A 72,089-nucleotide genomic window follows, 5' to 3' on the forward strand; every position below is an offset into this window, starting at 1 on the left:
CACATTGAATCTGTAGTTTGCTCTTGATAGGATGGCCATTTTCACAATATTAACTTCACTATTTTAACAATAGTTTTGGGAGAAAAAACCCTTCCCATGGCTAGGGAAGTTATAGGCCCCAGTGAAGACCCTATTGATGTTGTTTTCCTAAGTAGGTTTGTTTTAAGATGTTTTGTAAATATTTATGAGTATCTGTGATGCTCCCAGTCTTGAGTAGAGAAGCTTCTCATTGCAGTGAGCACTAGTTCATGAAGAGACAAATCACTATGCAAAGTACTAAAAGCAAATGACCAAGTATTCAGCTGTAGAGGGATATCTATATCAACTTCCCACCCGAGACTCAAGGAGCACTTCAGAAGAGATGGTGAAAAAATGTAAAATTCAAATGATGGGGAAGGGTGTTGCTTTCCTCTGGATATGGCATAACATTACTCACATGAGCTCCCAGAAGCTATAACTGTCTACATAAGACCTACATGGTAGTAATCCAGTTAATAATTACAGCATTCCCAAACACATCTGGAGTCACACCTGCAAATATGTTGGCCCAGATGTCCATACCATCTAGGCTCATTCAAGGGTCATGCCACTACTGGAGTCATGCCAGTCTGGGTGATCTACAATGCCAACTAGGGCCACAATGACATCTGGGTCTAGGATGCTACCAAGGAACATGTCTGGGTCTGTGGACCTACCACAGCCTGAGTCTGTGTTGACCCATGTCACCACCAAAGACTGCACAGATGCCCAGGAACTGGGACTCCACCTGTAGCCACATTGGTGTCTGAGGGATGTACCTCTACCAGGTCCATATAGATGTGAGTGACATGTGCTGCCACCTGGGGTCATGGTGTCATAAGGATCCAAGCTGTGTTTGGGGCCATGTCTGAGTTTGTGGCCCTGCTGCAGCAAGGGTCTTTGTTGATGTTAGAGGCTCCTGTTGTCATTAAAGGCTGTATGGATGCCTAGAATCTGGGCCACCACCTGAGGCCATGTGGAGGTTCAAAGGCCACACTGCCACTGTTTCCATGCCTATCTAAGTGACCTGTATTGTCAACTGGGGTCATAGTGATATGTGGGCCCAGACTGCTGTCAAGGATCATCTCTGGGTCCATGACCCAACTGCAGTTGTGGTCTGGATTGTTAGCCACTGCCCATATTCCCACCAAGGGCCACATGGGCATCAGGGGTCTGACCAGCCACCTAGGGCCATGTGAGTGTCTATAGCCGAGTCCCTGAAGTAGCCATACAGATCTGAGTGGCCTGTGCTGCCACCTGGGGCCATGGTGTTCATCCCGACCTGGGCTGCTGCCAAAGGCCATGTCTGGTCTGCAGCCTCGGTCTGCGTTGATGTCCATGCCTCCTGATACCACGAAAGCAGTGAGGATATGGCTGCATAGAGTTGGCCCCACTCCTCACTGACGATAACACTAGGGAGAACTGGTCCTGCCCCTCACCAGTTGCAGCACTTGGGAAAGTGGACCCTGCCCTTTGCCTGGGCAGCACAATAGAGCTGACCCTGTTGTCTGGAATACAGGTGAGCCAACCCTGAAGGTATGAGAGTGTGAGAGCCAGCTCCATTGTCTGTCACATGGTGGCATCTGTGAGGGAGAGATACCAGCCTCACTCATCAACCCTTGTCCCTCACTCCTACACCCTCACCAACTACTACAGGCAGGAAACTGGCATCAGGAGAGTGGGCTTGACAGCACAGCCGGGATGACCCTGGTGAGGGAGGGCAGGTGATCCAACCCCATGAACATGCATGGGAGATCTGGCACCATGCCTCATCTGTCACTCGGTGCAGTGGGTGAGGAAGAGATGACCTTCCATCTCCCCCACCTCTCACCATCTGGGGTAGGTGGAAGAGCTGGCCCTGAGGTCAGGAGACTGGGAGAACCGCTGTTGTCCTTCTCTGGCAACAGCTGTCAGGAGAGCAGGCCTTGTACCTCATCCAGGCAGCACAGTGGAGCTGACACTGATTGCTGGGCTCAGGTGAGCTAACACTGTAGATGGGAGAACAGGAGAGCTGCCCCTGATCCTCCCTCAAATACCACATGGTGACATGGATGAGAGAAAGATGCCCTCCCTCTCTACCCCTTGCCACCTGTGGCAGGCAGGAGACCTGGCCCTGAGTTCCTGAAAGAGAGAGACAGAGAGAAAGACAGACAGACAGGCAGACAGACAGACAGAGAGAGAACTAGCCCCACCCTTCACCAACTACAGCACTCTACAGAGCAGGCCCTGCTCCTCACCTGAACAAAACAGTGGGGCTGGCCCTGCTGGTGTGGGTGCAGGTGAGCTGGACCTGAGGGCATGAGAGCTGAACTGGCCCCTGCATTGCTGTCTGCTGCATTGGGTGAACTAGCTGGGGCAATGCAGGAGAACTTGCCCAGGTGGTGAAAATGAGGAAAAACTGGCAGGCTGACCAACCCAGCTACCAGCCAGACCCAGAACCAGGCCTATGAGTTAGCACAACCCAACATTCTCCACATCTATGAACAGCTGGAGCATGTGAAGGGGTCGGACCTGCAGATCCAAGGCTACAGAATCTCCATGACTCAAGGCAACAGTAAAATATCCAAGAGGGATCCCAGTGAGGACCCAGTATCAACAGCATAGCAGAAACCAGAGTCCTCGCACCAGAATAATGACTCATTGCAATGAACACTTACAAGTACAGACGTATGGACTAACAGGTATACTGTGTGACTTTCTGAGGCACACTGAGATTTTTGTTGTTATTATTTTGTTTTCTTTTATATTGTTTTTTATAAATTTTGTATTGGTTCAGGGGGGAGGTTGCAAGGGCAGAGGGTGGATGGAGGGGAAGGGGAGATGAGTGGGATCAGGAGGCATGATGTGAAATTCACAAAGAATTCATTTTAAAAAAGAAACTATGTGAATAAATATTCTTTTCCTTATAGATAAGTGATTTAGGTTTAAATTATTTAAGTAATCAGCTTCAGTTGTATACTTAGTACAAACTTTATGACCAGTTTTAAAAGTCCAAATGCAAGCGCAGTCATGCATTGTTTTCTGACGGGATGCATTCTGAAAAAAGAATCACAGACTGTTTCGTCAACATCAGCGAATATCACATCCCACGTGCAAAACTAGACAAGAGCAGTCGATTGCTCAACGTAAGGTGTGCAATGATGATGGTGGGCATAACATGGCACAATGTTTTACAGTGAACTTTTTAATATAAGGTTACACCTAAATTAGCACCAAAAGTTACAGAATACATGAATGATTGTTAAGGGTCATTCATTATAATTATTAAGTGCTAACTTGTTATGTTTTCATATGACACAGTGTCTGCTCTGAGTAGTGGGTCTGCTCAAATATACTCCTAACTCAGGGCACTGCAGTGTTATGACAGCTACGATGGCAGAAGGTTAGAGAAACTTCTTAGCACCATTATACTCTTAAGTGAGCACCACCCTACACGTGGTGTGTCACTAATGAAAATATTGTTATGTGGCACATGACTATAGAATAAAGCTATGTCTTCTACATAACTAAATAAATGGAAGAGCCATTAAATCGCATGTATTGAAAGAATATTGCATAGGGTAAACTTCATTGGTGGTATGGGATAAAAGATATGGAAGAGAAATGCCTGTTCTGTATAATTAATAAATATTGCAAACACCACTCCTTAACCTCCCCCAATATTGTTAACACTGATATCCTGAAGAACAATAAAGCCCACTTTATATTATTTTTCAAAAGATGTTACTATTTTAGCAATACGGTACTCTACTGGCTACCTCATACAACATTTGAATAATTTAATTTTTTCCTGTGACATGAACCTCTCTCTTTAAATGTTTTGTATAAGGAGGTGCTACATATTTTGTCTAAGGAACACAATGCCAACATAAAACTTAAATCTCTAAAATTTATATTTAACTTGAATCCTTAGAACTTAGCTTATAGAGATACTCAAATCATGCAATGTTAACTTTTAATTTGGAACCCAAACTCCAGAAATCTGTAAAGTACTAATAAATGACTTAACATGAATTAATCTATAAATATGTTTTCAAATATAAATTTTATTTTGTGGTTTTTGAGACCAAGCTACAGAATTTTTACTTCTACTTGACTGATTCTTGAAAAATGCAAGTCTCTTTACAGTCAGGCTTTCCCTGTAACTTCCCACAGCTGTAGGGTGCCACCTAGAGGCTCACAAGAGTAGGATACTTTGGAAATCTTTTTTTTTTTAAGATTTTTTCATTTTATTTTATTTTTAATCATTTCTTTCCTTTCCTTCCACCAAGCATTCCTATTTATCCTTTCTTGCTCTTTTGCAAATTCATTGTCTCTTTTTCAACAATTGTATATATATATATGTATATATATATATATAATTTCTACATATATAAGCACAACCTGCTCATCCTGTGTAATGCTACTTTCATGTATGTTTTAAGGGCTGACCATTTGGTTTTGGATAACCAATTGGCACTCTCTTCTCTAAGGACTATTTCTCCTGCTCTCTGTATGTGTGTATGTCTGTCTTGGTGATGTGGGTAGATGCCCATGGATGCCAGAGGTGTTAGGTACCCTGGGAACTGGAGTTACATGTATTAAGAGCTGTCCGATGTGAGTGCTAGGAACCAAGCATCTGTCTTCTGGAAGAAGCTTTCACGTCTTATTTTAGAAAAGTGCATAAATGCTATCCGTTGATAATGTGAATATTATTTGAGTTAATAAGTCAATATTTTTCATGATAACATGAGTTTTCAAAGGGGTTATCCATTTGATCTTTATATGTTCTTTTATAGTCTGTATACAATGAGGAGATGGCTTCTTAATGTCTTAGTGAAATGTTAGCATGAACATCTCATTGAGCGTGTCATCAGTCCTAATTTCATGATGGTCTGGATCATTTGGATCTAGGCTATCTACTGGCTCAGTAATAGCATATCAAACTGAAATCACAAAGGAGGCAAACATATGGCTTCTTCTCTTCAGTCTTGTGTTGAAGGGGATACTACTTCAGCACAATGTAGATGCAGCTTCTAGGAGGCCTTCCCTGTGGTCTCATCCCAGTTGAGTGACCTCTCAGCTCTGACAGATGTAACAAACCCACTTTTCCTGCCCAGGCTGAAACTTACAGCAGGGAAAGCATGTCTGCTATAATATCAAAGTAGGAGACCAAGTTCCAGCAACAATCATGTGACTATTATTACACGCCAACATCTCAACCTTATTCCAGTCAAGAGCTGAAGTTTGGAAAAGGTTAGGGATAATCCTACCACAGTCATTAGTTTAGACTTAATCTTTTTAATTCTACTCAACTATACAACTATTTTGCAACATAAGGTATCCTGCTTACTTTGAAATAAAGTTTTCATTTACCTTCAAACCTAATGTTCAGTAAATGTATTAGTGAGACTCTACTCATCCTTCATTCCTTCATGAATTTTCATGTTGTAATGTCAAGCAAGTAAATTCATTGCTGATTGTGTATTGACGTCCTCTGCATATCGATTGCAAATAAGTATTGTTTTCTTTGATTTGTTCATGACAAGTACATTACAAAGAGTTTGTGTGATTATTGTAGTCACAGGAAACAATCATTCTCATATTGCTCTTGTTAGCTATTTAGGAAGAAAATTAAACTATATAATAGTTTTTCTGTTTCTTCAACTTCCTCTCCAACATGAAATTTTGACCAGTCTGTTGCTGCATCTGCTTGCTCGTCTTTCATTATAAATTTGATCACTTCCTACATTCTATTTTTTAAAATCCTTAATGCTTTTCTGTACATTAAAATGTAGCTTTTTTCCATTTTATTTCATTCTTTATCTTGCACTTGAAAAGTAGAAATTTACTAATATGAGAGAAGCTGATGAAATGAAGGGAAGGGTTACTTAAAGTTGTTTGAATGTGTGAGTACTTTGGAGCAACAAATCAAAAATTTGGCAACAGAAAACTCATAGAAAATAAAAGCGTGAAGGTTGGCAGAGTCCATCTTGTAGCAGCAAGACGCTCATGTGAAGAGCAAGGCTGAGAAGGAATATACACTTCTGATTGTTCAGGATGATGGCTCAGGTCCTCGTAATTTATAAATTCTTTTTTGCAGTTTTGTGACTCTAAGAACCTCTAAGAACGGCCTACAGACAGAGACATCCATTTCATCCCACTGGGTATTTCTGCTTTAGATACCAGTTTTGGAAGCAATCCAGTCCCGGAAGGCAGTCACTCTAGTATAAACACCAGGCTTGTTGGGTTGGCCACATTCATCTCCCCAGCTCACTATACCAGCAAGGTACCAGATATCTCTAACATCTGAAGCAACCAGTGGTCCTCCGGAGTCACCCTAAGGAAAAAAGGAAAGATTTCTTATTTGTAATTCAGCTTACAAAGGCAGAAATTTTATTTACTCAAGATAAACTATAGTGAACCTAGTCGTTTTCAAGTCCTCAGTGTTGTAGAATATTAGTTTAAGAGGTGCTATATTTGTTCAGGCTGTGGGAAATTTAATGAAGCAAAGACGTGTTGCATTTTTTTATGCTGAATTTGTTTAACTCTTTGAAACTGTGTTACTTTTCCTGTCTGAAACACTGACTGGTCTAATAAAGAGCTTCATGGCCAATAGCTTGGCAGATGAGGGATAGGCAGGGCTGCCAAACAGTGAGAATAAATAGGAGGAGAAATCTAGAAAAAGAGAGAGGAGCAAAAAAGGAGAAGGAGAAGCCATCCATCCAGTCATCCACAGAGTAAGAAGGAAAGAAAGGTATATAGAATAAAGAAAGGTAAAAGACCAAGAGGCTAAACGTAGTTAAAGAGAAATGGGATGAATTAAGTTCGAAAAGCTGGCCAGATACAAGCCAAGCTAAGCCACACAGCCATAAGTAAGAATAAGTCTCCATGTATTTCTTTGGGAACTAGGTAGCTGGCCCACAAAGAGAGAAAAAAACAAAGCCAACTACTCATCAGGATATTGAAATACACAGTGATGCAGCTGCCCACAGAAAGGCATTCTGCTGCCAGAGGAGTTGGTTTGGCCTCCGGTTTCAGAACACAGACAGAAAGTCCATTCAGCTGAAGAACAAATAGTACTGTGGACTTAGCTGATTCAGCTGACCATAGACCATATCATTCCTTCTTCGGGTTGTCTCCTTATTAATGTGACCTAACTTACCAGAAAGTGGTGGATAGTCTATTAGATAAGGAACACAGACAATAGCTTTAGAAATCTGCAGAGACCTTAACATTTGAGGCTGGAGAAGTGGCTCAACTTCTAAGAGTATGTATTGCTCTTCAGAGGACCAAGTGTGGTTTCTAGTACTCAAAAACACTGCTCACAAAGGTCTTTTACGCAAGCTCCGGGGATATCCAACACTTGTGGCCTCCACAAGAAGCTACACTCACTTGCACATATACACATAGTTTAAAAAATAAGTATTTAAAAATGGCACTTCACAATCCTACTGAGTTTGGGATGGCAATTAAATTTTTACCTCGTCTCACACTAACAGCCTAAAACATATTAATGGAAATAGCTTTGACGTATGTGGAGATTTGAGATTAAATTTAGACAAGAGTTTAATTTGGAAGATATGGCTTTGGGGAAGTCACTTAAGCAATGACAGCTCATTTTTTAAGATGGTTTGTTTGAAGGTGCATAGAGAAAGAGCAGAAAATTTCACATGAGACCTGAATCTTGACTTCTCAGGCACAAAGATTACCGATCAGAATGATAACTAGAGTAAGAAACCAAATATCAGTAGATGGAAGGGAAGGGAGAAATCAGTGTGGAACCTGATCATGGGCTGGGTTCATTAATCAGGATCATGGAACCCAAAGAAAGATCTTGTTTTAGAAAGTAGGAAATTGCCAAATAACACTGAGATGAGAAAGACCAGATCCAGGTGACAGTGTTGTTTTAGCTTCCTAATGGGTTTTGTGATGCTGAAACTCCATCTAAAAGAAGACACAATGGGGCACTCTCCTTGAATTGGGAAAAAGGCAATGACCACACTACCCTTCTGCTAGTGTGGCCTCAGCAGGATCTACTAATACTGAAAATTTAGCAGCAAGAGTCTTATGAAGTCAAGTGTTCAAAATCCATTTGAAACTTTAATCGTTCTGTGACGAACCAGGGAAGGCAACATCTAAACAGCAGCTCTGAGGTGACACAAAGATCTTAAAGCAACCATTTCTAAAAGTCACAGTATCTCAGTGTATAAGATGAATGGAAAACTAAAGAAATAATAAATAAAGGAAATCTCGGCAAAGAATAAAATAAAACCCCCAGAATTTAGTAATCTAATAGCCAAAACTTAAAACACAGTTCAGCAGATAAACTTTGTGGAAGAAAGGCTTTGAGAGGATAGAGACTAGACTCAAAGTAAAGAATTCACCCAAGAAAATAACAGAGAAAAGGAAAGTGGAAACAACAATGAATTCATGAACCTCTGGAACTATCACCAGAAACATCACATTAAAGTCTCAGAACACAGGGAGGCAGAAAATGGAACTCAAAAAGAAATTCAAAGAAAATTTCCTTGGGCTAGCAAAGGACATAAGCCTATGGATTCAGAAGAACTGAGCAAACTCCAAGATTAATAAAGACAAGGACATATATGCTTAGACAGAGGATCAAACCTCTGTACAGACAAAGGAAAATCCTTGAAGACAGGAGCGATGTGTACAGGCAAATCTGATGGCTGTAGACTCTGCTCATCTATCAAGGGAGCCATGATGAAAGGGCCCAAAGAGAATGATTAGTCTCAAACTTTTTATCTGGCAAAACTATTCTACAGAAATAATAACAACCTTGTCATCAACAGACCTACATCAAAAGTATGGTTACAGGAAGTTCCTAAAACAGAAAAGGAATCTTAGAAAGGAAAGGGACATGAAAATCTTTGAGTAAACAGATTTTTCTTCTCTACCTGAATACCTGACCTATGCTTAGCAATAAAGGAAAACATTGCCTAATGCAGCTCTCCACAAAGAAGTTTAAATATTTATACTTATTAATATTTAATAAAAAAGGATGATAGAGATTTTAAAGAAGGTATATTTTCTATTCTACACTACATTCAAAAGAATAAATTTTAATAGCAGTGGACTGTGATAAAGTATATATCACATACATGTATTTACGCAAACAAGTTAGAGTAATTGCTGCATTTTTCTACGAAGAAATAGTTAAGAGTAGAAACAGATAAAACAAATGGGATTCCAAAACAAGTAATTATGTGATGTTATTTAACATTCTGAAAATCACAGGATTAAAGAGATAGAGAAAAATAGCAATTGTGTGAAATTAGAGATAGCAGGGGAGGGCAAAAGTTTACTACCCAATGTAGATCTTCACAGTAATGGAATAGACTCCATCTTGACTAGAATGACAATTCCAAAAATCTGTCTTAGGCATGTACCTGGATGCATTTTTTGTGCCACTGTCTGCTCCCCAGATTTTATATAACTATATCTCCCTATAGTTTTATCATAGTTGTGTAATGCAACCACAGGAAACTGAGTAATGAGTACACTTGAGGGCTGGCAAGAAGGCTCAGAGAAGGAAAGCATGTACCACTAAGCCAAGCTCCCAGAATTCAGTCCCTGAAGCATGCATATGGAAGGAAAGAATCTGCCCCATATAGTTTTCCTCTGGCTTCCACATGAATATTGTGTTACATGTATGTCCACATACCACACACACACAATTAAATAGCACGCAGCACAAGCTGTTTAAAAGAGAACATGTGACCTCCTTCTGTGAAATCTATGCAGCTCTCAAGTCATTGTATACTAAACTAGTAGGCAAGCCCATACCTGGCATGCGTCTTTCTCTCCTTTTAAGAAGCCAGCACACAACATCCTAGGAGTGATGGCACCATTGTAAGATTGAGGTCGATTGCATGTTTGGGTGTCTATGTAGTCCACCTGTACTTGCCGAAGGTGATTCTGGGTGAAACCTGAGAAAAGACAGTCATCTTTATACATACGTGTATTTTATAAACCTCAAAAACATCTGCTTTGATTAGTAGATAAGATGGCAATATACATGTGGGGGGTGTTTAAGAACAGTAATATTTGATGATCTCTCTCTAACTAGTTTAAACTTTATAACTAGTGACTTTGTTTGGTGGAGAACAGCTGTATGATTACTTAATCTTCACAATTAGGTATATCAACAAACCCTAATTTCTCATGTGGCCAATTGTCTAGTATAAAATTCAGTAGGCAAAAGCCTAGTATAGCACCGTATGCTTGAAACATCAGTGCTGGGGAGACAGAGGCATGTGGATTCTGGAGGCTTGCTGGCTGCCAGTATAGCTGAAACAGCTAGATCTAGGTTCACTAAGACATCCTATCAAAAACATAAGTGGCAGTTCATGCTGGCAAGGACGTGGAACAAGAGGAACACTCCTCCATTGCTGGTAGGAGTGCAAACATGTACAGCCACTGTGGAAATCAATATAGAGGTTGGTTCCTCAGAAAACTGGGAATCAATATACCACAAGGCTCAGCTGTTGTGGAATATTAGTTTAAGGTTTGTTACATTTGTTTATGCTGTGGAATGCTAGTTTAATAATGCAAAGATATGTTGCATTCTTTTAGGTTGCATTTGTTTAATTCTGTAAGGTTGTATTACTTTGTCTACCTAAGACACCTGATGGGTCAAATAAAGAGCTGAACATCCAATAGCTAGGCAGGAGAGGGATAGATGGGAGTGCCCAAGTAGAGAGAATAAATGGGGGAAAAATCTAGGCTCCAGAGAAGAGCAAGGAGAGAGAAAAGGAGGAGAGGAGGATACCAAGTGCCAATCATGTAGTCACACAGCTAGCGATGGAGTAAGAAGGAAAGAAAGATGATATATAAAGAAAGGGAAAACGCCTAGATGCAAAAAATAGCTAAGGATAAATGGGATAATATAAGTTAGAAAAGCTACCTAGAAACAAGCTAAGCTAAGACTGGGCATTTAGAAGTAAGAATAACTCTCCATGGATATATTTAGAAGCTGAGTGGTAGGACACCAAAGAGAAAAAAACTACACCCAGCTACACTATTCTTAGGTATATACCTAAAGGACACTCCTTGTTACTACAAGGATATTTGCTCATCTATATTCATAGCAGCTTTATTCATAGTATCCAGAAACTGGAAACAACATAGATGCCTTTCAACTTAAGAATGGATAATGAAAATGTGCATTTGGGAGACAGAGTTAGGTGGATCTCTACAAATTCATGATCAGTCTAGACTACAAAGAGAGTTGCAGGACAGCAAAGGCTGCACAGAAAAACCTTGTATCAAAATATCAAAAGAAGAAATGAAAATATGGAACATTTACACAATGGAGTATTACTCAGCTGTTAAAAATAATGATATGTTCTAGAACATTCAGCTGTGCTATTAATTCTCTAGTATGACTGTTCTCCAGTTTCTTCATGTGGGCACTTAGTGCTATAAACTTTTCTCTCAGCACTGCTTTCAAAGTGTCCCATAAGTTTGTGTATGTTGTGTATTCATTCTCATTGAATTCCAGGAAGTCTTTAATTTCTTTTTTTATTTCTTCCTTTACCCAGGGATGGTGCAATTGGGCATTGTTCAATTTCCCTGAGTTTGTAGGGTTTCTGCGATTTGTGTTATTGTTGAATTCTAATTTTAATGCATGGTGGTCTGATAAGATACAGGGGGTTATTCCAATTTTTTTGTATCTGTGGAGATTTGCTATGTTTCCTATTATGTGGTCAATTTTAGAGAAGGTTCCATGTGGTGCCGAGAAGAAGGTATATCCCCTTGTGTTCAGGTGGAATGTTCTATAGATGTCTGCTAAACCCAGTTGGGTCATGACTTCTATTAGTTCTTTTGTTTCTTTGTTAAGTTTCTGTCTGGAGTTCCTGTCTAGTGGTGAGAGCAGAGTGTTGAAGTCTCCTACTATTAGTGTGTGAGATTTATGTGCAATTTGAGCTTTAGTAATGTTTCTTTCACGAATGTAGGTGCCATTGTATTGGGGCGTCAATGTTTAAAATTGAGACTTCCTCTTGATGGACTTTTCCTTTGATGAATATGAAGTGTCCTTCTTCATCTCTTTTGATTGATTTTAATTTGAAGTCTAGTTTGTTAGATATTAGGATTGCTACACCTGCTTGTTTCTTGGGACTGTTTGATTGGAAGATCTTTTCCCAACCCTTTACTCTGAGATAACATCTGTCTTTGATGTTGAGATGTGTTTCTTGTATACAGCAGAAGGAAGGGTTCTGTCTTCTTATCCATTTTGCTAGTCTGTGTCTTTCTATAGGCAAGTTGAGACCATTGACATTGAGGGATATTAATGACCATTGATTGATGATTTTGTTTGTGCTTGATTTATTGTTAGTGAAGTTATTTTGTGTAGTTTCTCCTCCCTTTTTCTTTTGGTGTTTTGTAAAGTGGGATTATATATTGCGTGTGTCTTATTATCTTCCTTGGATCTAGGTTTTCCTTCTAGCAATTTCTGTAGAGCTGTATTCATGGATGCGTATTGTTTAAATCTGGCTCTGTCATGGAAGATTTTGTTTTTTCCATCTATGGTAATTGAAAGCTTTGCAGGATATAGTAGTCTGGGCTGGCATCCTTGTTCCCTTAGCGTTTGTAGGCCATCTATCCAGGATCTTCTGGTTTTCATCGTTTCCATTGAGAAGTCAGGTGTAATTCAGACAGGTCTGCCTTTGTATGTTACTTGGCCTTTTTCTTTAGCTGCTCTTAATATTTTCTCTTTATTCTGTAGGTTTGATATTTTGATTATTATGTGGTGAGGTGACTTCTTTTTCTGGTGGAGCCTATTTTGTGTTCTGTAAGATTCTTGTATTTTCATAGTCATATCCTTCTTTAGGTTAGGGAAGTGTAAGACTTGTATATCAAAAACTGAGTCTTTAAAGAAAGAAATCAAAGAGGAAACCAGAAAATGGAAAGATCTCCCATGCTCTTGGATTGGTAGGATCAACATAATAAAAATGGCAATCTTGCCAAAAGCAGTCTACAGATTCAATGCAATCCCTGTCCAAATTCCATCACAATTCTTCAAGGACCTGGAAAGAACTTTATATGGAAAAACAAAAGGCCCAGGATAGCCAAAACAACCCTATACAATAAAGGAACTTCAGGAGGCCTCACCATACCTGACTTCAAGCTCTATTATAGGCTATAGTCCTGAAAACAGCTTGGTATTGGCACAAAAATAGACACGTCGACCAATGGAACCGAATTGAAAACCCTGATTTTAACCCACACACCTATGAACACTTGATTTTTTTTTGTTACTGTGATTTTTTTTATTATTATTATTTTTAATTTATTTTTCGGTTTAAATTTAGATAAGAAACAAGGTTGCTTCACAAGTCAGTTCCAGGTCCCTCTACCTTTCCCTCCCCTCCTCCCGTGCCCTCCTCCCAACCCCCCCCATTATCCCCTCATTTCCCCAGGGAGGGTGAGGCCCTCCATGGGGGTGTCCATAGTCTGTCATTTCATATAGGGCAGGGCCCAGACCCTTCCCCAAGAGTTCAGGGTGAGAGTGCACCTCACATTGTTGGATGGGAGTCCAAAGTCCGTGTGTATACTTGGGATGGGTACTGATCCGCTGCCCAAGGCTCAATAGATTACCTAGGCCTCCTCACTGACACATTCAGGGGGTCTTGATCAGTCCCATGCTGGATTCCCAGGCTGATGCCTGGGATTCAAGAGTTAACCTTTGTCAGGTCAGCTGTTTCTGGGGGTTAAACCAGCCCAGTCTTAATCCCTTTGGTCATCAGTCCTCCCTCTCTGTTACTAGCTTTCTTGAGTTCAGCTCAACACTTAACCGAGGGAGTCTGCCTCTTCTTCGATCAGCCACTAAATGAAGTTTCTCTGGCCATGGGATTGTAGGCTGGCACTCCCCAGATCTATGTCTAAATTTTTGACAAAGAAGCTAAAACTATACAACGGAAAAAAAGAAAGCATCTTCAACAAATGGTGCTGGCAGAACTGGGTACTGGTATGCAGAAGACTGCAGATAGAGCCATGTTTATCGCCTTGTACAAAACTTAAGTCCAAATGGATCAAAGATCTCAACATAAATCCAGCCACACTGAAACTTTTAGAAGAGAAAGTGGGAGATATTCTTCATCGAGTTGGTACAGGAGACCACTTCCTGAACATAACACTAGTGGCACAAATACTGAGATCAAAAATTAACAAATGGGACCTCTTGAAACTAAAAAGTAAGGCAAAGGACACAGTCAACAAGACAAAAAGGCAGTCCACAGAATGGGAAAAGATATTCAGTAACCCCACATCTGACAGAGGGCTAATCTCCGAAAGTTACAAAGAACTCAAAAAGCAAGTCTCCAAAACACCAAAGGATCCAATTAAAAGGTGGAGTACAGAACTAAATAGAGAATTCTCAACAGAGGAGGCTAAAATGGCCAATAGACACTTAAGAAAGTGCTCAACATCCTTAGCCATTGGGGAAATGCAAATCATAATAACTCTGAGATACCATCTTACTCCTGTCAGAATGGCTAAAATCAAAAACACCGAAGACAATTTATGCTGGAGAGGATGTGGAGAGAGGGGAACACTCCTCCACTGCTGGTAGGAGTGCCAACTCATACAGCCACTTTGGAAAGCAGTATGGAGATTCCTCAGGAAAATGGGAATCAATCTACCACAAGACCCAGTAATTCCACTCTTAGGCATATATCCAAAGGAGGCAAATTCATACAACAAGGGCATCTGCTCCTCTATGTTCATAGCAGCATTATTTGTAATAGCCAGAACCTGGAAGCAACCTAGATGCCCCTCAACTGAAGAGTGGATAGAGAAAATGTGGTACATTTACACAATGGAGTTTTGCTCAGCAGAAAAAAACAATGGAATCTTGAAATTCGCAGGTAAATGGAAAGCACTGGAAGAAACCATCCTGAGTGAGGTAACCCAATCGCAAAAAGACAAACATGGTATGTACTCACTCATATATGGATTTTAGACATGGATCAAGATAGTGCCAGTCTGCACTTCCACTGATAGAGAGTCTGGGAAACAGGAAAGAACCTAAAAGATATGCATAGTACCCAAGAGAAGAGGAATGAGGCTAGATCCTCTGAACAGATGGGGAACACGCAAGGGGTGGGGAGGAGTGGGAACTGGGAAGAAGAGAGGAGAAGAAGAGGAAGAGAGAGTAGGTCATGGGGGAACAGGAAGGTTGAGTGGGGGACAGAATAGGGGGAAGAGGGAATCATAGGTTAGAAGACAGATCAGGCACCAGTGTGACCTCTAGTGATCTAAAGGGATGACACCAACTGGCAAACTAAGCAATAGTGGAGAGACCACCTCGAATGCCCATTCCTGACAATGAACTTGATGTCTATAACCATCCTGGAGCCTTCATCCAGTGACTGAAGGAAGCAGAGGCAAACACCCACAGTTAAGCACTGAACTGAACCCAAGGAACCCAGGACAGAGAGAGAGGAGCGATGAGAAAATTGGCAAAGAATGGGCTGGCAAAACCAGCAGAGACAGCTGATCTGAATAGGGGAGAGCTCTTGGACCCCAGACCGACAGCTGGGAGGCCAGCATGGGACTGATCCGGACCCCCTGAATGTGAGTGTCAGTGAGGAGGCCTTGGCAACCTATGGGGCCCTGAGCAGTGGATCAGTGTCTATCCCTGGAATACAAACAAACATCATTGTCCATAGCACAAAGAGGGATGCTCTCTCAGCCTGGACTCTTAGGGGAGTGCCTGGACCCTACCCTGAGTGAAATGACAGACTCTAGATATCCCCTATGTGAAGGAATTGGCAATAGGGTGGAAGGCTGGGGGTATGGGAGGTGCAGGAGGAGGGGAGGGAGAGGGAACTGGGATTGACATGTAAAACAAGCTATTTAAAATAAAAAAATAAATGGTAATTATGCTACAATCCACAGACCCAGAAGCTAAATAACAAGAAAAGCTCAAGGGTGAATGAACAGATCTTCCTGGGAAGGGGAAGTAGAATAGATTTTTTAGGTAGACTCAGAGTAGATGGGATGAGAACAGGTAGGATCAGGAAGGTGCAGGGAGAGTAGGGAGAGAGCACTTGGAGGACATTTGGGGAGCAATGTGGAAACCTAATGCAGTGGAAACTCCTTGCAATCTACAAGAGTGACCCCGGTAAAGACTCCTAGTAATGATGGTTACAGAACCTGAACCAGCCATCTTCTATAACCAGGCAAGTCTTCCAGCAGTGGAACTGGGTCATTAATCCATCCACAAAACCTTCAATATACAATGTGTCCTACAAGATGTGTAAGGGTAATAGTGGCACAGAACTTATGGGAGTGGTCAACCAATGCCATGCCACGAGAGAAATCCCACACCTGATATGGCTTGAATGGCCAGGAACAAGAGGCTGGACAACCCAGACATCCAGGATAGAACCAAACACAACTGCCAAAAAAAGTCAGCGGAACAATTCCTAATGATAATCTGCTATACTCATGGATCAGTGCCTAGCCCAATTTTCATCAGACTGGCATTATCCAACAAGTGATAGAAGCAGATTCAGAGACCCTCGGGCAAACACTAGGCAGAGCTTGGGGAACTCTGTAGAAAAGGAATAGGAGACAGAGGGGTCGAGGACACCATGAGAACGCAGCCCACAGAATTAACTAAACAGGGATTACCTGGGCTCACAGAGACTGAAGTGACAATCAGGGAGCCTTAATGGGCCTGAGCTAAGTCATCTGTATACATGGTATGGTTGCACAGTTTGGTGTCCTTCTGGAACTCCAAATAGTGGCAGTGGAGCTGTCTCTGGCTCTTTTGCCTGCTCTTGGGATCCTTTTCCTCCTACTGTAACCTCAACTTTGACATGAGGGCTTGTGCCTAGTCTTATTGTAATTTGTTATGCCATGTTCAGTTGCTATCCCTGGGAAATTGGCTCCTTTTTGAATGGAAATGGAGAAGGAGTGGATCTCGGACAGGTGAAATAGGCAGAGGGTGGAAGGAGTGGAGGGAGAGGAAACTTAGGTCAGAATGTAATGTACGAGAGAAGAATAAAAAAAATCCTGTCTCTAAATAAATAATAAGGTTGATAAGGATGAGCAAAAACATTGTGACATCATCCTCTGGCCTATACACACACTCACACCAGAGAACACACTGAGCATATACACACACACACACACACACACACACACACACACACACACACACACACCCTGTAGATGCATATATTCATTAAGGAAAAAGAAATTCAGTGTCCAACAGGCATGTTTGCTCCTTCACATACTTTACAACATCATTACAGTAACAACAGCAATGCAAATAAATAGAAGCTGAAAGCAAGAAAGAATGCATGCATCTTCTAAATGGCTTAAAGCCTGCCTTAGCCTGAGTCCACAGGAACAACCACCATATTTTTTTCATAACTCTCATTTCTTTAAATGCCTTGGAACTCCCAATTAGGTTACTGTGACTTGATTTTCCCTTCAGATGCTCACCATCATTTTGCAGTGCTCCAAATCCTGTCACAAACATCCTCTGCCCTGGCTGGAATTCATGGTTTGCATCAGGGAGACAAATCTTATGCACTGCATTTGTGCAGGGGACCGGCCTAGAAAGCTCTGCGAGTGCAATGTCATAGTCATGTGATGGATATTTGTATTTTTCATGGACAATTATCCTGCGGAGACCTGTCCTCAGTTTTGGAGGTTGTATTGTTGCCCCAAAGGAAGCGGTCCAACTGGATGGGTCCTTATGCCTACCAAAAAAATAGTAGTAATAATAAATTCTAGCTTACCATTATATCAATGTAATAATGTATAAAGAATTGTTTTATCTGCAGGAATCAGTATAAAGTTTAATTTTTTAAGTTGTAGTTAATATCAACAGAAATAAACTTCCCAGTCAGAAAACTGAGATCTGGGTTCAAGCTGGGTGAGAAAGCCACAAGGAATGCTGTTCCTAAGTTACATGTCACACCATGAATCATTCTGTCCACTGCAGATCCAGGTGTCTTTGCTGTAAGTGCCCACAAGGAACACATGAAAAGAAAATTCTGCATAGAATAAAAGTAAATATATTCTACATGCTCCACATCCTCTTCCTGCAAGGATATACATTTTTCTGAAATCCATAGAGGTCATGCATACCTTTAGAAAGCATTACTACTGTGGGTATTATCAATATCTTTATGCCACATTGAAAAGTCAACATTCCTTCTAACATAAATCAACTACTTAGTTGTAAAATTGGACACTTCCAACTGGCTTCATACATCGCTTTCTTTCTTCTTGGAATTTCCTCATAGGTATCAAAACTATCATCTGTCCAACTTTGGCTCTTATAAAGATATTTAGTGACGATCAGTTCTCTTTTATAACAAGCTCAAAATTTGTTCTATGTTCTTTGGAAGACTATCATAAATTTCTCAATGAGTAATTATACCACAACATTGATACCATTTTCATTTCAAGAGACTATAAAACCTCCTATTAAGTTTTCTGAGAGTCCCACTGCGTTTTCTGATGAACATATTATTTTTGGATTTGTGCAAACTTACTTCTCTCAAAATTCATGAATACATAATGTAAAACCACATGCATTCACATGATGTTATATATACCTTAGTCACAATGTTTTAAATAAAATCTCCTTGCTTAGAAAAAAAAACCACATGCATTCTCCTGCTGTTCCATCCTCAAAGTTCATGACTTACATTCGAAAGCAGTGAGCGGCGCTCACGAGCCATGTGCTGTTGATCAAAGTTGCTCCACAGCGATGGTAGCCATCCCACTGCAGGCTACTTTGCCATGGCCATTCTCCCTCTTCTGCTTGTGTTCCACCAACAATCCTGAGACTTGTCTGTGCTGTAGATTTATTACGCCGTGTCCCACAACCTGCCAAGTAGACAGGAGACAGTAATTGGCAGTTGTTTAAGCATCCCAATTTTCTTTTACTGTGTGATCCAATAGATCCAACATTTTCTCATGTTTTTATCATTCTGTAAATAATAACATTTTATTTAGTCAACTCCTATTCATCTTGTCATCTTGTGAGATTTAAGCTGCTTTGGGCAGGTATATGTAGCCCATTTTGCAACCCTTTTGGCTAACATGGAACCTTGTAAGTGGTGGCAAGAGTATGTTATTTAGATAATGAGATTGTACTTTGGTACTAGGCTTAGTGAACCTTATAAACTAATCAATATTCTGAGATTTCAGTTTAATTTTAATTACATTTATTTACTTAGTGTGTGTGTATGTATGTGTGTATCTATTATTGTGTGTGTTGGCCAGAGAACAGCCTGCAGTATTTGGTCTGCTGCTTCCTCCATGGGAGTCCTAGGGATTGAATTCAGGACATCAGGCTTAGCAGCAAGTGCCTTTACCTGCAGAGTCATATCACAATCCCTCCTTCCATTAAAAAAAAACATGATAAATGTCCTACCAATTGTGTAACCATTAAATATATTCTTTGTGCCACAGTGACTGGTCTGCTCTGAGAGAGTTCAGGACTAGGTCTAGAATCAAAACCTTTAAATTTTCATCATATTTAATTTTATCAAATATTCCACAAATCCACAATTATCTGCAATTTCTATTGTAAACAAGAAATATCAAGATGACTTTATGTAGAGTAGTTTGACATTAAGTTTATATCTCTAAGTGGAAAATAACAGCATGTGGCTCAATGCTATATGTTGAAAAACATGAATATAAACACATGCAAAGAGAATATTTTTACTTCTCTAACAGTTGTGCAACTCACTCCATTCCCATGGACACAGGCACCTGTACAACCAATATGAAGTTCTCCCAATTTTGCTATTCCTTAGCAGATCTCAGATCTCAGAGACAAAATAGTGTTATGAGCTACCATCTAAACTCTGTTCTATCTCTGCATTCTCAACACAAAGCCCTTGCAAGTGTTCTTGGACATTATCTTTTTCCAACCAGGCAATGCAATCTTAAAAAATACATTCAACTTACAATGATTGAGATAGTTGTCTGTTTCTGTCTTGTTGATTTCTGAAATACAAACAAATGGTGAACAGGGTCCGGGTGAGCATAACAGAATCTTCACTGTCTGAGATTTTAGCACTAGATAAGCTGCTGCATTTCTAAGGCAACATCTTTGGGTTATAAGGAAAGAAATGTAGTTAGGTTATCACAGATATGCATTTTTTACTGTTTCAAAGAGGAGACGGAGCATGAACAATGCGCCTGGAACTCAGGTATGAATAAAAAGCACACAGGTAATCTGTTTATAATGTAGATTACTGCTGCATTTCTCAGTAACGCTGACTTGTAAGTTTTGTGTTGAAAACTAAGAATGTGAGTTTTATACCAGAAAACAAGATTCTGGGAGTCCATGGCCCCTCTTTGATAAATATTAAATTAAACTATAATATTACCAAGCATCATTTCTCTCTCTGTGTGTGTGTGTGTGTGTGTGTGTGTGTCACAATGCTCAACTCCATGATCACAATTAAGGATAATGCTCCTCCTCTCCAAGTTTTCTTTCTGCTAGGCTTTTAGATACAAGACTGCCCACAGTTTCCCACTCAACTCAGCCACATCCTTACCTCAGTACACTCAGCAATAAGGACCTAGTCATATACAAACACTTGCTCAAGCAAGACGTACAGAATAGCCTAAGTGCTCACATTCCTGACCTAATAGTTTTCTACGGACCAACTATTCTCTTTGAACACATATAGCAGGACAGGTACTCTACATGCAAATCCCTATTAATCTATTAGTTTTTCTTCTGGTTAATAATTTTTACATACTGAGATCTATATTACAGGCATTCTTCCTTTTAATTTATTTATTTTTATTGCATGTTCATTAATGTTTTGCCTGCATGTGTCTCTGTGAAGGTGTCAGATTCCCTGAAACTGGAGTTACAGGCAAATATGCACTGAAAATTGAACCCAGATCTTCTTGAAACGCAGCCAATGCTCTTAAACTCTGAGTCATCTCTCCAGCCCCAACATTTTTTTTCTTTTTTCTTTTTCCCACCATGCCATTGGTGGAAATAGAAGACATAGGGAGACTGATTATTGAACCTCAGTTGCTATTCAGTTACTTAGTAGTCTGTTTCATATAATCTATTCTCTATCTCAACTTATTTCTAAAAGTTTGGGTTTTATCTGCTCCCATACTACAAATAGTTATGTGCTTGTTTTCATGTCATTCTGTTACTACCCTGAAATTCTTAATAATTTTATCTTGCAACGTTCATTTTGAAAGGGAAGTCCAGTGTGATATTCAAACACACTATAAGCATAGGAGGCATATAGAATTTGTGTGTTCATCATGTCTCTTGCATGTACCAGTCTTGATGCTCTGTGAAGTCAGAATTCTGGTAATCATACAACATGTGGCAACATAGCAAGACTCAAAACGAGTAGAAAACAAGTGTGTTAAACTCAACATCAAAAGTGGAGGGGGCACTGCAATAGAGAAGGGCATGTTTGTGTTTGAACTAAAAATTTGTGAAATCCCAGGAAGAAAGCAATGACATTCTAATAAGCACAATGAACATGACACCTTGCGTGTATTAGCTAATTGTTTTAGCTGAAAATAACCATACTGAAATAAAGGTAGGAAAAATAACCATACTGAAATAAAGATAAAGAAATCTATAGTCCTTTTTCTACACAGTCTTTCTTTCCTCATCAATAAGCCAAAGACAGGAAGCTTTGAAAGGATGTGTCGTATGAGGAAGTGAACTAGAAATAGCCAGCTTATCTTTGTGTACTATTCTCATTGCAATAGAGTTGTCCTTCAGCATCTACAGAGGATTAGTGTAAGGACATTCCCAAGGATGTCAAAACACCAACCATGCTCTGAAATGGTTCAGTATTTGAATGTAACGCGTATACATCTTCCTATATGTTTTAAATCTCTCTAGATTACCTAGAGTACCTGATAATATAAATCCCATACAGATAGCTGTTGTTTACATTCTTAAAGAATAACAAGGAAAGTGTTGTATTCAGAAAGAATATTTTTTAATATTTTGGTTTTATGAAAATAGTATGCTTTTCAGACTCTGTGGATATGGAGTCCATGGACCAAGTGGACAACTGTACTGGCATGAACTATGAAATTATTGCATAGTCCTCTGTGGTCCCAGAAAAACTAAACAAAAATATCTCCCTCAACCTACTCACCTACAGCTGTAAAACACACAACAATGAATATATGTGAAACACAGTTGTTCACTGGAAATGGTCATGAGAAAGTATGTTAAAGCTAGCTCCCCCTACATCATATTCTCAGAACATATGATGGAAGCAACAAGCCACAGAAGACTATTCAAAGCCATTTTTTCCATGGACAATTAGATTCTGTGTCCTCATGCAAGGCACAATGAAGACACTTCTCAGGAGATAATGGAAACCTATGTGGGAAGCTTATGTTTAGAACACTTTCATGGATGAAAATGGTTCATTAATATTATTTAGTTCCAAAGCAATAACTTACAGTTGTCCGGACCTCAGCAATTAAAGGACAAAGGACTTTTTAAATGAATGCTTAAAGCTATTTTAGAATTACACTATGTAAGAAAATAAGCAAAGCAGCCTACTTTTAATTTCAACTGATTCGGGATCAACGCTGGGGGGTCCTGTAGCGTGTTTCAGCTTTTCATGCAGAACATGTTCAACAATTTGGTGCACAGATTCAGGGTCCTCAGTAGAGCGAATTCGGAAGATCAGCAGCATGTGAGCAGACACTCCATCATATTCTTTACTATTGTCCAAAAATATAAGGAAGGGATGGAAGGAGAGTGGGGAGAGAAAGAAAAGAAGTGATGGAGGGAGGAAGTTTGTGAGCAGGATTATTGTGCTTGGTTCTTTGGTTTTCTTTTTCTATAACACTGTGCTTTCCTAGCACTTAGGCATTACTGAGCTCAGTTTCCTGTCCTTCCATCCAATCAGACTCACCTTCTCTGTTCCTGAGCTCAGGTAGTGTCTTAACTCTATATTCTCTATGTGCTCATGCTTCCCCCAAACCTGTGCTTCTGGCTCCAGCACCAAAGGCAGGAAGAACAAGCAATAGCAGGATGGCTAAGACGAGTTGCCAAGCTGGAAAGTGACTTAGGAAATAAAGCCGATGATGCTTAGTTATTTTATGAACTAAGGGGCCTGGGGAAAGCAGGCTTGTGTAGCAACTCCAGGTCTCTCAGTGGTGTGATTAAATTCTTCTTGAGTTAGGAAATTCACCATGCTGCCTTTTGCCAGGTGTGCAGGAACAGGCAAACAGTTACAGAAATCAAGAAAACCATTCAGACTGGACATAAAACTTTAGATGCCAATAGCATAAGATGTCATGTGGATGATGTACCCTTAAAGAGAATGGAAATTTAAGAAGTAGAGAGATACCCAAAAAGGATTCTATCTCAGGTATAGAATTCTTCAGGAGAAAGTCATCAAAATGATGCCTCGGAGATATCAGCTAATCACAGACTGGGAATTAATTTAGAGTGGTACCATTTGGATAATACAATAAGCAGTGCTTACCCTGCTTTGCCAGGTAATTACACACTCATAATCCAAAGACTGAGGCAAAATGATTGAGAGTTCAAGGCAAACCTGAGCTACATAACCAGACCTTGTCCCCAACACAAAGCAACAACAGTATAAAGTTATGTCCTGACCTTGGCTGTTTAGCAGTAATTAATAAGAGTTCTGAAATCCTCTTAGGTAAATGTTTGGAGCATAAAAATATAGAATGGAAAAAATAGGCTAAATTAACTAGGATGGGGGTGGGTAATACATAACATGAAGACATAAAGATCTCATTTGCCAGGATAGTGCTTGCTATTAAATTAGTCTATACCTCTGCCCTTATCAGGCATCTTGCAAATGTTCATTTTCAAATTAGAGACTAAATAAATTACACTTTAGCTCATTCATATAGCATGTGAATAAATGCTTGTTAAACTTAATCACATCATATCATTAGTATTTTAATATATATTTATTACTGACCAAGTTAGAAGCTTCAGCATTAAAAAACAATTTCTGCATTAAGTTAAATCCAGAATGACATCTTCCATCTACATACCTGAACTTGATAATGTGAGCTTTGACCAGTTGTCCCCTCAGTGGAGATTTATAAAATGCATTTTTCACCTGTTTAAAGACATTTGAAACACATCAGAAAGAACGGGTTTCGGGAATTCTTCCAGTTAATCCAATGCTCTAGAGAAAATTAAAGTACAAGACGAAGCAAGCAAACAAAGAAAACGCATTGAGAACATTCACAATGTACTGAAGCTGAATACTCCTCTTTGGCTTCCTACCAGTGCTGAGAGTTCAACTCTGTATTCAGAAGGACAGTCACATTGAGGCCAGGGCGGGCCTACAAGTTCTGCTCACAAGGATATGAAAGACAGTGAGCATGCAGTTTCCTTAAGACACTTCACCCCCTACTTCCTGAGTTAAGAACTCTTACTGGAGACAGACAAAGAAAATGAAGCATTTACTTTAATTTTTTAAATTTCTATCACTGTGACAAAATGCCTGAGCAAAATGATTTAAAAGAAAAAAATTGTTTGGACTCATGTTTTGGAAAAGTAATGAAGTAATTGTCCTAAGTGACAGCTGGTTGTTGAAAAGATGTGTGTCAGTGCTGTAGGAGACAGTAACTAAGTGTGCTCACATACAGAGTGCCCAGCTCAGCACTGAAAATGCTCTAAGTCCCATGAATTGGAGTTCTGAAAAACCCCAGCTACCAAGTTTGTCTAGTAAGATGACAGAAGTAGTTTTGTGAAGCTATTTCTTGCTATCAACAGTTTAAATGAAAAACTCTAAAATTCAGGACTTGAACAAGATTTCAGTTATTTATTTTCAGTGTGTAGATACTCTTGAGACACAGTGAGTGCAAACTAGTGTTTTGAAGAAAGAGTTAATTTTTTCTTCTGTTCTTATATTTCCTTGATTCTTGAATCTGCCCTCCAGAACTGATGCTACAGTGACAATAGTACAGATATGACCTGTATTGGGTCTCTTGGAATTTTTCACTTAAGGGTTTATTTTTATCAAGTAATTTCAAAATTATTATTTATTCATGTAGACTGACATCAATTTGGAACTTAGAAAATTTATTTTAGCAAATGGCACAAAAAACAAGGGATACAGTGACATGTGGACTTTCTGAGCTCTGTTCCCTTTCCTTACTTTACAAGTGTATTAACATTAGGGAAGCGCTGCTTTGAATGTTTCCCTGTTGAGTACATAAGTCCCCAGGATCTCAGAGAGCTCCACAGTTTCTGTGAAAGGGTGTTGGAAAGTCTGTGGTTTAGACATAGTTGCAAGGCCTCCCAGGGCTTCACATTGAAGTTTAATCACCATTGTAATGTAGTAAGAAATTGAAAAATCATGGTGTTCAAAGGTGGGGCATTTGGGAGGTGAGTCAGATTAGATATGGTTTTTAGGGCAGAGCCCAGACTGAATTCTGATGGGTTGGAAGAAAATGAGAGAGTAGAAGAGACTCACTACTCAGGTGCTCTCTATCTTTTGACTGGTGATGTGGTAAGGCCCCTTGCTGAATCTGCCAAGAAGGGAAGGCCATCATCAGATGTAACCCTACAACCTAGCACTTTCTAATCCATGAACCAAAATAAACCTCCATTCATTGGAAATAAACTACTGAAACATTTTACTGTAGCAACAAAAATAGGCCGACATGTCATTTCCATTCTGTTCCTATTCAGAATATTGAAACTAGCAGACAATTTTGCAAATTACATTAATTTAATACCGAAATTAACACACAAGGATATTTGTCTGGAATGAAAGGTGATCTGCCACATACTGATATGTCACTGACTGACAGCTGATGGTAGAATTTGCTCTTCAGTTTTATTTCCATCACATCATACCTTACGTTATCTCACTGGCCAAGAAACTTTTTTAGTTGTTGTCTAGATAATATGGTGATGGGAATTCACCACTCAGAGCTTTCTCCTTTTGGTCTGTGCCACTGGTTTTCTATTTTCTTAGCTATTGTCTCCTCTCCCAGATTGACTAATGCCTTATGCACCAAACTGGCGCATTAGATATGTCTACAAGTAAAACATAGTGTTTGTGTATGGGTCTGGATTGTTTTAACCGATACATTCTTTTGCTCAGAGACTTTCCCCTAGAATGGAGGTCTGTGTGAAAGAACCTTATTCTGGGTCAATCTCACATCTCCAGAATTTCTTCACTGTGTTGATCAAAAGTAATAATAAGCATAGAAAATAACAGACATTAATGAATGGCTAGATGCTACGTGGTTTGGCCTTGCTGATGGAGTATTCTAAGTCAGCTACTGTGACTTTTGTTTCTGATTCCTTATGTATGACTTCCTATAAATTTTAAGAGATATGTAGGGAATAAACTGATTGGCTATTTCAGAAGTATATGGTCCATGTCATAGAGAAAAAGCTACTCACCATAGTTTCAATTCTCTGGCTCATTTCTGTGAAATTTTTAGAAGCCTCTCTTCCAAACTCAGAATATAGCTTGTCACTTGTGAATGGCAATGTGCTGTAGTAATTGTAGGTCTTTCTTTGATCTACAAGGAAAGAGGCAAAACCCATCATAATCTTTATCAGATGTATAAAGCATCATTACTATCCCATTCAGTGATTACTTGAAACACTAAGACAAGAAGGAATGCTCCTATCACTGGTCATCAGCTCCATCACCCTGCTCCAGGCCCCAAAGTGATCTGAGAACAAAGGGAAATATTCATCATAATATTATATAGAGTGTAAAAGTTGTTGAGAAATGCCTGGTGCTCTGGAGTGTTGTGCAAATAACACATGGGAAACTGTGGGCTAATTGCTCATATGTTATCCATTCCCTAGTTAGCCCAAAGGGTATCCAGTCATGTCATCTGAATGAACACATCAAGTTGTATTTAGATGCTTCCCAGGGTTGAATTATTTTATATTAAGAGTACAGCATCCTCCCACATTCAGTAAAAGATTCATCAATCATGGTCTGTAGTGTGAGAAAATATATTTTTCTGGAAATGGAAATGAGGGTAGGAATTCAGAAAATAGAAATTTAGAGAATTGCCACCTGGTGTAACCTTCCAGGTATATACGTTCACTGGTCTCCTCTGTCACAGAATTTATTTTGCCCCACTGGGTTTATGGGATGCCTTGTATGCTTGTTAGCCATTGTGTTCAGTCACCGATGCCAACTCACACAACCTGGTTAGCTTACCTACTACAGAATTAATGTAGTCTAGTGTTTCTCTTCTATACATGAGTGAGTCAAGTGGGAGACTTGTGTCTACCTTCAGTGGATATCAATGCCTACCACATTTCTGTGACAAACATTGTCCTAAGCATTACAAATACAATAACAACCTAAGACCATTGAAAATGGTTATTGTAAAAAAAAAATGGACTATGCCGCACCCAGGCTCTGGCTCTTCCCCTTTCCCCTTCCTCCTCATTCTTTCCTTAACCCCCAGAAGAGAAGGGAACTAACACTGAGCACTAGTGTCTCAGGCTAGTCACACACCTGGTTTAACTTACAATAACCCCATTAGAAGGCAGTATTATCTATATCTAGAGGTATCCAGTCTTGGAAATATAAATAATTTGACAAAAATAATGTGACACAGTCAGAAAATATATTACTGAATTTCAAGACAAGTCCTAACTAAAGCACAGGCTACTGACATGCAGTTTCTTAGACTGAAAACAGCAAAACAAAACAAACAGCCACTCATTAAAACTATGGGATTATATATATATATATATATATATATATATATATATTAACCAGGTTGTACATGCCTTTAATCCCAGCACATGAGAGATAGAGGCAGACAGAACTCTGTTAGTTTAAGGCCACCCTGAGCTACACTAAATCGATCCAGTCTAAAAGAGAAACAAAGCTCAGACAAAGGTGATCTCTGCACTTGGGATTCCACACCTTTAATCCCAGAACTAGAGAGGAATATAAGGTAGGAGGAGACAGGAGCTCAGTGCAGTGTGAAAAGCTCTGCAGTCTGGAGATGTAATCTGAGGTTTGGTGGATGGCCAGTTTTGGTCTGAGCAGTAGTAGAGGTGAGAACCCTCTAGTGGCTGGCTATTTTACTTCTCTGATCTTCAGGCAAGCTTCATTTGTTATATCATAAACAAAACATCACCACAAGGCCTGTTACCCAAAAAAACCCTGTCTTATAAAACCAACCCAACACACACACACATGCACACACACACACACATGTGTGTGTGCATAGGGTATGTGTGTGTGGCACAAGAGCCATGGGAAGCATGTGGAGGTCTAAGGACAACTTTCTGGATTCGTCTCTTTCCCTACACCTTTACATCAAAATCAAAAGGGCAGTCAGATATAAGACATGGCCAGCATTTTGGGGCACTGAACCTTCTTGCAGGCCCCTAAATTTATGCAGTTTTTATTATAATATTAATTCAAAAAGCCCTGGTAAACACAAAGATAATGTCTTGTTCATCTAGAGAATTTGGCAGAACAGGAGGAGAAATTGGTGGTCACTCTAACAGGCCTAAACAACAAATGATGATGTATGAAGAGAAAGAGTAGGTTGGAGACAATGAAAGTTCAGAGGCTTCTGAGCATTCCTAAATCAAGTGAGGGACAAGGGAGAGTGGCCAATTTTGTTATTTCTCCTACACAAACCTGGCCTTGAATGACCAAGATGACACGAATAACAGGCAAGTCCCTGAAATATATGTGCTTGAAATAAAAGTTTGTAAACGGATGTTATTCTATTTTGTATTTCATTTTACCTTGTTGGGTAATATGGCGTGTCTGTCTGTCTGTCTGTCTGTCTTTGTCTATGTCTCTGTGTGCATGCACACACAAGTACATCCATATGTGGAAGCCAAGGGAGATGGAATGATGTTATCTATCACTCTCCCAAGACAGGATCTCACCCTGAACCGGAAGCCCTCTTTCTGCTTGCTGAGTAACAGCAAGCTCCTAGGATCTGTCCATCTCTATACGCCACCCCCAAAGTTACAGACACTTGTGACCACACCTGCTAAGAAATCAAAATCAAGACACTTGTGCTTGGGCAGTAACCTCTCTTACCTATTAGAACATCTCTCCAGCTCTAGTTTGCATTTGAAACATCTGTCTCATGCTTAACTATAACTATCTACTAGGCTGCATTGTTTAGTTTGTAATGGTGCTTCTGAAGCTGTAATGTGTAAATAGATGGGCCACCTGGGAATCCTGGCAAAGCAAGATAATCGTACATGAAAAATTTGAATTTCTAAATGTTCCAAGATGATGCTGATGTATTCAGTACTCAATCAAACATTAAATATCAATGTTATCAAGAAGAGAGTAAAGTTCCCTTTATTCACTTAAGCACAGCTTTTTCTTTTTAAATTATAGAGTGGATCATTTGAATTTGCCCTTTTAAAAGGCAAGTATGGTCAACAATCAGAACTTTCTCATGGATCAATCACAGGAACTATTTAGAAAATCAATGTTGGACTTTGCTCTGTGAACTTAAACAGGCCACTGAGTTTTAGTAATATTTCCAGCTTCTAGTATTATATGCTATCTCTTGTCATTTAGTGAATATCAATTATATTAAAAGTATGGACAAACATGAGTCTTTGATAATTTTCTAACAGGCTAGAAATTCTACAACTTAACAGTGATATTGTTCACTAAGAGCTCCACCTGACATCCAGAGTACAGAAAAGTATAAATATAACCCCAGAGGCACAGGACAGGAGATACACAAACAATTCTAAGCTGTCCTCAATTCATAATGTGAGGTTCAAGATGATGTTTTCCCAAATCTAGTCACATGTCTACACTGTAACACATCTATTTACCTTGGCATGTGAGCTCCTGAATGTTTTAGCTACCCGGTTGCTAGTTTTCACCCCCAGATGGTACATCACACGTCACACATACAAAATGTCACACATACAAAATAGTAACACACTAGAATCATTGTTTATTCAGGTGTGTTGCGTGGGTACTGGAAGTTATGTGCTGCAGTGTTTGAGCTGATCATCCAAACAGTATGATATAGCAACCAGTTACTGGAAAACATGACCTGGTTTTCAGTGTACACATGTGAATAAGACACAAAATCTTATAAAACTTGGTTTATAAAGAGGCAAAGGAGATGTAAGAAGATGTTTTTCTCTCACAAAAGGGATCAAGTCTCTAATGTTACTAGGGGTTTCTTATGAAACCCAATAATCCTAAAGAAAAAGTGTCATTTATTTTTATCACTCAATAGTAAATAAATACTTATAATGGTTCTAATTCATGCCAGGAATACTCAAAATTTTAGAAATATAAAAATGAATAAATGACAGCCTTATACATGCATTGAGAAATAACAATGCTTGCAGCATAATAATGCTCTGTATATTCATAACAGATATGTATTTTGTAATGCTATTTTAGCAACTTTTTGTATTAAATATTCTTCTATTATCAAAATAAAGACATCCCAATTTTAAAGACCTGCATGTACATAAATACCACCTCAAAAATCTGTTTTAAGCATTGTTTTTCTTTAAACCAACCAAAAGTGATATATCCACCTTGGTCTGGAAATTGAAGTTGCACTTTGTAGATAGTAAAGGAACATAATCAGGTTACAGATCACTGTTGCTCTATATAGGAAAGCACCTGTGTCAGATTCCCAATTAAATTAAAATCAAGTGAGTAGCTTCTATGGTTTCAAGGCCTTCAATATCAAAACATAATCACCAGGGAGATATTAAACTAAGAGGTCGTAGTTGAGTCAACTAATTAAAACTCAAGGCACAGTACAGAGAAACTTCAGAAGGGTTGTTACATCCTGGAAGAATAGCTCTGTAGTCCCCTGGGTACCTTCTTAATAACAGCAACTAGCAGTTCATCTGGCAGTGAGAGACCTCATAACCACAAAGTGAACCTCCTCATAATTAACATCAGCATATCTTATCATCTGTCATCAGCAACATTCCAAGATAAGATTTAAAAAACATAGGCACTTATTTAACCATACACCATTGTGAATGCCTTTCCAACTTACTTAGTGAAGAATACAGTTTAGCCTTACATGATATTTCTCTTTTTTTGGTTTTTCGAGACAGGGTTTCTCTGTATTGTTTTGGAGGCTATCCTGGAACTCGCTCTGTAGACCAGGCTGGCCTCAAACTCACAGAGATCTGCCTGCCTCTACCTCCCAAGTGCTGAGATTAAAGGTGTGTGCCATTCTTCATTGTTGGGGAAGTCCTGTTATTTGCCTGTTATTTGTCAATAAAGTACTGTTGAGCCTATAGGAATCTAGATAGGTGGGGCTAGGAGTCCAGGAGGATTCTGGGAAGGAGAAACACAGGAGAGTTCGAGATGTAACCATTGGGGTAGGAAGCCCGGAAACCTCTCCGGTAAGAGAAATACTTAGATTAACAATTATGGGGTAATTACTTAAGTCAGAGGTAGCTAGTAAGAAACAAGCAAGGCCAACAGCTTCATAATTAATATAGCCTCCTGTGTGTTTATTTGGGACTGATGCAGATCTAGAACCAGGCTGGCGCGGCAGAGCCCAGGCGACTGGCGGGGGATATACCAAAGCAGTTAGCAAAGAAAAAGCTTCACTTAACACTTCACAGACCTTGAAAGAACAATAATCAATTTTGTATGGAAAAACAAAAGACCCAGGATAGCCAAAACAACACTGTTCAACAAGGCAACGTCCGGAGGCATCACCATCCCTGACCTCAAGCTCTATTATAGAGCTGTAGTTCTGAAAACAGCTTGGTATTGGCACAAAAATAGACAGGTAGACCAATGGAATCGAATTGAAAACCCGAGTATTAGCCCACACACGTACGAACATCTGATCTTTGACAAAGAAGCTAAAAATATACAATGGAATAAAGAAAGCATCTTCAACAAATGGTGCTGGCATAACTGGAGACTGGCATGTAGAAGAATGCGGATCGATCCATGTTTATCGCCATGCACAAAACTTAAGTCCAAATGGATCAAAGACCTCAACATAAATCCAGCCACACTGAACCTCTTAGAAGAGAAAGTGGGTGGTACCCTTGAACGAATTGGTACAGGAGACAGCTTCCTGAACATAACACCAGTAGCACAGACAGTGAGATCAACAATTAATAAATGGGACCTACTGAAACTGAGAAGCTTCTGTAAGGCAAAGGACACAGTCAGCAAGGCAAAAAGGCAGCCCACAGAATGGGAAAAAATATTCACTAATCCCACATCTGACAGAGGGTTGATCTCCAAAATTTACAAAGAACTCAAGAAGCAAATCCCCAAAACATCAAAGGACCCAATTAAAAAGTGGGCTGCAGAACTAGAGAGTTTTCAATAGAGGAGTCTAAAATGGCTGAGAGGCACTTGAGAAAGTACTCAATATCCTTAGCCATCCGGGAAATGCAAATCAAAACAACTCTGAGATACCATCTCCCTCCTGTCAGAATGGCTAAAATCAAAAACACCAATGACAATTTATGCTGGAGAGGATGTGGTGAAAGGGGGACACTCCTCCATTGCTGGTGGGAGTGCCAACTGGTTCAGCCACTTTGGAAATCAGTATGGAGATTCCTCAGAAAAATGGGAATAAACCTACCACAAGACCCAGCAACTCCACTCTTAGGCATATATCCAAAAGATGCCCATTCATACAACAAAGATGTCTGTTCCACTATGTTCATAGCAGCTTTATTTGTAATAGCCAGAACTTGGAAGCAACCTAGATGTCCCTCAACCGAAGAGTGGATAGAGAAAATGTGGTACATCTACACAATGGAGTACTATTCAGCAGAAAAAAGTAATGGAATCATGAGATTCGCAGGCAAATGGATGACACTAGAAGAAACCATCCTGAGTGAGGTAACCCAGTCACAAAAAGAGAAACATGGCATGTACTCTCTCATATATGGATTTTAGACATAGATCTGGGGAGTGCCAGCCTACAATCCTATGGCCAGAGAGTCTGGGAAACAGAAACTTCATTTAGTGGCTGATCGAAGAAGAGGCAGACTCCCCTTGGTTAAGTACTGAGCTGAACTCAAGAAAGCCAGTAACAGAGAGGGAGGACTGATGACCAAAGGGATTAAGACTGGGCTGGTTTAACCCCCAGAAAAAACAGTGGACCAGACAAAGGTTAACTCATGAATCCCAGGCATCAGCCTGGGAATCCAGCATGGGACTCATCAAGACCCCCTGAATCTGGGTGTTAGTGAGGAGGCCTAGGTAATCTATTGAGCCTTGGGCAGCAGATCAGTACCCATCCCAAGTATACACACGGACTTTGGACTCCCATAGAACAATGTGAGGTGCACTCTCACCCTGAACTCTTGGGGAAGGTTCTAGGCCCTGCCCTATATGAAATGACAGACTATGGATACCCCATGGAGGGCCTCACCCTCCCTGGGGGAATTAGGGGATAACGGGGGGGGGGGGTTGGGGGAGGACACGGGAGGAGGGGAGGGAAAGGGAGAGGGACCTGGAACTGACTTGTGAAACAACCTTGTTTCTTATCTAAATTTAAACTGGAAAATTAAAAAAATAAAAAAATAAAGGTGTGTGCCACCAATGCCTGGCTAGCCTTACATGATATTTCATTGTTTAATTCATTCATTGGAGTGTTAAGATTTTGATGAACTAGATTTTTTTTAATCAAGGTTATTATCCTGTGACTAACCCAAAACATTCTATTCGAGCTAACCTGTGGTCTACCCCTATATAAGACTCCCTTATCAGTTACTACGAAAAGTAGCATTCTATTCCTAGCAGGAAGCAATGTCCCATTAAAGATGGAAAAGTGGGTCCTCCTTGGTTCGTGGAGATTAAAATGAAAAACAAAGCAGTCCAAGTGTTCTTAGCTATGCAAATAAATCATAGTGATGTGGAAACAACCCTGAGGCAAGCCAAAACAGGAAATTCCATGAGGAAACAGCAGGAGCAAGTCACATGATACCAGGGCATCCCATACTTACTGTATCTGACATAGTGTACAGTGAGTCCAATGCACACAGCCAGGGCAATTAGGGATAAAAAAGAGATGAGGCCAATAACCCAGGGCTCCACACAGGTTCTCTTCCTGGCCCTCACCACAGGTGGCCTGAGAAAGGAAGCAAATAGGTGGATTAGGTGGTATTACATTCCTCCTCTACACTTTAGGTAAGTTAGGAAGGCTGGACATTCAGATGGTACCATGCTGTCTTGGCTTTCAGCTGCTGAGACAAACCCTGGTTCTAACTGTCTGATGTCAGGCAAGTCATTTGACTCTTCCATGCTGTAGTTTCTTTATTTATAACACAAAGATGATAGGAATGGTCTCTATATCATAGGATTATTTGTAAGGGCTAAACAAAAGTTATATATGTAGAATAGTGACACGATTGCCTGGCATGTACATAAGGATTCTGTGTGAGTTAGCTGTTAAATCCCAACCCTAACCTTGAGGGCACAGAGAAGGGAATAAGGAAGGCCTCCTAAAAGCCCTAGTGTTAGAGCTAATATTTACCTGTGTGCTTCTGTGATATTTTAGGAGCCCTTTCTCTGTGACTTTGTCTTCCCCTCAATGCATAGTCTTAAGACCTGTTGGCAGACCTGACTTTTGTTTGGTTGATTGAATTGCCAGCCATTCAGATTATATATTCTAGTTGCTAAGCAAATTCAAATGCTAAGGAAGTAAATAAATAAAAGAAAGGCACTGCTTGGTAAGGCTTTTGACTATAATGCTGCTATTTTTTTTAATTTCTCATGTCTATAAATTGAGTGAAATGGGCTTCTTTCTTTCTAGAATACTATTTGTCCAATACATAAAAGATGGAGAGAATGTGATGTCCTGGTGGAGGAATCCCTGGTCTTGAATCCCCGTTAAAGAGGATTCTACTTCCAGACTGTTCCTTACCAGCTCTGACTCAGGCTCCAACCATTCAGATGCTAAGTTTCTTCACCTATCAATAAGGCACAGGACACCCATCCTGTCTACAGCACCCCAGTGAGCGCAGGAAGCTTCTTGCAAACTGCAGAGTACTTTACAATAAATATGATTTACCTACACAAATTAAGAGGACTCATTGCTTTGTGTATAGGACCACCAGGAAATACTATCGCATTGGTCTTTCAGCACCATCATTACATCTTTGTGCACTAAGTAGGGAAAATTGGTGTTACCATCTTCACAGGATCTTGCCTGTCCTAGCATCTAGGCCCATGGGAGCCTCGTTGTTTCCCTCCCTTCTTGTTATGCTTTTCCCATGGGACGGTAGCCATGGAAACTTCAGTGTTCTCTGTCTGACTTCTTTGATCACCAATTCTCTCTTGAGTAGGGTTCCAAACACCTGTTCCTGGAATGGCAATTACTATAGCATAAAAATACTTTTCTATGAGGTGCTTATTTTTTCCATGTACGCTTGTGCCTCAGAAGCTCACCAGCCTGGTTCCTGCCCCTTGTATCTCTGAATGCTTGCTATTCATCTGTTGCAGAAGACAGGAGATGCATACAGCAGACGTAAGCAAGACTTTGGTGTTGATACAGGGAGAGAAGGTTATCAATGAATGTCCATGCATGCCAGATAAAGAATATATATTTATGTTACAGAAATCGGGATAGGATAGCGAAAAGTATATGGCTACTATGCTGAGATATGAAGTAGAAGTTGTATGTGTTATGTGTTCGACAGTGACTTTTTAAATCTATACAGAAATCCAAGCAAAGCAGTCACTAAATTGATGAGTTCAAATCTGCTTGTATTAACATGAAAGTGGTCAATTTATCCATTTAATAAAAAATATGATAAATACAAATGAGATGTATTTTACCTTCTATTATTTAAGGTAACTGTATTGTATATGCATAATAAAAATATAGGGGTGCTGAATCACTAGCAGTAAGGAGAATAAGAAATAAACACAACTTTCATTTGAATCTATGCATGTTTTATTTTTATGATAGATTCTTTAAATAATAAATAGGCTTTTGAATTGAATGGAGAAGAGGGAGAAAAGAGATGATAAAGAGAGCTTATAAAGATTTAAAAACTGACTAAGGAAAATCAGGTCTGAGGTGTGTGTGTGTGTTCTTCATTTCACTACCGTGCCAAGGTACCACTCTGGCTTCCTTTCCTGATCCCCACAGTATCTGAGTGGCATGCTTTCTTTGGTGTTAGGAAGGGTATCATGGGATAAAGACAAAGAATCCAGTTAAAACAATTTAGGCAAACAATTATGAAAGTGTATTTCTGCATGATGCCACCAACTTCTCTATCCCAGTAAACGCAATTCTCACACATGTTTTCTCTGTATGAAAAACAAAGATTCTTATTCCCACTCCTAACTGGATGAGCTCAGTGGAGGTAAAAATGGTAGGTCATTTTATTACATTGAATGCTATATGAAAAAATATACAAATACCAGTAGCATCTATCATAATTATTTTAATCATTGATAGTAATAGTGATACCAAGACATTTGCCACTTGAAACACTCTATCTTCCTTCCCCAATCTGTAACATTGTTTTTCATGCCAAATAACTTTGTTTCTTTTTTCCCTTTGTTAAGGTATAGCATATCATTTCTTAGTTACCTTTCTTTTTCTCAGCAAGTCATTCATTACTAAATTGTTCCAAAGTAGATATGGTTGGAAAGAGTTCTAAAAAAATCAACAAAATGGATAAATAAATCTATTTCTCGTGTCAGTGGATGCTCCTGTATCAGGTGCATGTCCTATATCAGGTATCATGTTCAAACACTTCTTTGCCACTCCAAAACTTAGTATAATTCACCTAAATTCACCTTCAGGAAGACTTTTTGAATTCTAATTCTTTCAATAAATTCAAATTGCCAAATTGCTTTCTAATTTTTCTTTTCATTTGGGGGAAATGTGTGATTGGTGAGAAGTTGAATAAATATAGGAGATGAGGTATAGATATATTTGACTGGCCTTAATTTACTGGAAGAGAAGTAATAGGCCCAATATTGTGTTATCAATATCATTTCTTAGGATATCATTTTTAGAACATCACTAAAAAAGAAAGGTAATGACAGCAAAATGTGAGGGAGAGGGGGAGGTGGAACAGCCAGCAAGCCTGCTGGCAGGCTGTGGTGATTACATAAGGAGTCTGATGCTCCTGAGGAGAGCTTGTCAGAACAGGCAGCTACTGAGCCCAGTCAGCACCCTGTCCACAACAGAGGCTCTCAGATTTCTTATTTATTCTCCCTGGCATTAATCAGGGCCAACTGCCCCAGCTCAGCAGCTCAGTAGCCCCGCTGTTCTAGCAAGCACAGTCACGATGTCCATGACTTGGTGATCCTGAAGAATGGTCAGCAGATTCCTCAGCCGGAGCTTGAGCAGCTTTTGTGTGAAGGTTAAAGTGAGAGATCTGTTTGGTTTTTTGGCTGTGGGTTGTCTGCTACTGCTACTCAGTTCTGTCACTGTGTCGTAAAGCAGCCACAGACAATACACAACCAATGCAGAGCACAGGTGTGTCCTTGTATGTTTTCATATCTAGAGACCAATATTTAAATATGTTCTAATTGTCAAAGTATTTTGTGTCCTGATTTGTTTTCAATCACTAAAAAGTATGAAAATTGTATTAAAAAAAAACAAGTCATAAATCAGACTGGGTACCTAAACTACAGTTTACTATGGCTGTTCAATGGATAGCCTACAAGTCAACACTCATGATCTTTTCCTGCTATGGTACTGCCAAGTCTGTCTCCCACTCTGCTGCCAATGAACATGTTCTGGAAATTTCCACCAGTATCTACTGGATAACAGTTTTCTCTTTTAGCTCCCCAGGCTCTGAAACACTCTCAGTTCTAGTAAACTATCTTTTTCAACTGCCATGGGCGATGGTGTAGCCTGTTGTAACTACACTGCTTCCCTTAACAAAGTCTTCCTATTGTCTCCTATGTAGAGTATCTTAGAGTCTACTAAAAAAAAATGCATTTGTGTATTTAGGAGATGACTTAAAAGTTCTCTACTTCGTATCCTGAGCATCATGTTGACATGCTTTTGCTTTGATTTTTTTTTGGCTGTTTTGTTTGTTTGTATGTTTGTTTTTGTACATTCTTGGTGATAAGCTTGAACTTTATCTCTCTGTATGAATTCTTACCCCATGTTCAAGAATTGCTTACTGTTCAGGAAAGTTAACTAAACTGAGTTGTAAAAAAGTCATTTCTCAGTAGCACACTATGGTGTTTGATCTTTCTCAATGAATGTGGAGTCCACCTCAGATCTAGGAAACTTGAGATACTGAAGACAAGGGAAGGCAAGTCAGACCTTGTTAAGAATAACTTCTATTTCAGAAAGCCTCCCTTTTGCAAAATATGTTATATGGTGATCAAGATTTATGGCTAATGCTACTATTTACTTGATTTTCTAACTATATATTCTTTCTACTATAACACTGCTACTAAAGTGCACAAAGCAAAAATGCAAATAATAAGACATATTTAAGACATGTTATAACACACATGCTATAATATCAGAACAATAAAAGAAAAGGTACCACAAAGTGTTAACATCATGGAATCTATGGCATTACAAATGTTGTAAGTCAGTGCTCAAGATACAACACAATGAGCTGTGGAGATGTATTAGTAAGTGAAATGCTTGGTACACAAGAATGAGGACCCAAGTCAGATCTCCAACACCCGCATTGGCAGACATAGCAACACATGCTATAATCCCAGCAGGCAGAGACAAAAGGTTCCTAGGGACTCACTTGACATTGTGTCCAATTGGTGAGCTTCAAACTCAGAGAGACACTCTGTCTCAAAAAACAAGATGGAGAGCAACAGAGAAGGACACCTGATGGAGACCTCTGGCCCCCACAGGCACACATTCAGAAGCATGCACACCTCCACACACACACATACACCACCCATGAGTGTGCACATTAAAATTTTAATTAAAAAATAAAAAGCAGGCTTGGTGTGGTGGTGCATGCCTTTAATTCCAGCACCCAGGAATAAGAGACAGGCAGATATCTGAGTTCAAGGCTCACCTGTTCTACAAAGGCAATTCTAGGACAGCCAAGTACACACAGAGAAACCTTGTCTCAAAAAACAAAAATAAAATAAAATAAAATAGTGGCACATCAACTAACATTTACTCAGTGTTTACTACATGTTTGGCACTAGTTTGAGACCTCTTTGGATGTTGCACATCAGATATCCTGCATATAAAATACGTCCATTATGATTTACAACAGTAGCAAAACTACAGTTATGAAGTAACAACAAATAATTTTATGGCTGGGGGTCACCACAGCATGAAGAACTGTATTAAAGGATCACAGCATTAGGAAGTCTGAGAACCACTCTGGCTTACGAGATCATGCCTGCTTTTCCTACCCATGCAAATGCTTCAGCTGCATTTTATTTGAGCAAACCATGTATTTGTCAGGGCAGTGTGATTTTTACTCTTTCTGATATTCCTAAAACAAAACTATTCAAGTACCCAAGGAAGAAACAAACTAAAAATACATGTAAGCATAGGTGATGTGCTTACTGATTTTATATAAACTTGATATTATCTGAAAGGAGGGAACCTCAACTGAGAAGATACCTCCAATAAGTAGGCATTTTCCTAATTAGTGATTGATGGGGAAGGGCCCAGCCACTGTGTGTGGTGCCATCCCTGAGCTGGTGGTCTTGAGTTCAACAAGAAAGCAGACTGAGCAAGCCATTTGAGCAAGTCAGTAAGCAGATGATCCCTTTGTGGCCTCTGCATCAGCTCCTGCCTCCAGATTCCTGGCCTACTTGAGTTCCCACCCTGTTTGAGTTCCCCTCCTCACTGCTTTGATGATGAACTGTTATAGAGAACTGTGAAAGAAATAAACCCTTTCCTTTTCAAGTTGCTTTTGGTCATGGTATTTCATCACAACAAGAGTAACCCTAAGACAGGGAGTGTGTTTTCATTGTTGTCTTTTAATGTATTAGTGTACTGCTTGCATATATACATGAGTACCACTTGTTTGCCTGGTGCCTATGGAAGCTAGAGAGGGCATCAGATCCCTAGAGTTTCAGATGATCATGAACTATAGTGTGGGTCTGGAAAGTGAACCTGAGTCCTCTGCAAGAGCAACAAATGCTCTGAAAAGTTGAATTGTCTTTCTAGCTGCCATTGTTAATTTTTTGAAGAAGAAAATCAAGCAAATTACTCCTATAAAAATAGCAAAAAAACATATTTCTATAGTATTCATTGATTACAGAACACTTCTATGAAGTATCTAAGCACATCATCTTATTCTGCGGATTGAATTATATGTTTAATCCCTATAATGATAATTATTAATAATTCTCATAAAGAAGTTGTGATTAAAGCAAGAGTGCCACTAATTGTCAAACAACTATCTCTATTTTATTTTTACAGCATCAGCATAAATAAAGGAAAAGTGTTTTTATTTCCAGCTCTGGGATTCATTGGGGACCTATGTTGGATAATTTGCTCTATCAGTGTACTTAAAATAAAAGTTTCTAATTTGTCTCCCACATTGTAACAGACTGATGTAAAATGACTTATGATAATGTGTGGGTGCATGTATGTGAGTGTGTGGTGGCGGTGTTGACATTGCTACTAAACTGAATTTGTAGATGGAAAAAGAGGGCAAAATAAAAGCAAAAATATAAAATGGAAATAGTGCTAAAATATTTGCGTACAGACATTTCCTTGAGTCATGCCACAACACTGGTAGGTTTCCAGAAGACATCTCCCAAACAAAACTAAGCAAAAGATACAAAAATAGAGGGGGGAAACAAATCATGATCTGATATCTTCTTTTTGGCATCCATAAGGGAAAAGCAGCACAGTCGTTCAGCAACACCGTTATTAGGCCTTCATAAAAAATACACTGTGCAATGTAATTAACTTCAGTCTCTACAATTAGCATCTAAATAAAAAAGCTGCAAAGAACTCTTATTATGTCCCTCAATACTGACAGTATCAATAACAGTTCATTAAAAGTAATTTTCTAGGAAGGGGGCTGTATGAAATCAATCAGACACAGAGTGTTACAATAAGTTTTAATAATATCTGACCAGTGAGAACACCACAAGAACTTGACCCACAGAATCAACTAAGCAGGGTTCATAGGGACTCATGGAGACTGAAACCACAACAGGGATCCAGCATGGGTCTGAGCTAGGTCCTCTGCACATAAGTTGCGGTTGCATAGCTTGGTGTTCTTGTGGTACCCCTAACAGCAGGAGTGGGGATGTCTCTGACTCTTTTGCCTGCTCTTGGGACCATTTCCTCCTACTGTGTTGCCTTGCCCAGCTGTGAGGGCTTGTGCCTAGTCTTATTGTGATGTGTTATGCCATGTTTAGCTGACTGGGAGGCCTGCATTGTTTTTAAGGGAAACAGAGGAGGAGTGGATATGGGAAAAGGTGAGTTTGAAGGAGTAAGAGGTACTAGAAGGAGTGAAGGTAGGGGAAACCGCAGTCAGGATGTAATGTATATAAAGAATAAAAATCTAAATTTAAAAAATCTGACCAGGCTTTCATAATTACTATTGGAATGGCTTTAAAAATATTACCATATTATAAAATAGCTTAAGATTACTGGCATAGTAGGCATAAAAGTAGGCTTTAAATATTATATTGTTAGATAAATAAATAAATCCTAAGATATTTTAATAGAAAATCCTATACTAAATTAACTATTACCTTAGGCAAGCTATAGAGCATAACCATGTCTGTATTTAACCAACTACAAAACTCAGGTGGTACTTCTTTACAGTAATGCTGGCAAGACTGCATGTGGTAGCATCAGACTTTGATAGGAGTTTTATATAAATGCTAGTAGTGACTCTGCAAGGGGGCTTGATCTGATCTACCTGACCCTATCATCAATGTTGTTATAAACTTTCCAGTCCCATAGGCTACAACTTAAGTACCACAAATTGGCATGCATGATGACACATTGCCCAACCCCTAGAAATTTGTAATTATGGATAAATGGGGCACAAAAATTTAAAAATCTGTGAGTAGTTAGGAATGGGATTCCACATTAAGTCTATTGTAGGCTTTAGTACCATTATTTACTTTCCTCATACTCTTCTATTCAACAGTAATAAATAGGCATGGGTAACTTTAAAAGTCACAGTTTGATACAGCAGAGCAAACAAAGCATGCCATGGCAGCCAAAGCTGGGGAACTGTGCCTCTGAAATGGGATGAGGCAGGGGTATACAGAAGGAAGGTTGAGGAATCTGAGCTGGAGACCTCCATGTCACTGCTAACACAGAGCTTGAGACATTCAAGCACTTTCTGTAGTGTTTGTACCAAATATCCATTTGGATTGTGGACTTCAGTTCCCTGTGAGAGCTAGATTGACAAGGGGAACTGGTAGTGAACTTGAAGGCAAGTGACCCCTGTATTAACCTTACAAAACTTCGAGTGCATATTCAACATCATAGTAGTCCAAGCATCCCAGCTTCTTGCAGTGTGATGTCACATGCTCTAATTTTTTCAAGAATCAATGTGAATAAGTAGGAATTTACCTTAGTACCTTTAAAAGATCCATCAAAATTGATGCTCAATATCTCACATAATCCAGAAATAATGTTTAGCATTATTATATGCATTCTTTAGTGTATTAATCAGGCTTCATATAATGTCTCAAATATACTGTTTTTCTGTTGACTACAATATCAGACAATTTGACATAGTTTTCAGCAAGCTAAGAGACTTAAGGACTACAGGTCATTTTTTCTTGATTTTATCGATAGATTTATTTTTAGGAAACAGTTGTTAAGAAAGAAGTTAAGAAACTTTTACCTTTCATTCTTAACACTTCTCTAATAGTCAATGTTTTATATTAAGCTGCCATAAATTTAAAAGAAAAGCCCTAAAATATTACATTGACAAATATCAATTGTATCAAATCTGTGAAAAGCTTGTAGTTTTAAATACTTGCTTTCCACTAGTTTTAAAATTTTGTAAACTGTACCCTGATAAAACTTAACATTGAGATTGCCAGGTGGAACACAAGCTATGCCTGTGCTTTAAGCACTGTTTCTCAGGGAAGCAGAGTAACCCATAAACAGAGTAACTCACCAAGAATGTACAAATTCCTGTGTGTCCTGAAACCTTATTTGGATCACCTTAGCAATAACATGTAATTAGAAAATTGTCGACCCTATTTATCTATATATGATTGTTCAAAAGAAGTAAATTTACCTAATTAATAAATGTCTGGACACCAACAGTAATTTGTAACACGTGTGCACTAAAATTTAAATTTCAAATAGATTGGAGGATTTGTGAAGTATCATTACACTCTCAATCCTACTTCAAAGTATTAACATGCTGTTAATATTCTCAAATTCTTGTTAAAGACAGATTTTTCCCTTGTACATCAATCCCCTGAAATTTCAAGGCAAGTGTTCTAATCAGAAGAACCAGTAATAATACTTAGCAGAACACATGACATTAATTTGTATCTACAAACTCATAGCTACCAAATCCACAGCTGTGGCTCAGTTTCCCGGCTTTAGAACCCAGTATCCACTTCCTCCACTTTATCACAATGGGTCCATCCCTGTGCCAGAGGTAGAGACTCCTAAATACCTCTTTCAAGATTTGTCTTTTTCCTTAATAAGTAAAGCCTTGATCATTAACTAGAGAACATGACAACCTGCAGAATAAATTTGAAACCAGGTCTGGATGCACAGGCCTATAATTCCACATTCTCAGAAGGTAGCCTGAAAAACTTAATGAAACCCTGTCTCAAACTTTAAAAAAATAATATGAAGGCTATATATAGCCCAGTGGTTAAATTCTTGCTTAGAATGTTGGAGGCTCTATATTCAATCCTCAGTACCACAAAAAGAAAGGAGAGGAGAGAGAGAGAACCCATCATATGAATAAGTAGACACCAGTGGAATCTACTATGGTGGCTAGAATCCTGATTTATATTTCATAACTAGAATACATATTACTTAATGTTATTAATTAGTTCATGACTTAGAAAATATGTGCTAATTTTGGTAGGGCAGCGTGGTAAAAAGAGTCTGGATACCTAATTATCACCTTCTGTTCCCACAGCGGCTGGCCTCCAGACCTGTTTTACACTAAAGAAAATGAAATTCTCACATAATCTGCTGTTATTCTTACCCTGCTGTTCCTAGTTAAATCTAATATGAACATGATATACAGAACAGATCACTTGTGGTAAATTACCATTTTATGTAAAGTAATTACCATTTTATATCATATTTAGGAGAAAAGAACCTCAAGATAGATGATTAGTAATATTCTGTATAAATATGAGATGATGGAATATTTTACTTAACGTCTTCCAATAGTGGTACAATTTGTGGAATACAAATAATAAATTTAGTAACATTTCAAGACACTGAAATTTCAGTTAAGAACCTTTTCGTTAGAGCAGATTGTCAGAGGTGAGGGATTTGAATATTAATCCTCCTGGCTCTTATCTTGCTTGGCCATGATCTAATGGTGGTCAGAGGTCCAATCGGAAACTCCTTTCCTATAACTGCAGCAGCTCTTGGCCATCCTGTACAATGATTCCCTCTAAGCCACCATGCCCACTGCTGATCAATCTAGTGCATTTTTCTGTCCTTTGTTTTATGGCCCAGAAGGGAGTCTATCATGGTAAATTTTCCCTGTGTATAAGAGAATTTGCACTCTGCCCTTCTTGGGTAGAGGGTTTACTACAGGTCAGCAAGGTCGAATAGTTTCAGTGTTTTCAGGTCCTCTGTGTCTTACCTGAGTTTCTGTGCACTCGTTCTGTCAGATAGTGACAGGGAAGAGTTGACAGCTCCAGGAGTAACTAGATTTGCCTGTTTTACCCTTCAGTACTGTCTGTCTTATTTATTTGAACCTCTGTTCTGTAACAGGGGTAACCACATTTTAGACTGCTATCTTGTGGGTCAATTCTGCCTTTTATCCCCAGTCATTTTCCTCATTCTAAAGTCTATTATCTCTAAGATTAAAATACACACTTACATACATCTTTTGATTAGTGTTTGTTGATAATTGGGTTTTTCTCATATGTTTAAATTTTCTATATTATCGTATTTATAGTGGGTTCCTTCTTTCTCTTCTTTTACTTAGTCCCATCTGAAAAATCTGTGTTTCCATTTTTAAAATTACATCCATTCATTTGCCAGTGCTCTCCTTCTATTATGTGTGCCCTGGGGAGCAAATTCAGTTTACCAGGCTTGGCACTGTGTCTTTACCCATTGAGTTCCCCTTCAGCCCTGTCTTTCAGTATTTGGACGAGTGGGTTTCAAACGTTTCCACAGGGATCACCTAGAGCCATTCTGCATGTAAGATATTTACTTTATGACTGATAACTGTAGCAAAATCACTGTTAGGAAGTAGCAATTAAATTGATCTTAGGATTAGGGGTCACCACAACAAGAGGAACTCTATTAAATGATCACAGCATTAGGAAAGTTGAGAACCATTGATTTAAACCTATACATTCAAAGTGATTATTATTGATGCATTAGATTCAGATAATTTTACTTTGAGATCCCTATACTATTGTAAATTTTCCTTTAAACATTCACATATATTTTAAAGATCTTAAGAAAATAAGAATAATATTTCTAAATATTCAAAAATTACAGTAATCTCCTGTTACAAGCTCTGTAACTTCAAGCTAATGGTTTCCATTCTCTTACCTGGTAGATTAAGACACAGGTTTTTTGACTATGAACAGTCTGGGTTTAGCCCTAACAGTACCTTTCCTTAGCTAGGTTGTACTTGGGAAGTTGCTTGTTTCCCTGAGTCTATATTTTCCCACCAACAAATTGAACCAATGCTATAAACATCTTCCAAATAATTGTAGAAAAGCACTCATCTTGAGTTTGATACAGTTCTAGGCTCTAAGTAATCATACTGCTACCTCCTGTTAGCCAAGGTGTGTACAGTTTAAAGCAAAGGTTAGAACTCTTTGAATTCCCAGTGACCAAATGAATAACAATGGCTTCACTCAGTCCCATCAACTTTTGGTTTTCCTTTGTACACTGCCATCTAATAATAAAATTAGCTGCCTCATGGGATTGCTAGAAGGTAACAAATGATAAATAATATGTTGGAAACTACATCTTCTCAGGGAATGTTTTTATTCTTCCTGCATGCATCCTCTCTCCATTTTATGGCACATGGGCTGAGAAGATTTCGATATTCAGTCTAACTTTATAAAACAGACTTTCAGTTAGCTAGGATGAATATGCTCAAGAGAGCTACCACATGGTGGTGACTCCATTTAATAACAATGTTTCATATGTATGACAAACACTGAGGGTAGATTTTACCTGTTCTCACTAAAAAATAATAATCCATATGAAGAACTATACATACTCATTTGCTCGGTTTAGCCATCCTGTAATATGTAGGTATTTCAAATCAACATGTACATAATAAATGTATAATGTTAATTTTTAAGAGGGCCGTCTATTTTTATTCAAGTTCTAATAACATTAGTCATAACAATAGTTTGTGGGACATGTGTGTGTGTGTGGCCCACACTAATCTATCTCTCCTCCTAAACTGTGCATAGTACACAGGTGCACCGGGAGGTCAGATTCTATCTCTAGTGCTGACTGAGTCACCTATTCCTGTGGCTATATGCAAATTATCTAATCTTGCAGCATGTTGTTCCCTTTGTGGAATGGAATTTCCATACTTCCTGTTACAGAGGCTAATTTTAAAGAACATTTATTGGATAACTGAATCATTCTTTCAAAGTATAACTTTTCCATCTCTTAACACAGTAAGACACTTAAACTGGTCATTGAGAACCCACATAGATGAACAGAAAGGCCCAGTTAAGGATGGGTCAGTGTTACAATTAAAACATAGCTTTTGTAGTCTTACAGACAGGAGTCCATTTTCAGTTCTGTTATTTATTATCAATTGAAAAAAAAAGGTATGTCTCTGAGCCTCTGTTTTGTCATCTATAGAATGGGTACAATATAGACATAGGTTGTTATAAAGATTAAACACAAGTAATGTTTTAGGATGGTAGTTGTTACACAGTATACTCAAATGATAGCAATTATTATTTTGCCCTGCTCTGACTCACAGTTTAACTTTAGACAAAGTGCAAAATCCCTCTGGGTTTACTTATTCAGCTCCAGAATACATATGTCATCTGGCATCTTCACATGAAACACTGCAAGATAAAATTTAATGGTGCTCCAGTGGTATTTTGTATTTCCCTGAAACTAGTTTATCATCTTAGAATTACTGTTTGAAAGTCCTGACAACTCACCCTCCCACACAAACCATGTATGTACTTGGAGAAATGTCAGGCTTGCAGGTCCTGGCATGATGTGTTGACGCCTCTGCAGCCCACTTTCATCCTCAGCCTTCAGTCCTTCATGATCCCTAATCTAGTGATCTCTGACCTGTGAAGTTGTTCTTTACATTTCCCACCCATTATCTTTAATTAAGTAGCTCCAAGAAAATATGCTTGAATTAATTCTATCTTATTCTGTTTTGTTGAGTTGAGGTTTTATATATTTCCCAGGATATTCATGAACTTTTGAAACTGAACAATCCTACAGCTTCAACTTCCTGAATGCCAACCTGAGTAACTAGTAATATATTCTAAACCCTAACACTGATAGAGCCATTGAACATCCATTGAACATAATATCACAGGAGAACTATTCCACAACCACTGAGGATAGAACACTATTAGATTTGGGTATAAAACTCAGTGCTGATGTTTCCATTTGTTCCCTCTTTAAAATGACCAAACTCATTTCAGAAGAAAAGACAGTTGATTCTGGCCAATGAACTTATTTGCAGAAAACAGTGATGTAATCTAAATGTTGTGCTCTCACCTTTAAGACAGTAGGAAAACTGGGTCACATGTTCATTTTATAGCATTAGTAAGACAGCTGGTTCTTTAAAGATGTTTAGAAACCCATACATGAAAGTGGAATTATCCTCCAGCCTTTCCTTCTCAGCACTTGTGTAGACAACTTCAGGTTGGCTTTATACACCATCTGTCTGTTGACTATGTGTTCATGTTTTATCCATGAAGATATATGGTGGAGTTTTCCATTCCTGTCAAGCTCTCCAATGGCTGAAGGGTTCTTCATTTACCACTTGTGATAGACACTCTGTTATAGATAAAAAAAAAAGGCCTGGACTTCCAGACCACAAGTGCAGATGCTGGATCCCACAGTGAGCCTGGACCATTCGAACCACACACCTCCTTATCTTTTAAAAGAAGTGATAACAGTAATCACTTAGGAGAGCATTACTCAATGGAATACACTTTACAGGTTACACAATGTGAGGCCAATGAAAGCTTGCTGAAAGCTTTTTCTATGAACAGGACTGACCTTAGCCAGAAGAGAAATGAATGCATGTGAAACCCTTGTAGCACAGACATGTCGCAACTCTAAACCTACCTGTCAATGAAAATTCCTTTCAATATCATTACTGACTAATTTCCGGGTGTGGTGTAGTTTTACAGTGAAGTTTTTCCTGTAAACAAGTCTATTTTGAAGATGAAAATAAGACCTGCTTCCCTGTTTGACATAAACTACCCAATATATCTGTACCCTCCCTTCAGTGTCCACACCTTCTGAAATTACCCTTGCCTCCATAATCATCACTATGCTGCATAAATAAGTGCTCATCTTCCTTGAAGGGAAAGGTGACTAGGGAGAGAGCACCTCTCATTAAGATATAATTATTTCAATTTAAATAAAGCAAAGGGTGACTTCTTTTTAATAACAACTGTTTCGTTTACTCTTTTTTTTCTCCAGACTCACATAGTCTTTTCTTTTTATGTCCACACTATATTGTTTTTTCCTCAAACATCATGGATTTGAGATTACTTTGGGCAAATCTTTAACATGATGTTCAACTACAGGTTTATGAGGCTTTATGCCATGGGGCTAAATAACTCTACTTGTATTAAGTGCTTATTGATTCTTTTTTTTTTAGATTTTGACTGTTTTTATTTAAACGCATTTGTTTGACAATTTCATACTGTGTTTACATAGTTCCATGTACAATGCCTTCTGTCTGTCTCTACACTCCCTCTCAAATTCATAATCACCTCTTCTTTTTTTTCTAGTTTCTAGATTTTTTGTTTGTTTATTATTATTATTTTAATTATTTTTTATTTTATTTTCCAGTTTAAATTTAGATAAGAAACGAGGGTGTACATGGGCCAGTCTTTGAGAAGTAGTTTGTAAGTAAAAATTGTTTATTACTTTAATTTTAAATAGCTTGCTTCACATGTCAATCCCGGTTCCCTCTCCCTTCCCTCCTCCTGCACTCTCCCTCACCATCCCCTCCCCCCCAGCCTTCCACCCTATCCCCACTTCCTTCCACATAGGGGATATCTAGAGTCTGTCATTTCACTCAGGGCAAGGTCCAGACACTCCCCTAAGAGTCCAGGCTGAGACAGCATCCTTCTTTGTGTTATGGACACACAAAGTCTGTTTGTATGCCAGGGATAAACACTGATCTACTGCCCAGGGCCCCATAGGCTGCCCAGGCCTCCAAAATTAAAGTTGTATATTTTATTTAATTTGAATATTACTCATTTTGCCTTCAGTCATTTAAAAAATATAGATATTAGTCCCTATAAGTTTGATCCACTTACTTTTAACTTTTATTATCATCAGTTACTGGCAAACACACTTAGGAAAGTAAAAATATTTGGGGGGTGGGATGGGGTTGGTGGGGGCATGGAAGGACAGGGAACTGGGATTAGTATGTAAAATAATATTGCTTTTAATTTCAATAAAAATGTATAGAAAAAATATTTAAGAAATATCTTCTCCTCCCAAGTCTCCTCCTATAAGCCTACACAGTGAGGATTTCTTTAACTTTCTTCTTCTGTGTGTGTTTATAAAATCAATGTGTTGATCTCTTTGTACTCAAAGAATAACAATTTGAAGAACTTGAAGAGTAGCAGGATGAATCTTCACCCAGTCCAAATAATTTCCTTACCCTCAAATGTCTTAAATAGTCATTCTCATTTAGATGGGATAGGGAGAAGGCAGTCAGGATTTGGCTAAAGATGAAGGTGGATATAAATACAACTTCCCAACTATTTCTTCTATACTCCAGTAATGAGACAAAGTCATCAAACTGAAACCATCAACATATATATATTTCTATTTCTTCAGAGCAATCCTTTTGAAAATTTGTGTAATAAACCTAGTTCATTTCAACCTCAGCCATCCCCTTGATATCTCATCCAATATTGCACCCATCCCCACATAGTCTTCTTTATCAGTCATAAAACCTTCGGATCTAGGAGTTTTTTGATTTTTAGTTGGTGGGATTTTTGTTTACTTAAAAGATAATCTCGTCTATTCTGAAACAGGACTTTTGAAAATTAACAAATCTTCTATTTTAAATAAGAGATAAATTATAGAAAAAGAATTCATTGCAATATTTGCTTCATTGCAGCTTCTCTACATGTTAAGACTGAAATTCAGTCAGATCTAACACAGACAAGATCTGGAAGCTAGTATGGAGAACTCAATAGAGACTTTCTTAAGTACTATTTTCTACAGTAATATTATAAAAATGAATGAAAGGAAGAAGAAAAGATACAAGGAGCATCAGGGGTTATTAAAATGATGTAAAAGGCAGACATCCCTATATTTATAAGATCTGTAGTTCTTAGTTGACTCTTAGAAATAGTAGAGGAATATCCAACTTCTCATTAAATAGAGAACTTCTTCCAGTTACAAAATCAAGTTTTTCCTTATGCAGTGAAGGCACAGATTCCACTGAAATTTTTATATTCTCTTCTCAAAGTGCTAAGGATATTTACTCATCAAGTATAAATCAAGCAGATTTATCAATATGCTTTAGAAAATAAATTTTAATATAAAATTAAATAAGATTATTTTGAGTCAAAATTAGTAGACTAAATTTTTGTTACTGCTTAGGTTCTAACATTAAAAGAAAATAATAGAGAAGTTTGTTGTGGTCAAGTATATCGGAGTTTGATGTGTGTGTTGTGCTGAGGTTTGAGCCCAGAGTCTCTTACAAGCCAGGTAAATGCTCTGCCCCTGAACTACTACATCTCCATCACTGGGTTTGTTTTTGAAATCTAATTATAACAATTTAGCTATTCAAAGCAGTCATCTTTAATTGTTTCTTATTTTTTCAAAGTAGGTTATACTTTTTAGTTTTGGACTACTTAGAGAAGTAAACAAGTTTAATTCACATTTACATTTCTTATGTATACTTTATGAAATAAGTATATTTTCTCATAAGACCATGAGCCTAAATTTGAAAAACATTGTATTCTTCCCCAAAACAAGAAAACTAAGCATAGCAGTACATCACTGTCTCCATTACAGTTTGGAAAACCTCTGAGCCTAAGCAGACAGAAAGAGAGAGGGAACACTCCTATTGAAAGGACAAGAACCTACCTGGCACAGTGTCATGTAAAAACCATACTAAACACAATTGGCTGGGGAGCCAAGTCCTTGGTTGCCTCAGACCACTTCAGACTACAGTTACTGGGTAGAAAGGAGACAGGAACTCACCGATACATCGCTGACTAGCAGGATCCTAGACCTGTGGTGACTGGTCCGCGACTGAGCGTGTGCATCAGCTCATCCGTGGCTTTGTAGGTTAAAGTGAGGTGAAGAAAGAAGTCACTTATGAACCATAGAGAACCAGTCTGACAAGTCTTGGCTAGTGTGGGGACTATTTGTGTGACTAGTGCGACAAAGACACTTTTTATAGAGAGCAACAAGAAGAATAACTTATAAGAACTTTCTAGGAGCAAGGACTTAAAAGCAATTGTCTTGAGCTACTTTTAAGATATTAACATTATGGGGATTTTAGGATGTTCTGTTTTTAAATTACAAAAAGGCAAAATTAGGGTTAACCTCAGCCTCCTCAAGCTTCCAGGTTAATTAAGCGAGCTGCCTGACAAGGACTAACACCAGTATTTTGTTTTGGAAACTAAGCTGACACATTTTCTACTCAGCCAAGCATATAAATGAAAGTTTCCCTTTGGAATTAACTATAAGCCAGATGTTGGAAATACATCAGAGATTAGAAAAACATTAGCATCTTAAAACTGTGTGTCACTGCTGTTCTAGAAAAGTCAAGTCATTTACAAATACTAACCTCCACTTAAGACAGTCTATTTCTTTCATTTTATTAGAATCTGGCACATTGCCTAACTCACTGTTTTGTTTATTTCAGAAAACAGATAAATATGTTTGTCAATGTGTTCTTGCAAACAGAATTGAAGTATCTCTATATTTGCTTGAGACATTTTTTCAAATTGCTTTCTCTAATGCTCACAAAGAAGGTTATCTGTTCACCTCCCTGATCTCATGGTGTTGTAACTCTTGCCTACTGGAAAGGAACTTTTGTTTGTCTCTCACTTTACTCGGTTATAAAATTTCAACAGAAAGGAATCTCTCGTAACATACACAGACTCTTAAAATTACACATGGAAAAGAAAGAACACTGCTTGATTATACTATGTAACCAGTTATCCCAGGGCTTGAACAGGGGCAAGATGTAGGGATTCTTGATGAGGAATGGGGTTGAAGTCACTCTAGCAGTATTGCAAGGAACCTCCACCATGGGGAAGTTGTCCTTGTGTCTTCAGAAATGTCCCTTTTTACAAATCCCTCCCATTTGGACTCAGGGAACCCTGCAGAAGTAGAAGAGCCTGAAAGAATGGAGGGCACCAAGGAAACAAGGTCTTTTAAACACAGTAGAAACAATTCACACAAGGACTCACGGAAACTGAGGCAGCTTACAATAGGACCTGCAGGGGTCTGCACCAGATAGGTTCCTAGAACTGAAAGCAAAAGTGGACACGAGACCTCATCCGTAATTCTAAAGCTTTCTCCAATTTATAACCACTTGCAAGTGAACATTCAGTTTTCTACAAGGGAGTCTCACTGGGGAAAAAATTTATTCTTAAGGTAGGCTGTATGCCCAGCAATAGATGGTCAACAGAATTTGAATTTCTGATCCTCTCCCCTCTGCTAAGATTACCAGCAAGCACATCTGGTTTTATGTGGATAGACCCAGGTCTCTGTGAATACCTGGGCAAGTATTCCACCAGCTGAGCTCCATTCCTAACCCAAGAGATGGGCTTTTTATATTTAAGTTAATAAATCACTTAATACAGGTGAACAATAAGCATATTTACTTACCTGAAATAATTCAATATATGCATCAATTTTTGTCTACTTAAAATTTTATCCAAAAATAAAAAGGCAACAAAATATACTAAAAAACCAATTAAACAAAAACAAATCCTTTGGATTTGAGATTACATTGTTCTTAAGCAGTCTTTAAAAGTGGCACCTCTGACAATAAAACATTATCACTTAGTAATTCTATATCTTATTTGGAACTTAAGTTCTTTTGAAAATGTTCGCTAAGCATTTATCTTCAAGGGAGAATGTACTTCTCTTCCAAATAACTCTGGGCCAAGACTTTCCAGACTCAGCTAACAAAAATCTCATTTCCTTTGTTCTTTCACAGAAACTACATCTCAAATTCAAATAAATTCTTTATATGTGTCTAAGATGGTATATATGTATACCTAGAAATAAAGATGCAGAAAATGAGAGGACAGTCTTCAACTTTGGTTAAGAACTATTAGAACATGCTTCTACAAAATCAGGAATTATGAGTATCTAAACAGACTTAAATAGGTATCTGTTTAAAAGTATTGAAAGATAATCACAATCCCCCCCCTATTCAGGCCACTCAGAAGCCACTACACAGCTTGCGGAGACATTTCAGTGTGTCCTGAATTCTACTCTAATGCATACAACAAAAACAGAGTAATGTCATGCATGTGTAACCTCAGCATCATGGGGGTGGGAGTAGTGGTGGAGAGACAGGAAAATCCCTGGAGTTTTGTAGCTGGCCAGTCTAGTAAGTTGGTAAGTTCCAGGATTATTGAGAGACCCTGCCTCAAAAAATAAAGTGGAGAGCAATGGAGGAAGAGGACATCTATGTTGACCTCTGACTTTCATAGGCACACAACCTACTCACACACAAAGTTGTAACAGTACATAACATCAAATTTGACGGTATAGTTAACAGTTTAGTAGAAACTTGAAAATGACAAGGAAAAGAGATATGAAAATATCTGATTTGAAGGCTCCACTGGGAGAATTCATGAATTTAGTCATTTTTGATAGTCACTCTTAGAGTTGTAGGATATAAAAGCAACATTAATCATTTCAAAACTATCTCTAAAAGAGACAAAAATGTTTCTTAGAGAAGAAGTTCATCTTTTATTCAAATACTCTTTCTTTGCCATTTTGGAAATCATTCTGTATCTGCATCAGAAGCGATGGAGTGAAGAAACATTCACCCTGGGCATGAATGAGTTATGATTGTCACAATCTATGGAATGGTGAAAGAAGAGTCAAGAAAAGATCTGTGCAGTAGAGTCTCTTGTAAGACCATAGTAGATATATCACATTGCATAACAAGTTAGCAACTTGACCACAGGTATTTTTATCAGCCAAACAAATTATTACATTGTCCTTCTATACAGTTAGCAATTTTACTACAATGGCTATCTGGTGCCATAAGCTTCAGAGGTATACTGCCACTGTGGCTAGTCAGGGATGTTTTTATCATTGCTTAAATACCTCTTAGCTTGTACCAAGTTCTTTAATGCTAGATAAAACACAGATGTCTATAATAATCTGACTAATTTCTGGAAGCCCTTAAAATTATCCAGAGGTTGTATCACTGTAATAATAAACCAGTGCTTTTTATTAGTCATTTAGTGGGACACATATTATACACTGACAAATATTGTTAAACTAGCTGTCTGGGTAAGCAAAGGTGTTACCATTAGTGAATTTATTCCCATGGTGCATACAGCTCCTATTGGGCTCTAATTATTTGGTCTTGGAAATAAAAAAAGATATCTGTTCCCTTTAGGAAGAGCAGTAACCTTTCCCTATGAATGCTGTTCTACACATGAATCTACTTACTAGCCTACATGGCTCCCTAAATTTCTATGTCATCATATTAGAAGATGAGTACTCAGTGCCATAAGGACAGGACACTATAAGACCTCATAGTTTGCTTACCCTTCTAGGTGGAGAAGTGACTGATCCAAAATTTTGGCATCTTAGTGAACTATTTTCAATTGTGAGCTGTTAAAATAGTCCTAGTCATTCAAAATCCTTCTTATTTCTAGATATGATTTCTATATAGTTTTACACTTAAGACATTGGAACATGATGCTCATCATTTCCACTGAGTTGATGAACAGGGTTATTATCTATATAAACCCAAAATCACTTGACTACTCCTGTCCCATATCCAAATACTAAGTCTTTTCTTTTACCACATGGTCCTTTTGTTTGCTCCTACACTACTGAATTTGGCTCTGCCTCCCAGATTTTATTATGTTGTTCCTGTCTTCTGGAATTCTTTTTCTTCTCATTTTCTTAGTATTCATTCTCTCACTTCATTCACATCAATACTCATATATCAACTACTCCTGAGAGTACTGAACACTCCATCAAAAACAGTCTGTCATAATATCCACAGTAATTCAACTTTTTTTTCATTTTATGATTATATGAAAATGGTGTGTGCATCAAGTAAAAGCTATGGTGTGAGATGTGAACATTTAGCTTTTCCTAGACTAACACTGTTTGTTACAATATTCTCTGGGCATCCTGGGCAGCAACAGTGAGGCACAACCCTGGGCCAGATAAATAATTGTGAAGATCGATCACCTTTTCTCACATCATGGTGAATTTCTAAGCTGTGATGCTTGGTAGGTCAGGTGTTTTAGGTACATTTTCTCTCAGTATTTTCAACTTACAATGGGCTTCTAGAGACATTAACATTGTTTCAGGGCCTGAAGAGATGATCAGCAGTTAAGAGCACTGGCTGTTCTTCTAGAGTTCATGAGTTCAATTCCCAACAACCACATGGTGACTCACAACGATCTGTAATGAGATCTGGTGCCCTCTTCTGGCCTGCAGGCATAAATGCAGGCAGAAGTCTGTATACATAATAAATAAAACAATATTTTAAAATTTGAATTTAAAAAACATTGTTCTACATAGAGGAACATCTGTATCTCCCATTAGCCTCCACTCCTACAGCCACTTTCTTTTCTGTAAGATTATTCACACACACACACACACACACACACACACACACACATATATATATATATACATAATTTACTATAGTACATATAGTTTTTTTCATTGAAATGCAGTCCCTTCAAACTAGAAACTGCATCTACTCTTTCTTGGATCTGTACTCAAAATTTAGACAGTGCCTGACATAAATGCACTAAGAAAATGCCAGTTTTGAGGACTGGGATGTAGCTCAGTGACAGAATGCTTGCCTGATCTGTATAATATATTAGCTTCAGTTTTCAGCATCACAAAAAGAAAATTGTTTGTTGCATATTGCTTTACATGCAGTCTGTTCTTGGAGCACTATAATACTACCTGCATAAATGAGTAGCAAACCTCCACATTCCAGTAAAATGGAACTAAGACTTTGGAACATTTACTGTCACACCCTCCTTTTAGCACTTCCCACGTACTTGTTGGTCTAATCTTCACAATAATCTTACATAGTAGGTGTTATTATTTTGTTATCTCTTTGCTGATAAAATAATGGAGACAGGAGTCACACAATGGTATATGAATTAGCTGTGATTAGAACCAACTCTATAGTTTGTTGCATAGGCTATTAACAACTGTGTTGTAATGTTGCATGTATCACTTCTAAACCAATGGTTTCCAGCTTTAAAGTATTTTTAACTTTAAAAATAACTATAAGAGCACAGCTTTCACTCGGGAAGCACAGGCAGGTGGATCTCTGTGAGCTTGATGCCAGCCTAGTCTACAAGAGCTAGTTCGAGGACAGCCTCCAAAGCCACAGAGAAATCCTGTCTTGAAAAAACCCAAAAAAACACACACACACACACACACACACACACACACACACACACACACACAATCACTTTTCTGAGGGAAATTTCAGATTTATTAAGTAAAGAAAATTTCAGGGTTTATTAAGACAAAATATGCAGTCAGGTTTAAGCATGGACATAAAGAAGGAGGTCAATACTTAGAAACATGGTATGCATCCAACACAAGAGGTAAGAGTGGTCTTCATTAGTGAAATTCACCTATGTAAAACCACAATGTGTTGAATGTAGGCTAACTAGAAAGCAAATATGTGTAAATTGCTATATAAATTGGATGCATTAACTGCTCAAGATTCATTGCTACAAAATCTTATTTGCTTTCTTTTTAAAATTTATTTGACTAAAGTTAACATAAAATCTTGTTCTGAAAGAGAGAAGTATAACTTTCAGAATAATAATGATTCAGTACATCGATAGTTCAAAAGTTATTTTTCTAATATTATGATCTTCTCTTAACAACTGACGAACAGTTACTGGCTTCTGGGAGAGGGAGAACCATTTTTCTGCAAAGGTATAGGTCCTAATATGCAGGCCCCACTACAATCAATCAGCTAAACATGGAAGTATATGACAGCATACACTGGAAGAAGATGGTGATAATGAGGGAGGGGGAGGAGGAAAAGTATGACTAGGAAGACAAGAAGGAGAAGAAGAAAGAGGGAGGAAGAAGAGGGGAAGAAAGGAGGAAAAAAAGTAAGAATGGGAAGAGAAGAAGGGGAAGGGATGTGGAAAAGGAGGGAACAAAACAAATTTGGGAGGTCTAAAGAGGTAGGAATGAATCTTGAAGGACTTTACTAGTGGGGAAGACTAAGAATGAATATAATATATACATATATGAAGATGGTCTAAAAGAAATTACAAAAAAGGGGAACAAAGCTTCAACTCACCATCTCTTGTCACCAAGTAAAGCTTCCAGTGCCAGGATTAGGTTACATATTGTTGAGCTGTTGGCCAAAGGAGTCCCACAGGAATCCCCAAACAATCCAAGCTGTTTGCCAAGACTATAGGTTGTTTTTCCCAAACTGGCAGTAAGGTCCTATTCCTGAAAAACACAACTCATTCAAAAAGTCAAGCTGTTGACTACCTAGAACTTCCACAACTTCTGGCTAATGTTCTTGGTACCAGAAGGTACACCACAACACCACAAGCTACTAAAGGAGAAACGTAAATGCCAACCCAGCTACAAACACTCTGTAAAATGGGGTCCTGCCTGCTGGATAGGCTAGTGAAAAGGTGGCATAAAACTTGAGAAACCAACCAATATCTGATTTAACTTAAGGACCACTCCATGAATAGAATCCAACACTGATTGGATGACCAAGATATGTCTTTTTTATTGTTTTCCCAGCAGTGTTGGGGAATGAGCCAATACTTGCTAAGAAAGTACTCTTCTACTGATCTATGTCCTTATTTTGGTATATGCCAACGTATTAAATGTTAATGTCTTATATAAGGAATCCTATTTTGTAGCATTTTTAATGCTTGCCATGTTAGAAGAGAAAACTATTGTCCAGAGTTCTTTTGATGAAATAACTTGAAATACAGAGAGCCACATGCCATAAACAGAGGTAGCATATGTGAGTGCAGACCTTTCTTCACCTAACATCCCATTATTCTCCATTAGTCAGCCCTGATTAACCGTGTTTCCTCTATCACCACCTCAGAGGAGTTCCTCAGTAGTTAGGCGTGTCTCTTTCTGAGTTATGAAATGAGTTCCACCTCACACCTCACCTTTCAAGACAAATGCCATTGCCAAAAGCCTTTTGAATACTGACACCACAGTGCTCTTTTAATGATAAAGTGATAAAAAACAATAGATTAAATTGGAAAATAAGTTAAAATTTAAACAATTTAATTCATAAAATTTTAGTGGCCAATGTGCTTACTATACAAGGTTCTAAGTTAATTTTTGTGCAGCAGGAAGGCAAATAGGGATTCTCCAGTTGTTTGCATAAGCAAAGGGCTAAGGCTTGAAGAAGAGACTGTTTCTGCCAGATGCAACAGCACAGTTCTGTGAAAGGAACACATGTATTCCCAATCCACAAGTCCAAGTTATTAAACTCTGTAGTGTAAGAAGTTTCCCCTTCAAATGCCACTTTAGCAATCACTTTGCTTATGGGAAAATTTTTATTCAAAGAGGGAATTGTCAATCCCTCCTTGTCCCATATGGTAAGAGCACCATTTTCCTGGAAGATTTCTCTGAATCTATAAAGGGAACCCATTTTATGTTTCAAACACAGTAGGCCTTTATACAATGTGGTACTTATCAGCCACTTTTGCAGTGTTAGATTTAACTTATGTCCTTCCCAACATGGTCTCTCCTTAAAGTCAGAGACTGTATCCCTTCTGGCCACAGTAACCCCAAAGATTTTTTTCTAAGTCTCAAAACCACAGTTGGCATCCACAGATTATTTCTTAAAAGGATGAATATACCAGCACTTGGAGGTTTGGGGTCTGTTACTTTTCTATTGCTGTGATAAAACACCATGGCCTGGCAACTTAGAGAAGGAAGAGTTTATTTGTGCTATGGTTACAGAAAGACAAGGGGCCACCGTGACAGGGAACTGTGACAGAAAGAACTGAGAACTCCCATCTTGGACTGCAAGAAGAAAGGAGAAGGAGGAATTTGAAATGGTGCCAGTCTTTAAACTCTCAAAGCTCACCCTAGTGAGCTTCCTACAATAAGGCCAGACCTCCTAAAGCTCCCAAATAGTACCATCAACTTGAGACCAAGTGGTCACATGCCCAAGACTAAGCCAGGTCAGGAGTGGAGTGGGATATCTCATTCAAACCACCACAGAGTCTATGATCCTCTAGCAGAGTAGTGATCTAGGGGTGAGTAGGCCAAGTATCTATTGGTTAAGAAAGTGAAAATCAGTCCTCTAATGGAATATGCTATGAGAAGACACCCAGAGTAAAAAATCAAGAGTACTGAATTCAACCCTAAGTCCCCAAAGAAAATGGGGGCTTCAAAACCAAGGAAGAAAGTCAAAGCCTTGAGTAGGAAGACATTTCTAGGCTGTGCTTCTTAAACTGGGAATCTTATGCTCACAGGAGTATTCATTGGGGTACCTCAGAAGATGAGAAGCTGCAAGCCTAACATGGATCCTGCCCCAGCCACATCAAATCTGCTCAGTGGTACGTGCATCTGAAACATTCTATTTATATTAATTAATGATGCGGGTAAGCCGAAAATTTCTCATATTTCAGACATAAAAATAATTGTGATTTCGACAATCCTCTCATCTCCTTCTGCACTCAGGCTCATACATCAAATCAGCACCAGCTCTCTTGGTATTTGGGCACACAGATAAACAAAGTGAACAAAACCAAATATCCTACGAAACCTACTAAGTACAGTTTGGAAAGGACCTTGTAAAACAGAGAAGAGCATCAGACTAGCCTCAGCTAATTGTTCCTAACTTGCCTGAAGGTATATTCTATTAGCAAGTGACTAGATCTTACCTTCTCTTTTTTTAATTTTTATTAAAATAAATTATGTCTTAGAAACATGCATGCATGCTTCACATGTCAATCCCGGCTCCCTCTACCACCCCTTCTCATATGTCTCTACACCAGACCTCCCCAAGCTCCCCACCCAATCTGGACATCATTCCCCAGAGAGGGTGAGGCTCTCTTTGGGGGGATCTCAAGAGTCTGTTATTTCATCCAGGGCAGGGCCTAGGCCCTTTCGCATGTGTCCAGCCTGAGAGAGCATCCCTCCATGTGGAATGGGCTCCCAAAGTTCATTGGTTCTCCATGGAAAACACTGATCTACCACCCAAGGCCCCAGAGATTTCTGAGGTCTCCTCACTGACACTACACTCATGGAGTCCAGATCAGCCCCCTGTTGGTCTCTTAGTCATCAGTCTGGGGCTCAAGTACTCCCCCTTGTCCAGTCAGCTGTCTTTGTGAGGTCTTGACCCCTTTGCTCATCACTCCTCCATCCCTGTCACTGGGTTCCAGGGGGTCAGTTCAGTGTTTAGCTGTGAGTATCTGTCTCTGCTTCCATCAATCACCGGATGAAGGTTCTAGGATGTCATATAAGGTAGTCATCAACCTTATCACCAGATAGGGGCTATTAATGTAGTCTCTCCACTATTACTTAGTTTTCCAATCGGTGTTATCCTTGTAGATCTCTAGAAATCTCACTAATGTCAGCTCTCTCCTCAAAGCTATAATGACTCCAACTATTATGGTATCTCTCATCCTCGTCTCCTCTATTCTTACCACAATTCAACCTTCCTGCTCCCCCATGCCTTCTTCTCACCTCCTCTTATCCCCCTCTCTTTTTCTTGGTTCTCTCTCCCCTCCCCTGACATTCCCAATCTGCTCAGGAGATCTTGCCTCATTCCACTTCTCTGGGGTATAATGCATATCTCCTGGGAACCTCCCTGGCCCTGGGATTGTAGCCTGACACTCCCCTGATCCATGTCTAAAATCCATATATGAGTGAATGCATACCATATTTGTCTTTTTTGTGACTGGGTTACCTCACTCAGGATCGTTTCTTCTATCTTCTGTCCATTTGCCTGCAAATTTCAGGATTCCATTGTGTTTTTTTCTGCTGAGTAGCACTCCATTGTGTAAATGTACCACATTTTCTCTATTCACTCTTCACTTGTGGGGCATCTAGGTTGCTTCCAGGATCTAGATATTATAAAGAATGCTGCTATGTACATAGTGGACCAGACATCCTAGCTGTATGAATGCACATCTTTTGGGTATATGCCTAAGATTCGAATTGCTGGGTCTTGTGATAAACTGATTCCTATTTTCCTAAGGAATCTCCATATTGATTTCCAAAGTGGCTGTACAAGTTAGCACTCCCACCAGCAATGGATGAGTGTTCCCCTTTCTCCACATCCTCTCCAGCACAAACTGTCATTGGTGTTTTTTATTTTAGCCATTCTGACAGGAGTAAAATGATATCTCAGAGTTCCTTTGACTTGCATTTCCCTAATGGCTAAAGATGTTGATCACTTTCTCAAGTGTCTCTCAGCCATTTTAGACTCCTCTATTGATAGTTCCAGCCTGCACTTTCACTGCCAGAGAGTCTGGGAAACAGGAAAGAACCTAAGAGGGATATGCATGGTATGCCAGAGAAGAGGAATGAGGCAAGACATATTGGGAACACAGTGAGGGGTGGGGGGTAGTGGGAGCTGGAAGAAGAGAGAGTAGGTCATGGTGGAACATGAAGGTTGACTGGGGAGGTAGGATAGGGGGAAGACTGAATCATAGGTTAGAAGACAGATCAGGTACCATTGTGACCTCTAGTGATCTAAAGGGATGACACCAACTGGTAAGCTAAGCAACAGTGGAGAGACCACCTTAAATGCCCATTCCTGATAATGAACTTGATGTCTGTAACCATCCTGGAGCCTTCATCCATTGACTGATGGAAGCAGAGGCAAACACCCACAGCTAAACACTGAACTGAACCCATGGAACCCAGTGACAGAGAGAGAGGAGCGATGAGCAAATTGGCAAAGAATGGGCTGGCAAAACCAACAGAGACAGCTGATCTGAACAACGGGAGCTCTTGGACCCCAGACAGACAGCTGGGAGACCAGCATGGGACTGATCCAGACCCCCTGAGTGTGAGAGTTAGTGAGGAGGTCTGGGCAACCTATGGGGCCTTGGGCAGTAGATAAGTGTTTATCCCTGGCATACAAACAGACTTCATGTGTCCATAACACAAAGAGGGATGCTCTCTCAGCCTGGACTCTTAGGGGAATGCCTGGCCCCTGCCCTGAATGAAACGACAGACTCTAGATATCCATATCCACTATGTGGAAGGAAGTAGAGATAGGGTGGGAGGCGGGGAGGGAGACAGAACTGGGATTGACATGTGAAGCAAGCTATTTAAAATTAAAGTAATAAAAAAAGAGAATTCTCTATTTAGTTCTGTATCCCACTTTTTAATTAGATTGTTTGGTGTTTTGGAGACTAGCTTCTTGAGTTCTTTGTAAATTTTGGAGATCAGCCCTCTATCAGAGGTGGGGTGAATGAATAACTTTTCCAATTCTGTGAGCTGCCATTTGTCTTGTTGACTGTGTCCTTTGCCTTACAAAAGCTCCTTAGTTTCAGGATGTCTCATTTATTGTCGATCTCAGTGTTTTGCTACTAGTATTATGTTCAGAAAGCGGTCTCCTGTTCCAATTTGTTCAAGGGTAACTACCACTTTCTCTTCTAAGAAGTTCAGTGGGTTGTATTTATGTTGAGGTCTTTGATCCATTTGGACTAAGTTTTGTGCATGACAATAGACATGGATCTATCTGAAGTCTTCTACATGTCAATATCCAGTTATGCCAGCACCATTTGTTGAAGATGCTATCTTTTTTCCATTGTATAATTTTAGCTTGTCGAAAAATCAGCTGTTCATAAGTTTGTTGATTAATCTCAGGGTGTTCAATTGGATTCCATTGGTCTACCTGTCTATTTTGATGGGGATTGCACTGAGTCTGTAGATTGCTTTTAGCAGGGTTGCCGTTTTCACTACATTGATCCTACCTATCCAAGAGCATGGAAAAATCTTTCCATCTTCTGGTGTCTTCTTTAATTTCTTTCTTTAAAGACTCAAAGTTCTTGTGATACAGGTCTTTCACTTGTTTGGTTAGCGTTACCCCAAGATATTTTATGTTGCTGTGGCAATTGCAAAAGGTAATGTTTCTCTGATTTCTTTCTCAGCCCTTTTATGGTAACATCTGTATATAGTAGGGCTACTGATTTTCTTGAGTTGATCTTGTATCCTGCCACTTTGCTGAAGGTGTTTATCAGCTGTAAGGGTTTCCTGATAGCGTTTTTGGGTCACTTATGTAAACTATCATATCATCTGCAAATAGTGAAAGTTTTAACTCTTCCTTTCCAATTTGTATCTCCTTGATCTCCTTTTGTTGTCTTATTACTCTAGCTAGAACTTCAAGTACAATATTGAAGAGGTATGGGTAGAGTGGACAGCCTTGCCTTGTTCCTGATTTTAGAGGAATTGCCTTGAGTTTCTCTTCATTCAGTTTGATGTTGGCTGTTGGTTTGCTGTATGTAGCTTTTATTATGTTTAGGTATGTTCCTGTTATCCCAGATTCCTCCAAGACCTTTATCATGAATGGGTGTTGGGTTTTGCCAAAGGCTTCTTCAGCATCTAGTGAAATCATCATGTGATTTTTGTTTCTCAGCTTATTTATATGGTGGATTACATTGATAGATTTTCTTATTTTGAACCATCCCTGCATCCCTGGGATGAAGCCTACTTGATCATGGTGGATGACTTTTCTGATGTGTACTTGGATCTGGTTTGCCAGGATTTTATTGGGTATTTTTGCATCAATGTTCATGAGGAATATTGGACTGAAGTTCTCTTTCTTAGTTGTGTCTTTGTGTGGCTTGGGTATCAATGTTATTGAATCCTCGTAAAAAGAGTTTGGCAAAGATCCTTCTATTTCTATTGCATGGAATACTTTGAGGAGAATTGGCATAACCTCTTCTTTGAATTTCTGGTAAAATTCTGCATTGAAGCCATCTGGCCCTGGACTTTTTTGGTTGGGAGACTTTTGATGACTGCTTTTATTTCCTTAGGTGGAATAGGTCTATTTAAATTGCTTGTCTGTTTTTAATTTTGGTAAGTGATATCTATCCAGAAAATTGTCCATTTCCTTTAAGTTTTCAAATTTTGTGGAATATAGCTTTCCAAAATATGACCTGATGATTCTCTGAATTTCCTTAGTGTCTGTTGTTCCGTCTCCCTTTTCATTTCTGATTTTGTTAATTTGCATGTTCATACTCTACCTTTTGGTAACTTTGAATAAAGGTTTGTCTATCTTGTTGCTTTCCTCAAAGAACCAGCTCTTTGTTGCATTAATTCTTTGTATCATTTTCTTACTTTCTATTTTATTGATTTCAGCCTTCAATTTAATTATTTCCTGGCACCTGCTCCTCTGGGGTGGGTTTGCTTCCTTTTGTTCTATAGCTTTCATTTGTGCTGCCAAATTTCTAGTGTGACTATTCTCCAGTTTCTTCATGTGGGCACTTAGTGCTATGAACTTTCCTCTTAGCACTGCTTTCAAAGTGTCCCATAAGTTTGGGTATGTTGTGTCCTCATTCTCACTGAATTCCAGGAAGTCTTTAATTTCTTTTTTTATTTCTTCTTTGACCCTAGTGGTGTAATTGTGTATTATTCAATTTCCATGAGTTTGTGGGGTGTCTGCGATTTGTGTTGTTGTTGAATTATAACTTTAAAGCACGATGGTCTGATAAGATACATGGAGTTATTCCAATTTTTTTTGTACCTGTTGAGGTTTGCTATGTTGCTGAGCATGTGGTGCTGAGAAGAAGGTATCTTCTTTTGTGTTTGGATGGAGTGTTCTATAGATGTCTGTTAAACCCAATTGGGTCATAACTTCTATTAGATCCTTCATATCCTTGTTAAGTTTCTGTCTTGTGGTCCTGACTAGTGGTGAGAGCAGGGTGTTGAAGTCTCCCACTCTAAGTGTGTGATGTTTTATATGTGTTTTGAGTTTTAGTTATGTTTCTTTTACAAATGTGAATAACTTTGTGTTTGGGGCATAGATGTTCAGAATTGAGACTTCATCTTGGTTGATTTCTCCTGTGATGAGTATGAAGTGACCTCCTTCATCTCTTATTATTGATTTTAGTTTAAAGTCTATTTGTTGAATATTGGGATTGCTACCCCTGCTTGTTTCTTGGGTTCATTTGATTGGAAAACCTTTTACCAACCCTTAACTCTGTAATGTCTGTCTTTGAAGCTGAGGTGTGTTTCTTGTATGCAGCAGAAGGACGGAGCCTGTCTTCAAATCCATTCTGTTAGCCTGTGTCTTTTTATAGGTGAGTTAAGACCATTAATATTGATGGATTATCTATTGCCTATGTTTTTCTGGTTGTAGTTAGCTTCCTTGTGTTGGAGTTTTCCTTCCAGAATTTTCTGTAGGACTGGGTTAGTGGATATTTATTGTTTAAATCTGGTTTTGCCATGACATATCTTGTTTTCTCCATCTACATTGATTGAAAGCTTTGCTGGGTATATTAGTCTTGGCTGGTATCCATGGTCTCTTAATGTTGGTGAAATATGTATCCAGGACCTTCTTTCTTTCATAGTTTCCATGGAGAAGTCAGGGGTAATTCTGATAGGCTTGCCTTTATATGTTACTTGTCCTTTTTCCCTAACTGCTCTTAATATTTTTTCTGTATGTTTGAGGTCTTGATTATTATGTGTGAAGGTATTTTTTGGTCCACTCTATTTGGTGTTCTGTAAGCTTCTTGCACCTTCATTGGCATGTCTTTCTTTAGGTTGGAAAGTTTTCTTCTATGATTTTGTTGAATATGTTTTCTGCCCCTTTGAGGTGGTTTTCTTCAGCTTCTTCTATACCTATTATTCTTAGGTTTGGTCTTTTCATGGTGTCCCATATTTCCTAGATATTTTGTGTTAGGGATTTGTTAACTTAAAATTTTCTTTGGTTGATGAGTCCATTTCTCCTAGTGTATCTTCAACACCTGAGATTCTCTCTTCCATCTCTTGTATTCTCTTGGTTATGCTTGCATGTGTAGTACCTGATCATTTTCCCAGCTTTTCTATTTCCAGCATTCCTTCAGACTGTGTTTTTTTAAATTTTTTTCTATTTCATATTTCTGCCTTTTCTCTGTTTGAATTGTTTATTGCCATTTTTGCTTTGTCTTTTCTTCCATTTCTTGCATTTTTTGGATTATTTTTTCTCCCATCTCTTTAAGGGTTTTTCTCATATCCTCTTTAAGGGCCTCTATCATTTTCATGATATTGTTTCTAACGTCATTCTCTTCTGCTTCATTTGTGTTGGGGTGTTCTAGTCTTGCTGGCATAGGGTCTTTGTACTCTGGTGGTGTCATAATGGTTTTTCTGTTGCTCCTTGTGTTTTTATATTGTCTCCTTCCCATCCGTTCTTGCAGTGGTTTCCAGAAGGTGCCTCTTCCTCTCCTGGTGAGTGCGGGGCCAGGGTTCCTTTCTGGTGGGTGTAGGCAAGTCCAATGCTCTGGTAGCTCTCTACTTCATGGTCTCATGGGTCTAAAAATGGACTAGGATGCTGGAGTACTTTAGATCCTGCTGGGATGGATGGGAGCCCAAGTGGTAGACCCCAGGCACAGTAGTGTGGCCTGGAGACAGGCCCTGATAGTATTAGTCACGTGGGTGGGACAGGAGACTAGGCTGCTGGGGTGCCTTGGCTCCTGCTGCTGTGATGGAAGCCTCTGTGGCAGTCTCCAAGCACAGGCAGGCAGCCAGGAAATGGGCCTGGTTTACCTAGTTATGTGGGTAGAGCAGGAGACTAGGGTGTGTTGACTCCTGCCACTGGGATGGAAGCCTCAGTGGCAGACCCCAAGCACAGGCAGCCGGCCTAGTCTCGATCTTACCTTCTTTCTAACTAAAATCAACATTCATTCTTACTGTTAACTATTTAAGGCAAGATTTGTCAAAAACTTCATAATTGTTGTATGCTGGGATTCATTTAGCTATTGCCTTCATTTTCCTTTACTTACTTAATACTAGAAGATTAAAGAAAGAAAACTGTGTGCTGAAATACCAAAGAATATTTTACACATATAAAGAAAAAAACAGAAATTTAAAAACAAATATGATTCATTGTCTAGATTCTAACATATTATAGCATTGGTTTTCTGGGTATTCATTGATGAATATGGGTAGACACTAAAATGTCTATAAGAAATCTGAGAATTCATATATTACATTGTAGTATAATTTCCTAGAATATTCATTGATAAGTATATGTTATATTTTTAGATTATGTATGACTGCATCAATGTATCCTACCTTCATCAGTAAGTAATACTTTGAGTTTGGAAATTGACTTTAGCTTAGAGGAAAGTCTGACATATGTAAAAATTGTCATATTTCCTTAGTTATTATCAGTTGAAAATTGTCTCTTTCATCATATTAATAGGAAATCAAGTAATTAGAAACAATTGCACCTGGAATCAAAGCTTTAACTCTTTGGATAACCAGCATTGAGTTAAAGTGATATTTGGGATAACAGAATAAAAAGGCAGAAAGAGCCTGGCTTCTTGATGTCATTGTTATACCACCAAGTTAACCAATGCCCAGGCTCATCCTATCTTTGTACCATGTTAATTGTATTAGTACAAAAATAGACAACTCGCTGGAAGGTGGTGGTTTACTCCTTTAATCCCAGCACTCAGGAGGCTGAGCCAAGCAGATCTCAGTGAGTTTCAGGCCAGCTTAGTCTACAGAGTGAGTTCCAGGACAGCCAGGACTGTTACACAGAGAAATCAAAATCCAAGACGGGGGAACTCACCAGGCTGGCCTCGAACTCACAGAGATCCGCCTGCCTCTGCCTCCCGAGTGCTGGGATTAAAGGTGTGCGCCACCACCGCCCTGCACCTTAATTCATTTTTAATTTGATACTCTTTTACATGCTACCCAAATTATCTGACACCTATATAGTGTATTTTTCAGGTGCACTTGGTTTCATATCATAAGCATCTTTTCAGGTCAATAAATTCAATTCTGTAGTATCCTTTAAATTCCTTTGTAGTATTTAACCATGCACTGTGTCCTTCTAGCAATTCCAATATTTACATCAAAAAATAAAAATAATTTGTAATTTATATACATATGAGTGTGAGAGAGGGAGAGGTGGCAGGAGAAGGCGATGAAGAGGGAGGAAGGGAGAGAGAGAGAATATGTATGCTTTTGTATGCCTCTCACAGAAGAAGGTTGCATTTCTGAGGCTGTAGTTACAGGTTGCTGTGAGCTGTCTGACATAGGTGCTAGGAAGCAAACTCTGGTCCTCTGGAAAGGCAGCAAGTGCTCTTAACCACTTAGCCATTTGTTCAGACCTAGAATGAAAGATGTTAAAGGTGTATTCATTAAGGTCACAGTCCCAGTATCAGTAGTTATATATCCCTTCACAACAGTGCTTTTTCCTCATAAATACGTCCTTAGGCAGTTTTGTAATTGTATAAATATTATAGCATGGAAATGCATAAACTGAGGTCAGTCTCTCAGTGCACTCTCCTTGTGAAATTCAGAGATGCTCAAAACATCTATAAGGCTACTACTGGCATGACACAACACATTTTACAGAAAACATTTTTCACAAGTAAGAGTGCAGTCTAAAATAATGACAAAGCCAAGTATATTAAAATATATAAGCAAGGAACAAATGTTACATACTGTTCATGATTGTATGTGATCTGCTATTATTCAACTGCAAGTACAATAGATTTGCTAACTAGGACATCACCACAAATGTATGAGTAATGTTTCATTTGTGTTACTCTCCAGCTATGATGTAATGACAGCTATAGTTCTGTGCCAAGTGACATGAGTTTGTCAGCTCCATTCTAGTCTAATGGAACCAGTGTTATGTATGTGGCCAATCGTTTCTCAGAATATTGATGCACATCTATACTTTTCATTAAATAATCATTATAAATAGGATAGGCATTTGTTCAAAATCATTTTATCGAAGTTAAAGGTCTGACACCAGTATAGAACTTTATTTTTATGAGTTCACAACCTTACATACTATTGTCTAACTAGGGAAAAGGTTACCATAATTTAATACTAGAACAAATTTGTCACAAGATACAGGATACTATGAGAAGTTCCTCCTCACTGAGTTCCACACAAAGGTAGGTCCCAGTCATAAGAAATTTGTCATAACTGTCTTCCTGACAAATCAATGTGTCACTCTGAAAGATGAGAAAGTAACAACTCACAAAGGAACAGGAACTCTGGTTGTTAGAAGGAAAGAATGATCTCAAAACCTTCCATTTATGGGTTTTAACCTTGGTGTGTCATGTAGTCAATTATCTTTGACTGGCTGTCAAAGAACATATTGCATTGCCACACTAAAGCTAACATTATCTATGGAAAGTAAAGAATAATTTCTTTTGACCACAGCATTTCTGTAGGTAAGGATTCCCAAAAGGGTATAGAAAATGTAAAAGAAACAGTTTATCTGTGCTAAGTTACTTAAGGAAGCATCATATAAAATACCTTATCGTACTGAAAAGAACATGATTGTAGCATAAATATTGGAAATGAGAACTCAAAACTGAATTCTATTTGTATTACTTCCTTCACTTTACCTTAATTTATCAGATTTTTATAATTTTAGGTGTGTGAATGTATTGTTTGCACAAGCACGTGAGTGTGAGTGTGTGTGTGTTTGTATGTGTGTGTTTGCACTAGTGTCACGCTTGGTGCCATGGAGGGAAGAAAGAAGGCATTAGATAGATGGATTTATGAGTGATTTTGAACTACCATGTGTATACTGGGAGGCTAACCTGGGTCCTCTGAAAGCCCAAGTGCACTTCATTGCTGAGCCATCCCTCCAGTGACTAAAACCTTCTTAAAGTCAGTATTTTGAAAGGATGCTAAGCATGTACCATTTTAAGTTTCATGAGACCACACATCACTTTTATGTTGTGCTATCCCTTTTCATTATGATGAGATAGTACTGTTGAATTGAGAAGGGTCCTAATCCAGATTATTTCATGAAAACCAAATATACATATAGAATACATCCATTGCTAATACTCAGCAGAATATTTTCTTCAATTAACTAACACATACCCAAAGACAAGTACGGATTCCAGAAATGTCCTCATCAATAATCGTACCCATACTACCAAAACACACCACCCTTCACCAATTATAAATTACTTAAAATCGTATGTGTCAGATTTTCACAGGAGCTCAGTGGCTTTCAGGTTACATGTTATGTGGAATTGGTAAACTCCCTCAGTGCACCTCAGTCATATGTTAATGTGAAGCTCCACCATACGGCAGTATGGTTACATGACCAGTTTCCATGTTCCTTGATCAAGGTTCCAACAAGAAATGTAAGGAACAACAAAAACAGATTTTTTCAAGGAGTAATCATCTGCAAAGTCATTATTTACAAAAGTATGGATATAACAATGAAACATATGAGTCTAGAAACCAAGGTTCTATAGCAGCTAAGTTACTGCCCCAGGCTAGAAGTAACCAAAGAGAAAGTCTTAGGGCTTAAGGTGAAGGATGACCCTCCATTGAAGAATACTACAAACAATTTTACTGGGAGTCAGCCTTAAGATCAGAACCTTGCTGCTGTTTTCCTGCCTCTTTCTGGTATAACATAGGTCTTCCTATTGGCTCATTAGAAATCATAGAACATATAGATCCATAGATGATACTCATGCTTGCCAAACTCTAGACAGAGAAGAGTTCAGAAAGTGATTTGGAGGTATAAATAAAGATATAACAAAGGCAGAATAATTATAATAAAATACTACAATAAAGTATCTCATTAAGAGAAGCAGCAGTCCTTTACTAGAAACAGGTGCTGTACATAAAATGTTGTTGATTTACTGTCTTAATAGTAGTTAATCTATACCTTGCTGTAATATGTGCAACTTAAGCCCTGATCTCTGGAAATATTTCCCCTGTCTTTTGATGTTAAAGGCTACTTCAGGAGGGGTGTTGGAGACTCTCTCTAGATGGCTGCATTGCCTTTACAAACCCAACTTGAATTTAGCAATTTCAGTATCCAAACCAAGGTTTCCTATTTCCCAAAAATTCATTTAAATAAAAAATATTCTGCATTGTGTAATTTTAGTTAAAGATGTGTTTCATGTTCCAATTGCCCAGTCTGGGATCACCTGGTCTGCCCCAAGCAGACTAAGCAACAGCAAGTCTGTGACATCACTGTCCTAATTCTGCTGACACCCACTAGGAGAGGGAGTGTCTCAGACAAACCTGCACACACTGTGAGACCCATCAGAGTATTAGACCTGCTTGTACCCACTGGAAGAGAACCTTGGAACTGTATCCACCATGAGAGGACGAGACCCCACATGCACACACTGGAAGAAGGAATGGGGAGACAAAAATATAAGAACACATTCAACAACAGAAAAACCAATATGATGCCACCAGAGTCTAGGGAGTCTATGCCAGCAAGAACTGAACATCCTAACATATAGGAAGCAAAAAGGAATGACCCTAAAAACAACTTCATAGCAATAATAGAGACCCTAAAAAAGGAAATGAAAAAATCCTTTAAAGAAATAGAAAAAAAAAGAAAAGCCAAAAATTGCAAGAAACAATTCAAACAGTACAAGGTTTGAAAGCTGAAA

At 38.8% G+C, this 72,089-nt stretch overlaps 1 protein-coding gene across 1 annotated transcript; it reads right to left on the reverse strand.

Moving 5' to 3' along the window:
• Window positions 1–4,046: 4,046 nt before the first annotated feature.
• LOC101823627 (transmembrane serine protease 11E) lies at window positions 4,047–51,621 on the reverse strand. Its single transcript, XM_040747294.1, has 10 exons — window positions 51,514–51,621; window positions 33,977–34,101; window positions 26,432–26,553; window positions 24,058–24,125; window positions 22,577–22,740; window positions 19,969–20,007; window positions 18,696–18,876; window positions 17,479–17,738; window positions 9,808–9,950; window positions 4,047–6,337 (listed from the first exon to the last, which is right to left on the reverse strand). Exons 1-10 carry the CDS (start codon window positions 51,519–51,521, stop codon window positions 6,176–6,178), a joined length of 1,272 nt encoding a protein of 423 aa, XP_040603228.1. The 5' UTR covers window positions 51,522–51,621; the 3' UTR covers window positions 4,047–6,175.
• Between the last annotated feature and the right edge of the window lie 20,468 nt (window positions 51,622–72,089).

The sequence above is a fragment of the Mesocricetus auratus genome, unplaced genomic scaffold, assembly GCF_017639785.1.
Source record: "Mesocricetus auratus isolate SY011 unplaced genomic scaffold, BCM_Maur_2.0 Super-Scaffold_100006, whole genome shotgun sequence".
NCBI classification, from domain to species: Eukaryota; Metazoa; Chordata; class Mammalia; order Rodentia; family Cricetidae; genus Mesocricetus; species Mesocricetus auratus.

Excerpts from the sequence above, each read along its gene's own strand:
- LOC101823627 (XM_040747294.1), bottom strand. Across the intron at positions 18,877-19,968 it reads AGACAACTATCTCAATCATT|GTTGTGGGACACGGCGTAAT; the intron begins GTAAGTTGAATG and ends TCTACTTGGCAG. Across the intron at positions 9,951-17,478 it reads TGGAGCACTGCAAAATGATG|GTTTCACCCAGAATCACCTT; the intron begins GTGAGCATCTGA and ends GTCTTTTCTCAG.